Raw genomic sequence first — 62,467 nt, 5'->3', positions numbered from 1 at the left:
TGAAGACGCATTGCGCTGAGGACCAGAGCGTGTCCTCATAGTCCGCAAACAAGAGCAGCTGTGAGGAAAATGGATGTTTAAACCTTCAAAACTTTAAAACGAATGCAAGTAATAAACTTTCGGCACGAGGATGCAATTGTCCGCGATAGATATGTGTTGTATACGCTGTTTGATAGGGATGTGAAGACGCATCGCGCGTCCTCATAGAAAATACGCATATCTCTGTAAAGGCAGAGAGGGAAATCCAAATCTATACGTCGCACATGAGCAATGGGTTACAAAATGCTCGCACTGTGTAAAATGGTCTCTAATTGCAGCCGCATCAGGAACGCTATGATGACAAAAGTAAACAGAAAAATCGGCTCATGAGATCGCCAAATTTAGCGAGTGCCGATCGCGTCATTTAATGCCGTTATCGGCCGATTACGATCGGTGGCCGATCGATCGGAGCATCACTAATAATTATGTATTTTTTTTTCTTTTTTTTAAACAAAAAGTATATATATTAACACAATTTTGACTTCCTTTTTAAAAAAAAAATATTAAAAAAGTTAATTAATTTTATCTTCCTCAAACTCACACAATTGTTTAATTTTCAAAAGATGTCTACAAAATAATGAGTTCAAACAGACACCATGGTCTCCTCAGTAGTCTAGGTTTAGCAAAGGAAGCCATTACACAATGTGCATGTTTTAAAAAAAAACATTAAATTACACATTAATTACAAATTTGTTAAAATGCTAATAACAGAGTTGTGACTGCTGAGTTAGTGCTACATGCCAATAAATGCTATATCATATGCTAGCGTTTAGCTGATTAGTTGTTACTCAAAATGTATTTTTGTCTGATAAGGGCTCAAAATATAAGGTCTGTTTACTAATGTGAGCTTCTGGCATGAGCCTCAGAGCAGAGCTCAACATTATTATTCATGACCCTTTCAAATAGGGCAAAAATAGACCATTTAATTAAAATGACAAATTCTAGGGTTGTAAATAGACATGTAAAAACGTTTCTGGACAATTTTTGCACTTAATAAAGCAACATACCTTCTATGTAATTGTCAAAGAACAATTTAACATATTATAACAACACATCCTATGGCACCTTTAATCTTAGGTTTCATATTTATTAGGGTTACACATGTCAGAAACAACAAAATATAGATTAGGCCTATTTTATTTGTATTTTATATTTTACTTTGTTGTGATGTCAGTGAAAATTCTGACTGGGCAAGTAAAATACTGAACCATCAGATTTCTCCCCAATCTACTCCAGCACTCCAGTATAACACATTATACTTATTTAACAGCCATTACAAAAAACGCAAACAAAAAAGCTTACTACTGCAGTTAGCAATTATTTTATTGTTTGTGCTTTATTATTTTCTGAGCAGTCTGTTTAAACTACATACACTACACTGTTACAAGTTTGCAACTCTTCAGCTTAATATGGGATTGCCATGGAAAACAATGTCCCTGAATCGTTATGTGTAACAACGTGTCCCATATTTTGTGCATAAAAGTGTTAATATAAGAATGCTTTCTTCCTCACACACTTACCGGTGTAATCATGGACATTGCGTCTCGTTCAGGCTGAGATTTGGCGCTTGAAGCGCGAATGATGCAGCACGAGTGTAGACAAGCCAATCAAAAAGCAAAGTGCGTTAGAGAGGCGGGACTAAGGAAAGGTAAAGCCAATCATATTAGCGATGTGAATTTTGGAGGCGGGACTCATCTGTTAACCGTTTGTGTGCCACAAATAGCGCTATTTTTCTTTATATAAGAGTTTAAATCTCATTTAAATGATTCCTGAATAAATTCATGTTAAATTAAATAAGCAACAAGTAAAAAACAAAAGAAACAGACAGACATCAGTTGTTATATGAATAAAGATCATATTATTCTTTTTTTTTAAAAGCACCCCAGAAAAAAGGGCACTTTCTCTCCAGGAATAAAAAGGGCAGGTGCTCAAGCCCCCTTTGATGTCTATGTGTGCACGTGCCTGGATAAGGGTGTTTATAGCAAGCCACAATGTCAATATTTGCAACTCTTTGGTAATTAATATTACATAAAGGAAAATTATATGTAGATCAAATAAAATGTGTTTTGTAGACTCTCTTGACATTTAGATTAATTTCTGAGCTATAGTAAAAATTATGCTTTGCAATGCTTTCATTTTTTATATATGCATTTTGAAGGTAGAAAAAGTAGGATGTTACTTTTTTTGTATTTTTTCCAAAATGTCACAGTATAATTTTACAATTATTACACAGCGATGTTACAGATTTTTCCCTATTGTCATTGTCTATTAACATTGTCAGATTGTTTAATCATTTTACTTGTAATATTATCATGCCAAAAAAATATAAAATAATAAAATGCATTTATGAAGGTGAAGTTTCATATGAGTATGTCTAAACCACAGTTTCAACAGCACATTTGTGGCAGAGAAACACTCAACCCACACTTTCAGATTAAGATCTACTGCTCGCTTTGGCTTCCAAGAAACTCTGCGTTTTAAAAAAAAATTTCCACTGTGTGCATAGAGAGCGAGACAGCTGTAAACAAGCCTTAAAGCCTAACACCACAGTTTTTTGTAGTATTTATAATATATTACACAACTTTAACTGAAATTGATAAAAACAATTCTGCCACAAAAAAATGGTCAAACCACTTTTTTTTAGACCACTGATTACATTTAAGATGTTAGGTTAGTATATTAGTCTTGTGAGACATCAAGGTATATTTTTATCTTCAAATCACTGAATTTATACCAAATGTATAAAAGTATTCATTCTTTAATTCATTTTTATTAAGAGAAGCATGGACATCACATTTTTTGTTGTTTGCACAATAATACTTAATTCTCTGTAACTGGAATCTGTTGTACACAGATGTGGATAATTACAGTGCTTTATGTTAAAAAAAATGGTTATTATATTTATTGGTTTTTCCTAACCCAAAAAGGCAAGCCAAACCAATGCTCGGGTTTTAGGAGGTTAAAATAGTCAGCTTTTGGTAGTTTCCTTGTAATTGATTATGAATTATACTGCCTTCTTGTGGTGTTTACTGGAATGTTGCACAGCAATTCTGAATGTTCTTCTTTGTAGACTTCAGTGACCCCTAGTGGAAAATATTAGTACTACAGTACCAAATTATTACTTGGCAGTTTGCAGGGCAGGGCTTATACTAGACTAAAATGCATGTTTCAGCTCCCTCTATTTTAAAAACACATTGCCCTGATATATCTTATATATAAATGCCATTGTTTTGTCTTAAAATTCACACCAGTATTGTCTTTTTGTAAGGTATGTTTGTAAAAACTACTTTAATGTCCTGATATAACTAAGGCCTAATCCTGGATTATTCTAACCTGGTCCTGGAAACTGACCAACAGTATTTCAAACAAGTTATATTATTAACAAATACTTTATAATTAGGTTTAATTTTAAATTAGGTAACAAATTAACAATATACAGTACTGTGCAAAAGTCTTAGTGCACCATGCTACCATTAGATTTGTTGTTTTTGCAATTGTATAGTGATCATATATAATTATTTCTCAGGAAATGTGTATGTAGTATTAAAAACTGTATAAGCTGTATTTAGGGTAAACTCCCCTTCCACTTGAGCAATAGCAGGAAACCGCAGGATCTCTTAAACCTAAATGAAATTAAATCCTAATTTCTAATTCTAATCAAATGACTTCAGTATCCTCATAAAAGCTCAAGATGTGTTTCGTGCCAAGAGAGGTCACACTAAATACTCACTGATGCCTGAAGAAGACATTTACTACTGAAAATTGTTTTGTTTTTAATTTTGTGTATATTTCCTGTATTTTCTGTTTGTATTTTAAAAAAAGTGAAAAATAAATATAAATAGACATTAAAACTTTGCTAAAACAACAAAGCTGGTGATGGCGGCCTAAGACTCTTGCACCGTGCTCTATTTTCACAGCATTTTAAAAACTTTGTATGCTAGTTAATATACCAACACTGCTGTTTATTGTTTGTTTTAACAATAACTAATATTAACAGACACAACTTTTATGTTAAAAGTGTATAAGTAAGTGCTGAAATGAACATTTACTAAAATTAATAAATGCATAGAAGTATTGATCATTGTAAAAAAATTCTGTAGAAATTGCAGCTGGGTTGCCGGTGACTTGCCGTGGATTTGAATTTGTGTTTTTTTACTGGCAACATTTTGTTCAAAGTTGAATGAACATTGAACGTTTATTAAGTCTTTGTATTTACGGAGTAGGGCTAATGTAAAGCAGCATCAATCAAAACATTCTGGAAAACAAAATCTGAAGCAAAAAACAGAAAAAGGTTCATGATGATTTCTGGTTCCCAGAATGCTTTGAGTGAGGCTGTTATTGTATAGTTTTATCCTGTAAAGATAAAGACTTGTTAATATTTAAAAATGTATTTAACTTTGAACCAACTCTTGCCAATAACATAAATTTAAATCTATGGTAAATTACCGGCAACCCAGCTGCAATAACATTGTAATTTCTACTGAATTTTTTTACAGTGTAGTGTTAGCTAATGTGCGCAAGTAATATTAACAAATAAAATTTTTGTAAAGTGCTACCAAAAATGTCAAAGTCACAAACATTGAAAATCACACACCTTCATATACATCAGAAGTAAATTTTGATATATGTGTCTTTAGAAAATTGCTCAAGTAGCAGTGTTTAAGTAAGTTTTTTGTAAATGAGAACCAGAACTACCAAAAGGTGTGAGTTTACTGGCCTGACAAATTGGACAGTCTGTGTAATCCTTACAGAGCTCTACTTGGTATAAATGTCTGATTTAAACTAAGGTCTGTGTTTAATTACTTATACATTTTCTTAGAAATCCAAGAATTCCAGATTGTATGCTCAATTTTTGGTTTTAGAGCTACAAACAGAGCAGATCTACAAAACGGACAAATAAACCCTTCTTGTGCAGACATTGCTTATCCATGTACAAAAATAATGAGATGTGCCCCATATGTCAAAGTCAAACTAGGCCAGTAGAACACTGCTGTCTATTTCAAGATCTGAACTACCATCTATCTCCCATTTGAACTGTTATCTTCACATAGGCTACATTTTCAGGGTTCACATTTTTTTGTGCTTTGGTTTGGAATGATGTTTTAGTAGTGACATATGTAGCTAAACTCATACATATATGAAATGCATTTAATCAGTGTTTTATGTACAGGAAGTGCTGAATTATCCTAGGATCTGATACAGTATGCAGGATCTGAGGATGGAAACTCGGGTAAGAATTAACCTAACTGATCTTCAGTTGTATGTATGCATGTATTAAATGGGCTTTACTGTGAAATATCCCGTTTTATGTATATGTGACTTTTTCTGTCAAATTCAGGCTTATAATCTAATTATAAGAGCATCAGAGTTTGATTTCACTCATTGAATCAGTCAATATTAAAGATATAAAGGCTATATTTTTACTGAATGCTCTTTAACTTATGCTGCATGATTTTAACAGTAAATGACTTCTTTAGCTGGGCTTTTACAGACTGGATCACATATGTGAGGTCATTTAAGCATTAATGCAGTATTACTAGTGATTTTATAAAGCTATTTATAAAGTATTTTCTCTCTTGCTGTGTTTAACATCAGTTACATAATTCATTAAGTAGTTTAAAGTAATAACTGATGAAGGTAAATTAGTGACATGTTATTAGTGGAATTTATGGTAAATTATTATATTTATAATAGAAAAGTTATAATGGTATAGTGTATGCATTATTTTAGAATATTAGTAGTGAGTTTAAGTGTAAAAACGAACTTGTTTATGTCTGTCCTGTGACGAGAGGTTTTATGTCTGAGGATGCAACACTGTGGTCGTCTGGATCTGGCTTCAACTTCTTTATGGAATCTGGAACAAAGTTAATTGTGCAGTCCAGTGAGTAATCCCTTTAATAACTTACAATCACACTTTTAGAGCATAGAAATGTTTTCTGAAACTATATTTTATATTTTTGGTTAATGAAAAATACAAAATAATGAGCACTAAATTACCATAGTAATCATAACAGCTTGTGATCATTTAAAGCTTATGAATGAAATCAATGTATTTATAGTTATCCACTATAATTTACTTTGAAAAATATCAATCAGATGAGTGGATTTTTAGGTGAGGGTATTTGTCATGCTGTTCGCTGTAGTGTGAATAAACAGGGACTTCAAATCATCTTTGGGAGTGGAATAAAACTTAGAATAGAAACAGGTGAGTTTTATAATTCTTTCTTTGACGTTGACTTTGTCATAAAAGAAAAAAGTTAAAAACAAGGTTTGCATAAAAAGGAAAAATAAAAATAAATCAGCCATAACTCTATAACCACAAAACAAGAAATTAAAAATACCAACAACATGTTCAAACAACAAGGAAAAAACTAATAATAATCTAATAATACCACATTTACTGTACAGTATTTGTAAAAAGTAAAATAATTGATGCAATGAATATTCTTTTGAATGAATGTTTATTACTGTCAATCGTACCAGAAGTCACTGAACAATGACTAGACAAAGATTAACTTATTTTTAGAAGTAATATATTATATCAGTCTTTGGTGATCAAAGTTGCCGTTCTCCATGTTAAGGGGGTATTTGTTAGGCATTAAAGCACTGTGAGAATGCCATAGGTGTTAACAAGGTGATATTTGGCCAAGGTACCAAGCTTATTGTGGAATCAAGTAAGTTGTATTTCTTTTTCTCACAAAATTGAAAATAATAAAATAAATCACTGAATTCAGATGTAAGAGGTTAAACAAGAACATTCAGGTTTCATTTTCACTTTTGCTTGTAAATTAAAGGATAATCTTGATGTCCAAATTACCTAAATGGTTATTTTTTATGTTTATGTTTATATCTGCTATTTTGTGTAAACTAACTGAAATCAGAGTTGGTTAATGCAGCTAATAGTTAGTAGACAGAACTTAAACAGTTTAACTTTAGGAAGTAAATTAAATCTTTTTTAGTAATCGAACAAACACTTTTTTATGTGAAGTCAAAAAGCATACGTATGCCAATATTTGAGAGATCTCCCCTGACACAATCGTCTTCAGTTTTCATTTTCAGTGTACATCTTAATGATAAAAAATCTTTATGGTCCAATTTAAATGTTTACATTTGCATTATAATAGAATGTAGAGTATTTGTTTTGAAATTCATTTTAATGCATTCAATATATTGTCACAAATGACAGTTTTATGGATACAGGACAGGCATAGTGAGTTTATGTTATGGTGTATAACTTTGTGTGTCTAGAGGGAATGACAAGATTATTTTTGGAACTGGCACGAAACTAATTGTGGACTCAAGTAAGTTTCTGTTTTCATTGTTTATGAAAATATTATAATTATTCATTTATAAACTATAAATAAGCATGTACGTAAATGTGTTACTATATTTAAAAAGTTAAAGATCAGAGACTAACTAACAGTATACATGCTGTTTCAAGTACTGCATTCTTGTTTACACAAAAACATATTATATCTAACAAAAAAGTACATTTGGCAAACACTGTGAATGTAAAATTAGACAGATTTAACACATAAGAAGCTAGAAAGTATGTGGTTAGACGTTGCATCTCGTACATAGGTTTATGTATAGATGTATAGCCATGTGTGAATGCAGGCACCAATGGAAAAATAATCTTTGGTCAAGGAATCAAACTTTTCATCGATTCAAGTAAGTTTGCACTTAAAATTCAACAAATGAAAGATCTTGAGAGTTGTGTTGTTGTAAAAAAACTTAGTGAGTTTTGTTAATGTAATCCAGAATTTTCTTAAAAACTCTTAAAAATCTTAAAACTTACTAAAATTCAATAATTAGATCTTATAAAGTATAAACTTATTAAAATTAATAAAGTAAAAACAGAGGAAAGCTGAAACTATTACATTTTACATGCTTTTATAGCAATAATACATTGTATTTGTACTGATATTATTACATGGCTGTACTTATTAAAGCGTATAAATAAAAACTAAAATAATTTATTCTTATATTGTGTAAAGAATCGCAGTTAGTGTTTGGCAGTATTTGATATGGAGTATTGCTTTGTGTGACTAGCGATGTAGACAAAATAATTTTTGGAAAAGGAACCAAGCTGCAAATTCAAACCAGTAAGTAAAATGAACATGATTACTTTCATGTGCGACAGCCATTGCACTAATCTGATTTATTATTTTTGGTAATCTTTTCAGTTGTTATATTTTCTAAGTGCTTGGTAAAAAAATATTGAAATCCTATAAACAAAGGTAAGTGTTTTCTGTGTTAATGTAGTTTATAACTGAATAAATGGAGGACATGGTTATTGTAATTGAGTGATCTGCTGTGTGAATGTTGGTGGTGGAAATAAGCTGATTTTTGGTTATGGAACCAATCTTATCGTCTCCTCAAGTAAGTCGATTCAGAAAATTGTGTTAGTAAAAAAATAGAAATGATATAAACATTAGATGCAATGTACTGCATTCATTTGTATAAAACCAACTTTATTCTAACAGGTAGTTATCATGTGGTATAAAGTTTAAAAGGGGATGTTTTACACTTCAATGTATTTTGTAACAAAGCCAAAGACGCATGCATGCATGCATGTAGCTATCAAGCAATAAATTTAATTAAATAAAATATTCCAGAAGGGAATCACAGTGAGGTTTTTGATTAGAGACGTGAAACTGTGTGAATGCTGCTGGTGCAAAGATAACATTTGGGAGTGGAACAAAGCTTATTGTAGAGACAAGTAAGTGTATCTTTCACTGATATGAATACATTCATTTGAATTAGGTCTGCACGATATTGACATCACAGTGTTTTGTTTTTTTGCAATGTAAATTATATAAGAGATACTATATGATTCGCCAGATGACTTAAAAGCTCTGTTTGAGAGGAATTAACTTCTCTTGAGCATTTTTTGTATTGCTCTGGGATGGCAACTTGAGAAAATAGTTGCGTAATGGTTTTACACACCACTTGTCAGGTGACCAGACACAAAGTCTATCACAAGGTTAAATGGTGACAGGCATCCAAAATAGTTTACTTTAAAAATAAAATGCTCTGCAGGTTCAGAAATGTGATTATTGCAGATGCACACATTGCGATGTCAATGCTAAAACGATATATACTGTATAGTGCAGACTTAATTTTAATGCTATAGTTTGTGTGCATATTAAGGGGTCATTTGAAAATCTGTTGCGCCCAGACACATTGTAGGCTGTTAATAGGTGAATGAGAATAACATAAAAATAGGTCATAAAAATCTTATTTTCCCTAATAGCCAAGGAATAAGTACATGGCATTGTAAATGATAATATTACAAGCACAATATCTCTCTTTTACAACTTTTACTATTTAAGTGTTAGTTAGTTATTTACTTGAAGGTATAGCTGGTGTGTATATGAGTATGGAGTATTTGCTATAGGCTGTAGCTGTGTGTGAATACAAATACTGACAAGATTATCTTCGGCAGTGGAACAAAACTTATTGTTGAATCAGGCGAGTAGTTTTCATCAAAATACTTTGTGTTTATTACATTGGGCATATTTCAGTTTTTGTGTCTTTGTGTAAAATTAAATTTGGTTTGTGGGGCACACACTGAATTACTGGATTTAAAGCCTTTGGTATCTATTGCTTAAAGGGTTTAGTACCATTCTGTGCAGAGTGCCGTGCCATATTATGGGTTGATTGTAATAAATATTCTGCCTTTCATCTTTATATTAACTCTTGAAGTAGTTATATCAGTATGTAATGAACAAATTAGCTACCTAAAGTTGCTAGAGTTTGGTGACTGACAGCTGTTGTGCTCAGATAGGTAAAGTACATGTTGTTTTACACGGTGTGAATTCTGGCGGTAGATATCGCAAGCTGCTGTTTGCACCAGGAATAGATTTACAAATTCAGTCAAGTGAGTATTTTGAGTATCTAACATCTTTGAATATTAGCAAGCATGTGCAATATTATGAACGTGCATACTGGAGATGCTTAGAAAAGACAAGTATAGGGATTCATTGCAAAAAAGTTAAATTCCATCAAATTGCATTTTCAATTGCATTACTATATTTATATACATTTATATTGGTGCCATCAGTGTGTATTTGTAAGTGCATAAATCACTGTGTGACTAGTAGTGGAGGAAATTGGAAGATATTTTTTGGAAGCGGAACAAAACTGACTGTAAATTCAGGTACGAAGCTTTACACTTCAATAAGAAATGTCCACAGCCCTATTAAAATGTAAATAGTTTTAGTTGCTCATACACTTGTGTAGAAGAACCATTTTTGGTTCCCTTTCAGTCTGTTTAGGTCCAGATATAGTTATTTACTTAAAGGTATAGCTGGTGTGGATATGAGTATAGAGTATTTGCTATAGGCTGTAGCTGTGTGTGAATAGAAATACTAACCAGATTATCTTCGGAAGTGGAACAAAACTCATTGTTGAATCAGGCGAGTATTTGTCTAAGCAGTTTACATCATTTGTGTCTTTATTACAGTACATTGCACTTTAAAAAATGATTTGCTGCCTTCAATTTTTTTTGTTTAATCAAATCCGGTTAACAAGTCATTTCAACTTACTATTATTTATCTTGACTAAAAATATTGTTAAAATATGTCAACTTCATTTTATAAGTTGTAGCATTTCAAATAATAATGAGTTGAAATGACCTGGAAATCTGAGTTGATTCAACACAAAAATGTAAGGCAGCTAAGAATTTGAATTTTTGTGTCTTTGTTGTTTTGTCTCATTTGGTTTAGTCATATGTGTGGCTATGGGTTAGCGAAATCGGTGTAATTTTTTATATTAAGTCTAAGATGATTAAAAATAATATTTAATATGCAACACTAATAGCTTTGTAGATGTCAAATGATCTTTATAGAACCATACAGATAAAGATAAAAGATCTCATGTGGACTAAAGTATACAGAACCTATAGAAATAATGAGTTATTGATTATAGCTTGTAGTAATATACTGTAGTAGGTCACAGGTTGTTGTCAAAGCCTGTAATGCTGTGTGACTACTTCGGACAAACTTGTGTTTGGCAAAGGGACAAAAGTTACCATTATCTCAAGTAAGTAAAAATCCAGATCAGTGGGGTATGGGGTATTTGATATAGATTGTAGCTTTGTGTGAATACAGGAACCTACAAAATTATTTTTGGTGCTGGAAAAAAACTTGTTGAATCAGGCAAGTATTTGTTTATATACGTTACAAACTTTTAATATATAGTTTTTCCTAGTATATTGCTTTCCATGGTTAAGTCATGTACGGCTGGGTAATTCATTCTCATGTAAACAACATGTGGTTTATCTGTCGCACATGCACCGCAATTAGTACATTTTTGTAATACAGATAGATACATTTATTTTTGCCTTTTACTACACTAAAATGCACAGTCACAAGTTTTTTAGAGAGCCATTTCTTTATTACCTTGTTAAAATCTCAACAAACGTCCCATAGATGCATATGTGTTATTTTAGGATTCAGTTTAACATCACACCAGTCAATATTATAAGTTTTATTCCCAAGGAGCATCAGAGACATTTACAAGATATTCATTGTTTATAATAGAAGATAAAATATATTTTAAATGAATTAATGTAGTGGAGTGCATTTCACTTAGCATTGATTCATGCAAGAGCGGTGAGTTATTGTTAAAGTCCAAACTGGTGTGTGACTGCTAGTGGAAACAGAAGAATGTATTTTGGCTCTGGAACTAAACTAACAGTTGAATCAAGTAAGTGCTTGATATGGATTCTCATAAACTTATATTTCTTTTGTTATTTTATTATGTAAAGGAGTGTGTCAGTGTGCTCGATACTCAGCGAAACAGATTTTAAACATTTAGTTTTATTGCATTAGCAAAACTTGGACTTTGTGAGCGATGTCAGAGAGGGTTTTTGATGTGTGGTCTCACATTGTGTGAATACTGGAGTTGCAGGGAAGATGTTCTTTGGGACAGGCACAAAATTGATAATCCAGACAAGTAAGTTAATGTTGATCAGTGTTGCACACAGTGCATTATTACTTAGATTTGATCTAGAATTAAATTGGTTTAATTGAATTGCTTACATGAAGGCAGACATAACTTGAAAGTCTGAAAATAAGTATGTGTTGCTTGTAAAGGGTTATTGTTGTGCGCTTTCATTTTGTGTGACTGCTGGTGGACTGTCTAAACTTAATTTTGGGAGAGGCACAAAATTAACAGTAGAAACAAGTAAGTTCATACACTGTACTGCTTGCATAAGAGCGCATCCTTTACACACTTTGTCTCTGAAGTATGTTTATTAGGGAGAGTAGCAACTAAATTTTTTTTCCATTTCATTGATTTCAATAAAAAAGTGCCATTCAAATCATCTTAAACATTAATCCACATTATGCTAAAGGCAGCCCTAAATATTGCATGCCACCAGGTTCTCTTGAAACAAAATGTAAACTGCAGTGTACATTGAAATCACTATGGCATGAATGCAAATTTAGTGTTTAAAATAAGTTTAATAAGTTTTAATAACAGCTAACCATGTCACTATGTCCCTAAAACAAGCACATTTATAATATGCATATTACATTAAGGCATTCAAATAAGTGAAAATCAGGAAGGTTTTCATCCTAAAGAGGCAATAATATGAGAAGTGCTAAGATAAAAAGCTTAAAAAATTGTTAAAGACATAATACCTGTTAGAGGTTGGAGAAAGAGGTTGAAAATTGTGTTATTTTTAGTGCACATTCAACATGTTTGTGTCAAGTGTTTATGGAAAATATATGTTTTAGCTCTTTCTTGAATATTGTAAGGGATGCGGCTGGTTGGACAAAGTCTGAAAGATTGTATACCGCAAGCGAGAAACAGTTAGGCATTCCTTAGCTTTGGGTAAAGCCTGTTTAATGTATATTGATGTTGTCCGCACAGGAAAATTGTTGAATAGTTATGTCATCTTCAAGGAAAATTTGAACTTTATATAGCTTTAAGATAATTCTGTAATAAAATTTTCAGTTTACTACATTACAGAATGATCGTAAAGTTACACAGAATGATATAAAGTTACAAGAAAGTTAGACAGCTTAGTGTAAACTAAAGTTTGTTCCCCTTAAACAGCCAGCATGTTTTTGTATAGCAGTGTAATTGTGTGTGACTTATTCTGGAGCTGAGAAAGTAATATTTGGGAAGGGTACAAAACTCATTGTAAATTCAGGTAAAATTTATTTTATTTTTCACTTTACACTCTTGTCTAATGTATAAACAAAAATATTCCAACTGCATTATTGCTTATTAGTGAACTTTGTAATACCTTCGTTAAGACTTGGACTTTATATCAAGTATGTAAGAAAATGTAGTATATTTAGTGTGTTAAAATAGATAAGAAGAAATAGAAATATAAGCATCGAGTGCACTAGTCAGTTAAAGTAATGATGCTTCACATTGTGTGAATGATGGATATGGAAAAGTCATCTTTGGATCTGGCACAAAATTGCATGTAAATTCAAGTGAGTACACAAAATCCAACTTTTCTACATTTGTAATGAAAGCAGCAATAGGTGATATAAGTCTAAATGATGTAGGATGCCATTTTACATTCAATTAATTTGTGATTTATAATAAGGAATTTCTCAGAATGTGCCAGATTCAACCTGATCTCACAAATTTCTGTGCAATAGTAACGCATTATTTTGCTCAGTTTTGCGTGACATTGTCCTGTATTTCCACCATTTTTCATGCCCCTGCCACGACTTTCATTTCCGTGACAGTTTCATGTATGGGTTACTAAATAGTTTTTCCTTTAAACAATTGTCGTTTCGGTTTGAGGTTAGATTTGCTGTTTGCGTTACCATGTCTCTTAAAGTGTTTATACTATTTTTCGTATGGTTTTTAAGAACCATTGTCGCCTGATGTTAGGGTTAGAGTTGGGTTTGTGTTAGGATGTAATTTTATATAACAGAAAGTGGTTCTAACCCCAAACCGAAGCGACAATTGTAAGAAAATAGGAAAAACAGTTGAGTAACCAATACGTGAAACTGAGACGGAAAAGAAAGTCGTGGTAGGGGCACGTAAAATGGTGGAAATACGTGACAATGTCACGCAAAACTAAGCAAAATAATGCATGAGAAATTTGTGAGATCAGGCTGGCCAGATTATAATAACAAAGTCATTAAACCAAAACATTTGCTGATATTCCACTTTACAAAGTTTACAAGAATGCAGATTAATCTGAAGAGCAGACTTGTGATTCTTGTGTCTAGAGGTTTTAGTTGTGTGTTTTCATATTGTGTGACTGCTGGTGGTGGTGGTTATAAAGTAATCTTTGGAAAAGGCACACGGTTGATAATCGAACCAAGTTTGTTAATCTTAGTGATGTTAATGCATGTCTTTATATACACAAAAGTGTCACATTTGATAATTGTGCTGTTCTTTGTTGGTGTCGCATACAGTAAATAGTAAACTTACAAAACAAAATCTATCCTAAGGAGATACGATTGTTTCATTCTAAAATAAGCTTAGACTTAAAATAACCAATACTACCAGTGGCCCTTCTCAATAGAAAGTCTTATTACTTTTCTAAAAGTTTAAGTGTGCATTTATGACATTTTTAATAGTTTAAATTAAAGTAGTTTTCCAGACAGGGGTTAGATTAAGCCAAGACTAGGCTTTTGTTATATTAGGACATTTAAGTAGTTTTTATAAACACACCTTACAAAAAATATTACAGGTGTGCATCTTCTGACAAAACAATGTCAGTGATATATTTTAAGATATGTCAGCGCAAGTTAAGACTGCCCAAACATGCATTTTAGACCAGGACTATGCTTAAGTCAAGTATGGGAAACCACCCCAAAAAGTTTTGAACATTAAAATAGTTTATATTAGTTATTTGTTAATTTTGTAATGGATCCTAATTCATTTATTTAATTGATTTAATTCTCTAATTGGCCTAATTGAAGGTATAATTGGTTATGTATAGTAGTATGTTATTGTCTTGGTGAACATCGTTGTGTGACTTTGTCTGGCCTCAATCAAATCTATTTTGGCTCTGGAACCAAACTTATAGTTGAAGCAAGTAAGTGCTTTTGTATAAAATAATTTTTGTCATCGTATAGATGTAATATTTTTATTGTATATTGCAGTCCGGAACATAAATTGATGTAGATTTAGAAATAGACCTATAGGCATATAGTACTCCAACAAAATGGCCAATTAGACTGCAAATAACATACATTACTCTGAAACTTTTGATAATTCAATGCTGAAATTGGTTGTAACTTTTTAATAATAAGCAATGCCAAGTGAGCTGATTATAGTTTCCAGTAAGTTTTTGTTGCATGGTTGTATATTGTGTGACTGGAAGTGGAGGCTTCAAGATTTTCTTTGCAACAGGCACAAAGCTGATAGTTGAAGCAAGTAAGTAATTACATGATTGTCAGTGCCGAATTTTTCAGTTCAGTCTGAAATTAGTTCAGATTTATTTATATGCCACTTTCTTACAATGTTACATTGTTGCAAAGCAGGTTTATGTGAATGACAAAGAAAAACATCCACAGAAAAATGGAAAATATTAAATTAGAATTTAATATAAAAAAACTATTTATTGACTATAAAACATTTAGTCTATTAATATGATGAATAATAACTGGAGGGCCAGTTTTCCTATGGCACGCTACAGCTGCACCCAGTAACTTTTGGGTAAAATGAAAGCTTATAATAGTAATAATTTTATATTGGTTTAAAGACAGATTTTGTGGCAGATGTTAGCAACTGAAAACAACTTGTATAGAAATCGCGATAGGGACCTTTAGTAACATTGGGTCTGATTTTGAGGCAAATGTCAAGCGATTGAGAATGTTTTAAACATAATGGTTTGTCATTTAATAAGATAAAAACATACTGATGTGAATTTTGGAATGGTATTGCGTACTATTTGATTAGTAGTATACATTCTTTAAGTATTTATAATAGTGGAAATGCATTACATTATATGAGGACGTTATTGTAGGGAGATAATCCAGTGTGTGACTCAAACTGGAGGCTATAAAATGTACTTCGGCTCTGGAACCAAACTCACAGTTGAAAGTAGTAAGTGACTAAATATATAACATTTTAATCTATTTACCTATACTAAAATCGTGTTTGTATTATGTTATACCTATCAGTAAGCACTACAGTGTAGGATTGTGTGACTAAATATGTGCTGTTGGAGCACTTTAAAACAACATTAATATCATTGTGTGCGCAGGTACTCTCGATCTGTAAAGCTTTATGCTGTTCTATGAAATGATACACTTTATCTAACATAAAATCAAATAGATATTATGTACGTCAGTGACCTGAATAACAGATAAAAACTAAGAAAATATATGGTTATATAGGGTTTAGAGTTTAAAAGCACAAATACTGTATTTATTCAGTGTGACTTTAATAGTTTAAACAAAACCTACAGTACAGATGCGTGTCCATTGTGACTGGGGTTTTTGATGTGTAGTTTGACATTGTGTGAATACTGGAGGCGCAACCAAGGTTATATTCGGGAGAGGCACAAAATTAATAGTTGATTCAAGTAAGTCTATCATGTTTAAATCTGCTTAAATCACTGTGAATACATTATTGTATATTTTAGATTAGTTGTGCTTTGTTAGTACTGACTAAATATGTCAGAAATTTTATTTGAACAGTAGATCCATTATGCATAGCTACTGGCTATTGAAAGCCTTCCTGATTTTCTTTTGATACAAAATAGAGACTTTAAAGTACCTTGAATTTACAGTACAACAGTAGAACACAAAACATTGTCCTTAAATGCATTAAGTATTATTAACCTGTAGCCACTTTGCTATACCTATTAGATCCATATTATAAATAACACTTTAATTTATATAACAAAATCTCAACCCAAAACTTAAACGTTTTGGTACCGAAGTGTAGGCTATTTTAGGATAATAGCTCAGATAAATTGATGTAGAGCACTAGAGTAGTTTTTGCTGTGTGGTGTTGTACTGTGTGACTTTTGGTGGAAACAATAAGCTTATATTTGGGACAGGCACGCAGCTAGTCGTCAGATCAAGTAAGAAATTTACAATCATCTTTAAATATAGTTCACTCTTAAAATAATAAAATGCTTAGTTTCTTTGCACTGATGCCATAGAAGAATAATTTTTGGTTCCCCAAAGAACCTTCCAGTTAGTGTTTCTTAAAAGAAATATTTCTTTCCACTATAAAAATGTGTGAAACAAAAAGTTTTTGTGGATGTTAAAGGTTCTTCCATGGCATTGTGTAGCACCTTTATTATTAAAGGTGTACGGTAGGTGCTTCATGCTTGTAGCAAGCATGTTTTTGTGTGGTGTAATAACTATGTGTGACTGGTACTGGCATACAGAAAGTAATATTTGGGAAAGGCACAAAGCTCACTGTAAATGCAGGTAAAATTGATTTCATTTTGCATTTCCCATCTATATTTTTCTTTTACATTGACTGGCTTATTGCTGGAAAATATCCATTTCTATATTACCAGAAATATTATGGGTACATTTTTCAGTAAGAATCACTGACGTGTATTACAGTCACTTTTTGTTCTAAAATAGAACGTTGTTTTGAAGGCAATAATATGCTTTATGTCGCTACATTTGGAAAAACAACATTTTTGCAAATGAGTAGAGAGATAAGAAACATGACAAATCGTTTCTGTAAATCAGTTACCAAGATCGTTATATAAAACAACATTACTAGCTGGTTAATATAATTGATGTAGTTCTCAATATGAATGTATTTATTGCCAGCAATGCGGTGCGTATAGCTGAGCAGTGAAAAGACCACATTTTAAAAACAATAAATGGCTTTCACTTAGAAATTTATAGATTTTGAATTAATTAACTATTTTAATTAGCAATGATTAGCATTCACATATGAATCGGTTATGAACAAAGAGCCAAAGAGGTCATATAGTTTTTGTTTTGTGGTCTTACATTGTGTGACTTATGGAGGTGGAGGTAACAAGATTATATTTGGGAGCGGCACAAAGTTGATAGTTGAAACAAGTAAGTTCATGATTATCAATGCTGTTTATTAAATTCCTTATTGTATAAAATTTAGTTCCATTATATTGCTATCATCATACCAAATGAAACAATCTCAACTTGCTTTTATAAAACTACTAGACTACTACAACTAGTCTAAAAGTTGCACAGCCAACTTTTTCCAAAAATCATAGTGGACTGGACAGTCAAACTTGAAGTTAACGTAAAAGGATTGTTTTCAGAAGATAGACAAAATGAATAGCTGTTTAACTATGTTCATGACTAGAGAATTAATGTTGTATTAAGACCTATTGAAAAAGTTAAGTCTAATCAACAGACATGTATTAAACAATAATAGTTGTGAATGTATGAGTTTAGGTATCTCTAGTTTTTGTTATTTGGTTTGGGGATGTGTGAATAGAGATGGATACAAGCTTATATTTGGTACAGGAACACGGCTGATTATCGAATCAAGTAAGTTAATTAATACTTACCCGGCACCAAATGTACTCTAAAAATGCTAGGTCAAAAAGAGATAAACCTATCCGTTAAGTTAAATTAACCCAGAACATTTTTTATATTTAACAACCCCGCATTTGGTCAAAAAAGGATAAACCCAACCTGTTAGTTTGTAATTTTACTTGTGCTGGGTTGTCTCAACCCAAAATGCTGGGCAGTTTTAACCCATTGTTTGGTTAAATATAAAGATTTTCTGGGTTAATTTAACCCAACAGCTGGGTTTGTCCCCTTTTGACCCAAGGCTATGTTAATAATAATACAGCATTTTTTATAGTGTAATATTTGCATAGGGATGTTCAGTGTCTTTTAGAATACCCGGTTTTGGATAATTGCTTGAAAAATCAAATCAAGTATTTACTTGGATAAAACCTGATGAGAAAGCTACATTAACCCAAACTAATAATCTTACAAGTTAAACATTTTTATTTTATATTGTATATTGGTGTTGGCATTTGGTTTCCCATTAGGCATGCAGTCAGCATGTTTTTGTGTGGCTTTATAACTGTGTGTGACTGTGGCACAGAAATTAATTTTTGGGAAAGGCACAAAGCTCGTCATAAATTCAGGTAAAATTAGTTCCCCTCTTATTCTCTTCTTATTATAAACATATAAAATTAGAAATTACTTCAACTTGCATTAGGCTTTACAGTACACAAATAACATATGCAATAACTTTTATAGGTTTTCTGTACATTAAGGTTAGTCAAGGACTAAATGAAATTTTTAGTATTTTGATAAATCAGTGTACAGGCTAAACTTCTCATCCAGAACACTGTGGTCAGTTAAAGTTATGATGTTTTTAACTGTGTGAATGATGGAAGTGGATATGGAAAGCTGATCTTTGGGTCTGGCACACAATTGCATGTTAATAAAAGTGAGTAAACAGAATTTATTTTTTTAATGCTAGTTGTCTTAACGTAAACATAGGACACAATCGTAAAATAAAAATAAATGAGGCCGTATTTAAAAAAAACCCAGTGACTTTAGATAATAGAGTTAATCCACAAAATGTACTGTACATTTCAGATGATAAAAATGGATGTTAATATTTAAAATACACGAAACTACAGTAAACTAGTAAAAACTGAACTTATGACTGTTATGTTGAAAGGTTTTAGTATTAAGCTGTTGTATTGTGTGACTTCTGGAGCTGCATATAAGATCACTTTTGGAGCAGGTACAAAGTTAATAATTGAAAAAAGTAAGTAATGCTTATTAATTCGCTCTTTTGTGTTCTCATAGCCGTATGTTGTTCTCACAGTTTCTCTCATATATTTTGTTTATAGTGAGCTATATTGCTATATTTATCCGTTTTCTTAGCTGGCTTTTGCCATTGGCCGTTCAAATCTTCTAGCAAACACAGTCCATGAGTCTTTTATAGCTCTACAATATTTAAAATGTATGATATATTATATTATACCTTACTATAGATTAAATCACTTGATCATTTGAAAAAGATCAGTTTTTAAAAAAAGTAAGTTATTGTTTGAGTAAACCACATTGTGTGACTTTATCTGGACTTAAACAGATCTATTTTGGATCTGGAACCAAACTGATGGTTGAAACAAGTAAGTGATTTATAGGCAAAAATATACAAACTAACAATGTTTTAACAGTACAGATGTTTTAGTTAGCAGTTATCATGTCAGTACACCTCTCAAAAAAATCTAATTTAGGCAAACTATTTCAGTTACATACTACATTTACAAGTACCATATTTATTTATCTCTATATGTACTAATGTTCATTCCGTACTGCACTTTACAAGCATATTTAATAAGCTTTAATTAGGTACGATCAGTTAACTGTTAATGGCAAGTGATCGGGCATGTTTAAGTCTCTCAAGCCTGCTAGTTTTTGTTGAGTGATGCTACATTGTGTGACTTCTGGAAGTGGACTTTATAAGGTTATCTTTGGGACAGGCACAAGACTGATAGTTGAAACAAGTAAGTCAATTATTTTCTGAGAAATGGGTTCTCGTTTGTGTTTTGTTTTACTGTTCTTGTGGGAAGCTAATATTCTGAAAAAATTATGGTCATATATTTGGATGAATATTAGACAAATTTGAATTGATGTTGTAGGCATATACCCTTTCTTAAACTTTGCGTTAAATATAATAGGGTAAGTTATGGAGTTAAATGAAAAAACTTACCTTTATAATTCCAATAGTAGAGGTCTGTCAGTAAGTTACTGTAGGGATAAAGTATAGTGTGTGACTCAATCTGGAAGCTGGAAAATCTCTTTTGGCTCTGGAACCAAACTGATTGTTGAAAGTAGTAAGTAAATTGCAAAAACTCATGAAATCAATGTTTTTGTTGAGAAATGACATGTGATCCAGTCTGTGAAAACCATGCTAAAGTCATTTTTTTATGATTTCCTGACTTATAAAATCATCATACATAATCCAAAGAGCAGTCTGTTAACCTTAATATCTTTAATATTGACTGAGTAAGATCGTGTCAAAGATTGAAATCAATGACATATCACAGACAGGATCACAAATGAAGAATTTATAGAACACTACTGGGAAGTTTTTGTGGATAGGGTTTAAAATAACACAAGCCTAATTTTTAATCATGTATTAAAAAAGTGGGAACTAGAATAAACATGGATTAATTTAAAACCACCTAGGTAAATCACAACTAGCCATCATGCTTGCCTATAAAACAAAGAATGAACCAAAAAATGTAATAGGACTGAAAAGCCAATAAAAACAATGGCAGCGGAAAAGAGACAAAAGCGATCAAAAACTTTGCTGATCATGAGTTTCTGTTTATCAAATAACTGTTTATTCTAAATCTAAATTTTTTACTTCATGTATCAATTTAGTCAATGTGTTATCCGTGTGATATTAAACATGTTGGATAATACATTTTGAGTAATGTCTTTGAACAGATTATTAAAATAGTAAAACATCATATCAACCGTAAACATGAAGATATTATATTTTTAAGTATATCAAATATATTTATTATTTCAGTCAGGTATTAATGAGTCTTCAGTATAAGAATGAAGCATGAGTGTTTGAGGGATTTTGTTGTGTTGTATCATACTGTGTGAATGCTGGAGGTGGACAAAAGCTGATTTTTGGAACAGGCACAAAGCTAGTAATTCAAACAAGTAAGTTTAATTCCTACTAATGATACTGCTAATTATTTATTTATTTAAAAAAAAAGATGTTTATTACAAAAAAAGTTTATACAGTTAATGAAGCATCTCTGTTGCTTATTTTTATTCAATTGGAGAAAAAATAAAAATTTTTTGTAAATCTGCAATAATTCGGTCTAGCTTATACTTTAGCTGTAAAATATCTCATATCTCAAGGTTAAGATTAATGATCACAATTTGCCATTAAGACAGTATCTTAGGCTACATAGTTTTTGTTCTGTGGTCATATACTGTGTGACTTCTGGAGTTAACCTCAATAAAATATTCTTTGGGATGGGCACGAAAGTGATAGTCGAATCAAGTAAGTTGCAAAGTAGTTTTTTTTACGTTTTCTGTGAAAGTTTGAACCCAAAATAAAAGGATAAATCCCAAGATCCCAACCTAGATTTAGGTGCCAAGAGGTTCTTCAGAAGGTTCCACCAGTGTGGCAGCCGAGGAACCCCAAATAGTGCCGTGAAAAGTTTACAATGGAAGTAGTTTTAAAATAGCTCAAAATCACAAAAAATTTTATTCAACCAAATTATGGACACAGTGACATATTGTCTCAAAAGATATCAGTTTTATTCTTAAAATATAAATATATCAACTGTAATAAAAGTAATGCAGGTCATAATCATATTTAGGCCGCTATTTACTAAACTAAATGAAAGATTACGACACAAAAAACGTGCAATAATTGATACTGTAATTAAATGAAGGCATAACAGAGTGTAAAAGTTGTCACATAATGGTAATATGTACATATTAAGAGTTGAAGATTTAAACAGTCTTGTGTTGAGGGTTAGCGGTATCAGATTTAACACTGTGTGACTACTGGCAGTGGATATGGAAAGCTAATATTTGGGTCTGGAACAAAATTACAAGTTTACACAAGTGAGTATCTAAAACTTTGTCTATCTACTTTTTTTCTCAAAATAAAAGGATAAATCTCAAGATCCCAACCTAGATTTAGGTCAGATTATTTTAGCGTTTCAAATGTAATTAGTATCAACAATTGTTATTTTGTTAATATGTTTACAATTGATTCGAACACAAACAAGAATGATTTGAGGCTTTAGTTTAAGTTTAAAGTCAGAGATATTTTTGTACAGCTGTTTCGCGCTGTGTGACTAATACTGGAGGGAATAAAATGATATTTGGGACTGGAACAAAGCTTACCATATATTCAGGTATGGAAACTGTATTTTTCCTAATTTCATTCTTTATCTTCCTCTAAAACATCATTTTAGAACATAACAAAATGACACATTCTTCAACACACGGTAAAACAATAAGAAACCAAATATTTACAAAACTAAGAATATTAGAAATTTAAAAAAATCAGCAACACCAAAAATATGAAAAATAAGTCAAATCTGATCACAGTTTTTTAAAAGAGAGCTGACTAACTAACTAAATAAATTCTAAAAAAGCTAAGGAATGAGTCAAAATGTGCAGGGTGAAAATGTTATGAAGCTTATCAATGTGTGGATGCTGGTGGTGGATTTGGAAAGCTAATCTTTGGATCAGGCACAAATTTACAAGTTTACTCTAGTAAGTGTCTAATATTAATCCTCAAATCAGATTAAATGTACTATTCAAATATATAGAAGATGTGATTAGAGACAGTTATTATGTATAAACAGTGGATGTGACAGTAATAGTAATGTACATTTTGTTGTGTGGTGTTGGGTGAGTTTTTGTTATGTGGTGCTCTAATGTGTGACTAGATCAGGGTTAGAGAAGCTTATTTTTGGGCAAGGAACAAAGCTGGTCGTCGGAACAAGTAAGTTATTTATCATCCACTGTTTCTTAGATTCTGCTGTGTTTTAAACTGTCTTAAGATATAAAGCTAGCTTTAGTTAACCAGAGTACTGGCCTTTAAGTCCTTATGATTATAGGAGAATCTGGTAGCACAGAAAATGTAATGATGCTAAACACTGTGTGTCTAATAACTTTGGAGGGAAAGTTACTTTTGGCCAAGGTACAAATCTTCTTGTTAACTCAAGTAAGTGGTTTTGTTTTAAAGTATCAGAATATTCAAATGTCAATATAATATAAATTATAATATAATATTTAATACATTACATACAGTGTAAAACTTAAAATATTTTTGTTTAAAATAGCATATGCCTTCTTTTTTATTAGTTAATAATGTTTTTAAAAGTGTTAAAATAAGAACTAGCCATATCATGTTTGCCTATAAAACACAGAATAAACCAAAAAGTTTAATAGAACTGAGAAGCCAAAACAATGGCAGCGGAAAAGAGACACAAGCGATCAAAAACTTTTCTGAACTTGAGTTTTTGTTTATCAAAAAACTGTTTATTCTAAATCTAAATTTTTTACTTGTATCCATTTAGTACGTGTTTAATCCGTGTGATATTAAACATGTTGGATAATACATTTTGAGGAATGTCTTTGGACAGATTATTAAAATATGATCATAACAGAGTAGAACAACCGTAAACATGAAGATATTATATTTTTTAGTATATCAAATATATTTATTATTTCAGTCGTGCATTACTGAGTCTTCAGTATAAGAATGAAGCATGAGTGTTTGAGGGATTTTGTTGTGTTGTATTATACTGTGTGAATGCTGGAGGTTTACAAAAGCTGATTTTTGGAACAGGCACAAAGCTAGTAATTCAAACAAGTAAGTTTAATTCCTACTAACAATACTTACAGTGTCACTTTGGTGTATATATAAACAAAGAAGGCAGTTTATTACCAAAAAACAAAAGTTGATACAGTTGATGAAGCATCTCTGTTGCTTTTTTTTATTCAGTCGGAGAACAATTAAAACATTTTTGTAAATCATTATGTAAATCAACAATTCAGTTTATCCTATACTTCAGCTGTAAAATATCTTATGACAGGTTAAGATTAATGATCACAATTTGCCACTAAGACAGGCTACATAGTTTTTGTTCTGTGGTCATATACTGTGTGACTACTGGAGTTAACGTCAATAAAATATTCTTCGGGATGGGCACGAAATTGATAATCGGATCAAGTAAGATTGCAAAATTTCTTTTACGTTTTCTTTTTATTCTGTGCTGTAAAAGTTTGAACCCAAAATTAAAGGATAAATCTCAAGATCCCAACCTAGATTTAGGACAAATTATTTTCATGATACCCCTTCAAATGCAATGAAGTAACTATCAACACTTGTTAGTTTGTTAATATGTTTGCAATTGGTTAGAATACAACAAGAATGAGTTGAGGCTTTAACGTAAGTTTAGGTTTAAAGTTAGAGATATTTTTGTACAGCTGTTTAGCGCTGTGTGACTACTAGTGGAGGTTATAAAATGATATTTGGGACTGGAACAAAGCTTACCGTATATTCAGGTATGGAAAACTGTATTTTTCCTAATTTCATTCTTTATCTTCCTCTAAAACAACATTTTAGATCTTAACAAAATTACACATTCTTCAACACACGGTAAAACAATAAGAAACCAAATATTTACAAAACTAAAAATATTAGAAAATTATAGAGCAACACCAAAATATGTAAAATAAGTCAAATCTGATCACAGTTTTTATAAAGAGAGCTGACTAACTAAATAAATAAATTCTAAAAAAGCTAAGGAATGAGTCAAAATGTGCAGGGTGAAAATGTTATGAAGCTTATCAATGTGTGGATGCTGGTGGTGGATTTGGAAAGCTAATCTTTGGATCAGGCACACATTTACAAGTTTACTCTAGTAAGTGTCTAAAATTAATCCTCAAATCAGATTAAATGTACTATTCAAATATATAGAAGATGTGATTAGAGACAGTTATTATGTATAAACAGTGGATGTGACAGTAATAGTAATGTACAATTTGTTGTGCGGCGTTGGGTGAGTTTTTGTTATGAGGTGACCTAATGTGTGACTAGTTCAGGGTTAGACAAGCTTATTTTTGGGCAAGGCACAAAGCTGGTCATCGAAACAAGTAAGTTAATTATCATCCATTGTTTCTTAGATTCTAAACTGTCTTAAGATATAAAGCTAGCTTTAGTTAACCAGAGTACTGGTCTTCAAGTCCTTATGATAATAGGAGAATCTAGTAGCACAGAAAATGTAATGATACTAAACACTGTGTGTCTAATAACTTTGGGGCGAAAGTTACTTTTGGCCAGGGTACAAATCTGCTTGTTAACTCAAGTAAGTGGTTCTGTTTTAAAGTATCATAATTATTAAATGTCAACATAATATAAATGACAATAGTATTTAATACATTACATATAGTGTTAAACTTAAAAGATCTTTGAAACGATGTTCTTCGAGTTGCTAGACTGGTAGATCATTGTGAGGAGCCTTTAATTTACTCTTAGCTATTGATTTAAATTTTAGCCTGGCTTTTAGGAACCACTGGCAGGTTTTATAGTAATTGCAGGATCTGAAAGGTGCCAAGAGGTTCTTCAGAAGGGTCCACCAGTGTGGCAACCAAGGAACCTCAAAAAGTGCTGTGAAAAGTTTATATTTTTTTTAAAGTTCACAATGAAAGTATTTTTGAAAAAGCTCCAAATCACACAAAACTAACTTTAAATTCAACCAAATTGTACCAAATTATGGACACAGTGACATAAAACAATAACTCAATGTCTTAAAAAATATAATTGTATTCTTACAATATAATTATATCAAAAGTTAATGCAGTTCATAACCATATCAGGATATTCAGGCCACTATTTACCAAACTAAAAAATAGATTATAGACACAGAAAATGTGTTTAATAATTGAAAAAATAATTGATACTATGATTAAATGAAGGCATAACAGAGAATAGAAAGTTAAGTTTAGATTTCAAATAATGGTAAAATGTACATATAGAGTTGAAGATTTAAACAATCTTGTGTTGAGGGAAAGAGTTATCAGATTTAACACTGTGTGACTGCTGGCGGTGGATATGGAAAGCTCATCTTTGGGTCTGGAACAAGATTAGAAGTTTACACAAGTGAGTGAAAATTTGTCCATCTACTCGTATTGTAAATAAAGCTTTAGTCCTACATTATCTGTTAAATCTACTGTATATTACACAGTAATTGGTTTATTCTATTAAAGTAAACCTTTGACATAATCTTACGTAATCTGAACTAAATTAGGTCTAGTTCAATTTCCAAACTGTAACAGACCAATTCAGGATTCCCATTGCCAGTTTAGTATATAAATATTTTATGTTACATAAGCGTGTAGAGTATTTGCTTAAAGGAAATACATTGTGTGACTGGAAATAACTGGAAAATCTATTTTGGCTCAGGAACCAAACTTAAAGTTGTAACAAGTAAGTGAATAATAACAGCTATACAGTAAGTTAAGAATTTGAACCTAAATGAACGAAAAAGATCTTGGAAAAAGCATTAAACCCATACTAAACATGATATGCTAGACAAATAAAACTACTTTTGGACTCCTTTACATAGATAAGTGGTATTTCATGCTATTAGTAAGTGTTGAGTAATTGCACAAGGGAAATGCAGTGTGTGTCTGGAAACTACAAAATCTACTTTGGAAGTGGAACTAAACTTAATGTTATTACAAGTAAGTGAAATTAACCCCAATCTGATAAGTGACATTGTTCTTAAAATGCAAGTGTTTTTATGACACGACAGCAAAAATTTGTTAAAAAAAATGCATATTTGTTTTGTTAGCATTAATTGGATATTTTGCTAATATTTCTATGGATCAGTAAAGTCTGTGCAGCTGTTTCTCAGACTTGATACAGTAGATTTTGTTGTGTGGTATAATACTGTGTGACTTACGGTAGTGGAGTAAACAAAATTATCTTTGGGACGGGCACAAAGTTGACAATTGAAACAAGTAAGTTTATTTGAATTTATTTTGGGTAAGGTAAACAGAACTCTTATACCTTTTTTTTGTGAAAACAGAAATCAAACTTTAGGTCTTTATTAGAACATGCATTACTGCTGATTAAAACGATATAAACTAGAGAAATTCTAATAGATTTAATGGTTATAATATGGATTGCATTGGTTTTAACGGAAACTATAATTGTCTCTGTGTGTCTCTCCCAGTAAACCAATAGAACAACATTAAATCCCACTGGAAAAGACCCAAAACAAACTACATAATTTGTAATGGTAGTGTAAACAATTAATGGTTTTAATGGGATTTGTAAAGAAACCATAAGAATCATTTTAGCTGCAGACATGATGTCTTAAGAAGTTTTAGTGTTGCCGTGTAACTCTGTGTGACTGATACTGGAGGTCGGAAAGTAATATTTGGACAAGGAACAAAACTTACCGTCAACTCAGGTACAGCTTAGTTCTCATAAAACACTATTATTTCATTTCACTGATATTTGTTAAACGAGGTTAACATTAAGTCATGTTGATTTATGTAATTAAGCCAAAGAATTTCAATGTTCCACTTATAGTTCTGCAGACAAAACTGTAAAAACATACTATTAAAAACAAACAATGAAATAATTGCTAAACTTTAAATTGAATACTTTCTCTGAGTAGTACGCGTTTGAGTTAGTCACAAGTGATAATTGATATGGGTGCTAACACTGTGTGACATATTCTGATAAGATAGTCTTTGGTCAAGGAACAAAAATAACCATAAATCCAAGTAAGTAGAAACAAATCAATCTGAACTTTTTTAAAAAAAGCAAAGTTGTGTTTATATATGTGCAAAGTGTTGGTTTTTACTCTTGGTTTAAAACTAAAAGCCAGGTCTCTGATTTCATGCGACCATTTGACAATAAAAGATGTGTCCTGATTTTCTAATACTGAAAATTGGTAAATATATCTAGATTTCTTAAATAAAAACATGTAGGCATGTAACCATTATTTTATAGATCTTAAATCAGTTTAGCTTAAGGTTCAGCATTTACTGTTAGCACATAACACAAGCAGTCTGCTTTATTACATTCTTATACTCCAAAATTAAAGTTTCTTCAAAACAATGCAATAGATGAACAATTTCTTTGGGTTCCCTAAAGATCATTTCAATCAAAAGTTCATTCTTACCATTTCTTTTAAAACCTTTAATAGGCTATAGATCCTTTATCCACAACAAAAAGCTTTGTGTAAAAGAAAGGTTCTACTGTATGGATGTTAAAGGTTCTTTACAGAACCATCCAGCACTTTTTAATAGTGCATGAGTACATTAACCTGTAAGTTTAATATCTGAACATCTAATCCTGATTCGTCTTACTGAAGACGTTTTTGTTATGAGGACTGTCATTGTGTGAAGACTGGTGGATATGAAAAGATTATCTTTGGAACAGGGACGAAATTGATAGTTGAGACACGTAAGTGATTTGCCCAGCTCATTTATTAGATTTGATCTTTAGATTAGACATTTTCAAGGTTTCTGTCTAAAGTTTAAAGTGCAGTAAACTTTTCCGTAAGTGCAATATTGCTTCTGAATATTAGACATATTACCAAGACAAAACGTACAAGTTGTACTTTTAAAAACAGCGGCACCCATCACTTTATAAATAGTCATAGTTTTTGTGAAGCTGTAAAACAATGTGTGTCTAATACAGCAGGACGTATGATATTTGGCCAAGGAACAAAACTTACTGTTGATTCAGGTATTGCTTAAATCTATTTCATTTATAACATAGATTTGAACGAACTTTGACAGTCTTTGAATTTATCAAATATTTTGCGTATATAGAAAATATAAGTTACACTGCATGATAAAACATGGTGTGTATTGGTTAGACCGTATTTATTTATAGATTTGTTACAGAATGAACTGATGAAATATTTAAGTTCCCATTGAAGTCTTCACAATATTTGCAGGGAGATTATTTCCTGGCTAGGCAGGTTTCTGTTATGTAGTTTCTTGTTGTGTGAATACTGGGGGATTTGGGAAGATTATCTTTGGAACAGGAACAAAATTGACAGTTGAGTCACGTAAGTTTATTCCCAGCTGATGAGCTGCATTTTATCATTTTTATTTTGATGTACAACTTAACCCAGACTGTGAATCTTTACACTGTAGTAATTAAAAACCCTTAAATCAGTCTTTGAGGTGAGGAATAGGGCTGGACAACATTCAATCCCGAAAAACGTTTCTCTTGAGATTTTTGTAATGTCACTTCTCGTTGTGTGAATGTTGGATTAGAAAAGATCATTTTTGGAAAAGGCACACAATTACTGATTAAGTCAAGTAAGTCTACTTGTAGTTTATATGTTTCCTTTTTACCTTCCAACATGACACTAATAATATAATAACTATATGACATTATTGTTACACAACAGTTATAGTTTAGACCAAGATGCATAGTATCCAAATATATAAAATCCTGCCATGGCACACTTAGACTTTACTTATTTTTTAAGAAATAAATGCTAATATTATGTATTTTCTTAAACTCTTTCGTTGAACACTTACTAGAGCAGTCTTAGTAATCGCTGAGGTGTTAGCTACTGTGTGACTTTATCAAGCAACAAAATATTGTTTGCCTCTGGAACATCATTGACTGTTCTTTCAAGTAAGTACATACACTTAAAATTGCTTTATTTATCAAACACTTCAGCAGGTTTTAAGTCATCTTTTAAATGTTTTCACAAAGAGATTCTGACCTACAATAAAATTTGAAAATACTGTTTAAGTAAAACAAAACAATGTATTTTACTATACCAGGATAGTGAAACACTTTAAAAAATTGTGATTTTGAAGATACTATGATACATATAAAACATACATTTGTCAAAATAATCCCTTTTCCCTTATTAAATTGCTATCAAAATGAAACATTAGATAATGCTACGGTGTGCGTTATTGTGTGACACTTGGAAACAAAATGATATTCGGTCAGGGCACAACACTGACTGTCAATTACAGTGAGTATTTAAATCATTTTGTTTGTCTTTGCACTACACATTTCAGTAATTTAGCATTGTTTGCCTTTAGTGTAATCATTTTGTAGCAGCGTTATCTAAATCCATATACACCAAACATTAAACAAAACAAAACAAACATGGTTTGGAAAGCACCTACACAAAAGTTAACAAAAAATAACAAAAGATGCTCAAATGTTTAAATGTTAAATGGTGTAAAAAGTCCATATAAGTTTACATATGGCCTCTTAGATGAAACACTGTTTTTGTCGTGAGGTCAGTTAGTGTGTGAATGATGGGAGCTGGAAGATTCAATTTGGAAAAGGGACAACAGTATATGTACAGTCAAGTAAGACCATTTTTTAAAACAATAATTCACTTTACAATCAATTAATTCATGTAACACTCAAGACTAAAGAGTTTAAAACCCAAACTACTCAATTTAAAACCTTAGCCTTACAACAATCACAGAGTTATTAACTCATACATTATATATAAAAAGTTAGTCTTCAATTCCTGGAAACTGGTCTAGTTTTTGTATAGATTGTTGCTATTGTGTGGATGCTGGTGGGAGAAAGATCATTTTTGGTCAAGGAGCAACTTTAAATGTTGAATCAAGTAAGGACTTTCATATAAATTTAATACATATTTACATAGATTTATCACAAATATAACGTTATTATCACATACCGTCTCTATAGTAATTCCCTCAAAATTCTGCTTAATAAATGTAAAAAGACGAAAACTGCAATTCAAGTATATCTCTATGTCATTTAAAGTCATTTATTCATATATTAGGGCTTTAAGACTTGATCAATAAGACTTTAATTGACAATGACATGAAAGCATGTTTTTGTTGGGTGGTTTGTAAGTGTGTGAATGATGGGACTCGGAAGATTCATTTTGGAAAAGGAACAATATTATATATACAGTCAAGTAAGGCAATTTGTTTTATATAAAAATGTTTAGAAATCGATCATTTACGTTACAATCTAAAATATAACCCGCAAGTAGTAATATAGTAATAATAACAGACTTTTTTGTAAAATGCTCAGTACTCAAATTAATACCTAAGCCTTACAATAATCATACTTACATGAGTTATTATTGTACAGTTTGTAGTTATCACCATATACATACATACTGTAAGTATACATAAAATAGGTTGGTCCTCAGTTTCTGGAAACTGGTCTAGTTTTTGTGTAGATTGTTGCTGTTGTGTGGATGTTAGTGGGACTAAGATAATCTTTGGTCAAGGAACAACATTAAAAGTTGAATCAAGTAAGAACTTTAAATTCCTATTTTATTAAAATCTAGCAATAATAACATGTAACTAATATCACAGTCTACACAATAATTATCCAGAAAAGCTTATTATTAAATGAAACCAAACACTGCCACTGAACTATAATGACTTTGTCATTTATAATAATTTATTGATTAACAAATCAGGATTTATTCTCAGTATAAGATGATAGGAGTTGTTCGATAAGACTTACATTGACATAATAGCAAATGTTTTTGTTGTGTGGTTAGTTAGTGTGTGAATGTTGGGGCTCAGAAAATTTATTTTGGAAGCGGGACCAGATTGTACGTACTTTCAAGTAAGTCAATCTTATAGTTCTAATAGGGCTTTTTAAAGCAAATGCCACATAAGAACCATGTTTGTTCCCCAAAAAAAGTTCTTAGTCAAAGAATCATTTCTTTCTTTTCAACCTTTCTCCACTACAAACAATCAGAAAGGTTCTTTGGATGTTAAAGGTTCTTTATTGAACCATTCAGCTTGACAAGAAACATTTTGGGCTCTTTATTTGAAAAAGTGTACAAACTATATGTGTTAAAACTTAAAAAATAAAATATATAGGTCTGCCATTATAGCTGTTAATCACCAAGTCAATTCAAAACCTTCATAATTAAAAAGAGATTTCCAAATAATGTATTTCAAATACACGAGATGTAGTTAAAACTATTAAAATAGCCATCAGTGACATAATTTTAAAAGGATTATTGACAGACAAATTTTCTCTATCACTTTATATAAGGCTTAAGATTTTTCAGAGAATTCAATAATGTGAAACACAGCCCTTGCTGTCCCCAAGTAGTTTTTTGAAGAGAAGTTTATCAGTGTGTGAATGATGCTACACGAAAGTTCATCTTTGGATCAGGGACAAGATTATTCATAGAACCACGTAAGACAATATTTTTTATTTAAATACATAAAGTATTCATTACACTGTAAACACCGTAAACACTTTAAACACAGTCACTGTAAAAATGCACATTTTTGTCAAATCAACATATATTTTTATGTTACTTTAACTCATAAAAACAAGTTGAAATTGTTTAACCAACTTATGTCAAAACGTGAAATAGTAGGTTGAATTGACTTGCAAAACCAAGTTGTTTTAACTTCATGCTGCATTTTTTATTTTACAGTATGTTACTTTAACTTAAAAAATTAAGTTTCAATTCAACTTGTTTTTCTAAGTTATGTCAACTTATGTCAAAACGTAAAAAGTAGGTTAAATTGACTTACATAAGGGGAAATTCTAATTAATGTAATTGAAAGTATTAAGATACCGTAATGGCATCACTATAGTGAACATGAATTTGTTAAGGGTCCAAACAGTGTGTGACATCAAACGTCAAGATAATATTTGGGACAGGGATAAAGTTAACTGTTGAAATCAGTAAGTATCAACATTTATCTTGAGGTTTTATCTTTGAATTTAAACTTATATTTATAAGTTTCATGTGAAATCCTAACTGATAGAACAGCAATGGTTTACACAGAGATATATATTATTACTTGTGCTTAAATGAGCTTGTTTTTGTGAAAGTGTTTTCTGATGTGTGAATGTGGGGGTCGACAGGATTATCTTTGGAAGAGGGACAATGCTGTATATAAATTCAAGTAAGATTCTCATTAATGATATTTCACAAAAAAAAGTTACATCCACTATATTAGGGAACACTTAGTACAGTTTACGGCGTATATTCATATACAAAAACAATAATTTTCAACATCATATCAGCTTGTTGCACTAAAAGATTGAAACGGTTCTAATGAAAAGGTTAAAGGATGACACAATTAAAATCTTTAATTTTTAAATAACATGAAAATGTATATTAAATTTGCTGTAGCTTGTAATGACGTTCTTGTTCAATCACTGTAATATACATTCATTGAATGAGAGATTAGAGTTTTTGCTGAGGGTTTTGTTAGTGTGTGAATTACGACAAAATCATATTCGGAGATGGAACAAAGCTGATTGTTAATTCTCGTAAGTTTAAACTTTTTATTTCCTAAATGTTAATCTGTTATGTTAATACATAATAAGAAATTTTCTCTTTTCAGCTTTTTATTAGCATTTATTAGAATTCTAAGTTACTATTAAACTATTAAATATAAAAATGTTGCTCAAACCAAAAACTTACAAAAAATTACTGATGCTGAATGTGTATGTTTTAATTTTTGTAGCTTATTAATATTAAAAATTTGCTTCTGAACTTTTAATAATTACCTTACCTATTTATAAATTGAGTGATTGAACGTTTTTCTATTGAAACGTTTCAATTATCAGATCAGTGTTTCCATCGTGTAACTGAAGTAGTTTTTATAAAGGATGTTTGTATTGTGTGACTTTTGGTGCAAACAAAATTATCTTTGGAGAAGGGACGAAGTTGCGTGTGGAAACAAGTAAGATATTTAAAAGTTCAACTTGTTTGTGTCCAGAAAACAAGTTTTTGTAGATTGTGTTTAAAATTATTAAATGTCTGGTGCACAAATAAACATGTCAAGCAAAACAGTCAAATCAGGCCAAAAGTGTTAAGAATAATATTAAAAAAATCTGTTATGAATTATAACTTTCATAATTTACGCTAACAATGCTTCAGAAAGAATCACTTTGCCAAGTTACAAAGCAAATTTTTGTAGTTAGCTAGATGGCTGTGTGACTACTGGTGCAAAGATTATATTTGGAACGGGTACTCAACTTATTGTTCAGTCAAGTAAGTGCCTTCATCCAACTCATTATTTTTATTTATCTTTAATATTATCCTTTAAAATGAATACAAACATTCAGGTTCTATTTAAAGATCATATAAAATATTTTATATTTCACATAATAAATAACTTTGGCAGAATACGTATTGGCATAATTCACTTAACGCAACTTAATGCGTAAACGACAATTCATTTCTGTTTGCAATGGCAGAATATGATCGTGGACGCATTAGTTCATTTGGGCGATGTAGGTTTTTGTTATGTAGCTACGGTCTGTGTGAATAACAATTACAAGTTAATCTTTGCAAGAGGAACCCAAGTGCACATTGAATCAAGTAAGTAAAGCAGATTTGTGATTTGCTATATATTTTCTTTCTAAATAACAATTTTTACCTCTTCTACATCTGAGAAAACTAATGCTGTCCAGCCCATACCTTTTGGACGAATCCCATTATTGTAAAGCATTAAAATTACTGCAATTATCAGTAACTAGCTTAATTCCCATTTTATTTTAGCTGCGTCAAGCTTAAGTCAGCTATTGTTAGTTAGAGTCTTCTTAAAAAATGTAAAGTAAACCTTTGTTCAATCAAGCAACCCAACTAGCCCACTATAGCAAAGTTTGCTAAGGGTTTGTAATGGGATTAATGGTTTGATGGACCACAACAGATGATAGGAAAGAAAACCTGTTATGTTGCAAATGCATTTGGTGCAGAAATTACACACTTCACCATAACGCACATATAAGATTTCAAAAAAATACTAAAACAGGGTCTGAATTTCATTATTTTCCGGGACCCTTAGATCTTTGCTTTTTGCTGAGAGCTTTAGCAGTGTGTGTCTGGCAGCGGATACAAACTCTTCTTTGGAAGTGGAACTTTGCTCTCAGTTGAATCAAGTAAGACATTTTTCAGTCTTTCAGTCGCAGCTAAATCTACTATACTGAGTGTAGATTAATGGGAATGTTAACAGTGCAATAATACAAAGTATCATGAAGACACAATTAGACTCTTTACTTAAAAAGTATTTAAAGTAATGCCACGGTCCTTCAAACCAGTAGTTCAATCTAAAACTCGCACCATTCTCTCAACCAATGTTATATCAAGATAGTTAAAAATGGAAAAAATATATATTAGATTTGTTGTCGTTTGTAATAGCCATATATAGATGTTATTGCTCAATCACAATAATATCACAATAATAAACTTGACCTGACAATTCATTATAACAAGCAATTTTTAACAAAAGCCCAAAACAGTTGTATTCGTGACTGATCAGTTAGTAGTTAACAAGTTTTTAAAGGATAAAATGCACAGTATATTGACAGTATATACAGTGGCTGATCAGCATCCTTCAAGACACTTTTTGTCTGAGTCAGTATTACTGTGTGAATTATAACAACAACAAGATCATATTTGGAACTGGAACAATACTGACTGTTGAATCTCGTAAGTTTTTTTAATCATATTTATCACACATGTTCTTACAGTAATGCAGGATTGGTTCAGTTCATAAATTAATTTTGCATAATAGTTTCTTATCTTACTTCAAAAGGCCATTTGTCCTTTACTCAAAGTAAAGAAACTACAAAAAAATAAGTTACAGTAAGTTAATAAGTTGCAAGCTATTAAATATAAAAGTCGTTCTAAAACATAAACTGACAATCAAACATTTGCTGATGGTTAATGTAAATGTTTAGGATTAGGTCATGTATTTCTCTTCTTGCATAACATTAGCAGGCACAGCAAAAATAATACTATTTTTGTAAAGTTAGCCTCTTAATATTATATTGGCGGCAGAACTCTTAATGATTAAAATGACCTGTGGTTGTATAAAAACACTACTTTGAAAGTAAATAAATAACTAATACAATGATTAAAAAACTATTTTTATGTCAATAAACATTATTACATTTAAGTGATTGAAGCGTTTTCAACTATTAGATCTGTTTTGCCGTGGTGTAACTGCAGTAGTTTTTGTGAGGGCCATTTGTATTGTGTGACTTTTAGTGGACACAAAATCATCTTTGGGAAAGGGACAATACTGCGTGTGGAAACAAGTAAGTTCTTTTTAAGTTCAACTTGTTAATGTCCACAGAACACTACAAGTTTTTGTAGATTGATTCATTAAGTGTCAGGTTTAAAAGAGTAAAATCAGGAATAATGAGCGTTTAGACATTTCACTTCAGTCCAGAAGTTGTTGCTCTGGTATTTAACACAGTGTGACTTATGGCAACAAGATTATATTTGGTCAGGGAACACAGCTAACTGTTGACTCCAGTAAGTACCATGTATTTTTATATTTCAGAACATTTCAAAGTACTGCATGAACAAAATGTTTTTGGAATCATGACCGAGAATCACATATTCCCAAATCAAAGTTACACTGTAAAGTGAAACGTTTGATCAACTTCAATTGTTAACATTTCTAAAAATGTTAATGTTTTAATGTTTCAATCAAGTTTATTCACCTAAAGTGAAACTAAGGTGAAATTTTAATAGCATACACTTTTTACAGTGTATGCTATAAAAATATGTCTTATCTGACTATCATAAATAACAAACACAATAATAACAAAACAATTCTAACAGAAGGTAAGTACATGATAAAAAATGCAGCATGAAGTTTAAACAACTTAATTATGCAAGTGAACCTACCTTTTTAAATTGTGACTAAGTTGAAGTAACTTAAGTTAAATTAACATAAAAATATATGTTGATATAATATCATTTTTTACAGTGTAGGAATATAATAAACTCCTTCACAGCTAAATGTTTCAAGAGTTTTTGCTAAGGATTTTGTTAGTGTGTGAATTATAACAAGATCACATTCGGAGATGGGACGAAGCTAACCGTGGAATCTCGTAAGACTAAACTTTTTTTCCCAAAAGTATCTGAATTAAATGTTAACACAAAATGTTAAATAGTGTTTTAGATTGTCTTAAAGAAACTTAAAAAGCAAAACAGACAAAACTGTCAGAAAAGGTCAAAAGGGGTGAAAATGAATCAGTAATTCACACTGCTGTCTTTTTAGTAGAAACATGTAAAACAATTTAAACAAAACATTTATTTAGTTACATAGCTGATTAAACACTGCTATGTAAGGGATCTAATAATTTAGACATATCTTCATAGTTTGATTTAAAAAGATAATGATGCCCTTACACAAATCTGTTGTAGTTTTTGTAGTTAGCTAAATAGCTGTGTGAATACTGGTGTAAAGATTGTATTCGGACGTGGTACTCAACTTATTGTTCATTCAAGTAAGTGAATTTAATTAATCTAAATTGTATATGCTGACATTGTAATTTTTATTTGGTTAACTAAATTCAAAATTGATATTTAAGTTATTATTTAGGCTAGGCTTTATGTAAACCTTATTTTAAAAGATCGAATGTTACAAATGTGTCACATGGTAAAGAACGGAATTTTGACATAAATACATTAAAAAATTATTGTATTGATGCCCCAAAAAGTATATGGACAGTTAAGCGTGAATGCCAATAAACGTATCACTTTTATTAATGTCAGTGTGCAAAAATAGTTTTTCAGAAACATTTAGAACTGTATGTATTAGATAAACTTGGGATAGTCAGGTTATTGTTTATGGTAATGGCAGTGTGTGACAACTAGTGCAAGACAAATCTTTTTCGGAAAAGGAACTAAACTGACAGTTACAGCTAGTAAGTATCTTTATTTTAAGCAAAACATTTTAATTCGCTTCCGAATTCACACACAGTAAAAAGTGAAAGTTGGATTAATTTAAATTACTTCAATACCTACAATTTTTTACTTAAATTCTCTCACTTTAGTCTCAAAACTATTCACCTTAAACTTTTCACTTAAAGAGATGGGAGTATTATTTTTTAAGTATTTCCAATTTTCACTTTTTATAGTGCATTGATAAAATGTATATAATATACAGTCAAGCTTACACCAAAGCTATTGATAGATTAAGCACCCTAACTATCCTGGCATAGCAAATTTGATGTAAGGTTTTGATGTGATTATTAGCTTGATGGACCATGGCAGATGGGAAAGAAACCTGTTATGTTTTTGCAATCAATTTGGTGAAGCAGATCGTTCAAAAATTACACACTCCACTTTAAAGCGCACATATGATTCCCATAAATCATCAAACGCAATCTAAACGCTGTTTTCTATGAGTCGTGGATCTTGGCTTTTTGCTAAGAGCTTGAGCATTGTGTGACTTCTGGCACATACAAAATCATTTTTGGAAGTGGAACTTTTGTCTCAGTTGAAACCAGTAAGAAATGTTTTTCTTGATTTTTAATTTTTATTTGCAGATTCAATTACTAAAGCATTATAGTATGAAACATTTTATTATATTGTTAATATAGTTGTGAATAAACGGGTCAAACCATGGTAATTCGCTAAAAAAGATCACACGTACTTTACTTGAATCCACTAATTTAGACAATATTAAGTGAACTGTAGTTTAGAGAAAGTGTTAATGGTGTAATAAAACCAATCATCTAAGCGTTTTGCAATGAATAGTTGAAAACAGTTTAGTAATGGAAATTACAAACTTAAATGGAGACACAATCTTTACTTAAACGTATTTTGAAGTAATTTTCCATTGTCTGCCATGGTCCATCAAACCAACAGTCCAATCCCAAATTCACACCATTCATTGAGCCAATTTAAGGATAGTTGAAAATGAAATAATAATTAGATTTGTTGCAGGTTGTAATAGCCTATATAGATGTTGTAGCTTGATAACAATAATATAATAAACAGTACTTGACCTGACCATTCATGACAAGTGATTTTACAAAAGCCCAAAACAGTTAGGTTTGTGATTAGTATTAAACATTAGCCTGTATAAATGTTATTGCTGGGCAACAATAATATAAACAGTTTTTGACATAAAATGGATGATCAAGTGGTTCCTGCAAGACTTTTTGTCTAAGTGTATGTGACTGTGTGAATTATGGCAACAACAAGATCATTTTTGGAAGTGGAACAACACTGACTGTTCAATCTAGTAAGATTAATTTTCTTTATTATCATTAATTTTGCATTCAGAATAATTTCTTATTGTACATCAAAATGCTATCTTACATTTCCTTAAAGTAAAGAAACTGCAAAAGCCTAAGCAAGAATAAGTTATAAGCTATATAAAGGTCTTTCTCAAACCAAAACTTACAAACAAACAGTTACAGATGCTGAATGTTATTGGTTAGGTCATTGATATTGGCATTTCTCAGTTTTTATAATAGTATATATTTGCTGCCGCACTTCTAATGATTAAAACTAACCTATGCGACAAAATAATAAATTGTAAACATTACTAAATATTTTGTTCATAAATTATTGTAGTGATTAAAGGATTTTCTATTGAAATGTTTCAACTATAAGATCTATTTTGCCATCGTGTAACTGGAGTAGTTTTTGTGATGGCCATTTGTATTGTGTGACTACTGGTGCAAACAAGATCATCTTTGGAAAAGGGACAACGTTGCGTGTGGAAACGAGTAAGAATTTTCAAAACTTGTTAATATCCAGAAGACACTACAAGTTTTTGTGAATTGTACATACATTTATTAGATTTCTGGTTTTAAAAAGTAAAAGCAGAAATAATGAGAGTCTAAACATTTTACTTCAGTCCAGAAGTTGTTGCTCTGGTATTTAACACAGTGTGAATTATGGCAACAAGATTATATTTGGTCAGGGAACACAGCTAACTGTTTACTCCAGTAAGTACCATTTATATATTTCAGAACATTTCAAAGTCTTTTTTATTGCATTAACAAAATATTTTTGGAATTTCATGACCTAGAGTCACATATTCAGTATGTGTTATGATGTAAAAAAAAAAAAAGTAACACAATTTGAGCGTTGTTGGGGTTACACAAAAAATACACCAATTACTAGTTACTAATTAAATCTTCAATTGTGTAATTATATTACTGTTTATTTGTTTCAATTACATCGGAAGTAATTGTAACTTAAATTACAGAAAAAAATAAGAGTAATCCCTAACTTTACATTTTAATTACAGTAACTAATTAAGTAATTGTAATTTACACCCAACACTGATAAATAACAAAATAATAACAAAATCATTAGAACAGAATTAAAGTATAAAGATAATTAACTCTTTCACCGTTCATTGAAAGAGTGTTGATAGTTTTCGCTGAGGGTTTCGTTAGTGTGTGAATTATAACAAGATCATATTCGGAGATGGGACGAAGCTAACTGTGGAATCTCGTAAGACCAAACTTTTTGTTTTCTTTTGTGGTATCTGAACAAAAATGTAAAAAAGTTCCAAATTGTCTTAAAGACACTTAAAAAGCAAAGCAAACCTAAATTGACAGAAAAGGTCAATAGGGGTGAGAATAAATCTATGTACACTGTTGACCCCATGCAAAAAATAGAAAAATGTATAACAATTCAAATGTAACATTTATGTAACATCAAATGTAACATTAACAATTTCACTTACAAAATTAGATTTTAAAAGAAAATTATGTCCTTAAACTAATATTTTGTTTGCAAGTTATATAGTACATTTTTGTAGTTAGCTAGATAGCTGTGTGACTGCTGGTGTAAAGATCATATTTGGAAGTGGTACTCAACTTACTGTTCAGTCAAGTAAGTCAATTTAATTCCTCAAACTTTTTATATTTATACATAATCATGTAATTTGTAATCGTTTATGGTCAAATTGAAACTAAATCAAAACATGTATATTTGCGTTCAAGTACTGTACTATTAGGCTAAGGTTTTTGTAGGTCTCCTTAAGTTAATGACCTTAGCAATAACCCTTTAACATACAGTAAATACTTTAAAAAGTTATTAATTAGAAGTACCAAAAAGTATTTGGCTGGTCAAGCCATACATCATGTATGAATGCCAGTTAATTAGCGATTGGATTTTACATTAATTCGGAAACATCCAGAAACGTACTACTCTACATAAGTTCTCGATAGTCATGTTATTGTTTAAGACTTTGGCAATGTGTGACAAGTGGTGGACTAAAAATCATTTTCGGAGAAGGAACAAAACTGAGAGTTGTAGCTAGTAAGTATTTATTTTTAAGCAAAAACATTTAGCTTCATTTAGGCCTATAATTTCTTTAGAATTTATATATTACAGACTTTTATGCTGTTACAAACAACAGTTTAAAAAAATGAAAAAGATATTTGTGTTGGCCGTGCCAAAACACAAAGATAAAAGTCTTGGACACATAAGTTAGTTTGGTCTATGTAGGTTTTTTTAACTTTGGTGATAGTTTGCAGTGGTACTCAGAGTCCTAATTATATAAGTATATTGATAGACTGTCAGTTATACAGTAGACGTATATGTAGTTATTGATGGAGTGTATGTCAGTGTGTGACATCAACAGGAATAGGAAAAGTCATATTTGGAAGTGGGACCCAGTTAAAAGTTCAGATTAGTGAGTATAAAGTAGTGTTCAATATACACATTAGTACGTTAATGTTGATCTTTATGATATTGACTTGTGATTTGTAATATATTTTTAAGTTACTGTTCTGACATTGATCCCTCAATGGCATATTCATGCAGTTTTTGTGCATTGGTTAATTGATGTGTGTATACTGGCAACAATATCAGATTTGGAAGAGGGACTAAATTAGTTGTCAATGCACGTAAGTCAGCTTATATTTTATAATAATAACTTTCACTTCATATGTATATTAATCTTTTAATTTGCATTTTTTCAATATAAATAATAGAAATTCGCAAAATGGCCAAAAAGGCAGTTCAAAATCTAAAAACAACCTAATAAATAAGAAAACAAATCCAAATTAATAATCATTTTATTCTATATAATGAATTAATGAAATCCTTTTCTTAACCAAAGACACGTTAGTAAAAATACAGAAAATACATGGCCTACTGATTAATTGGTATGATTCAGCAAATTAGTGCAAATTGTACTATTACAGTTTTTGCATTATGTATTACCTTCATAATGTGTAAGTGCGTTATAAATATAAGCAATAGCAGTAATAGAGAAGTTACTGTAATGAGAACACATGCTGTGTGAATGAAGGACTAAGAAAGATCACATTTGCCTCTGGAACCAAACTAATTGTTCTTTCAAGTGAGTTTTATCTTTTTTTTTTTGCATGCAATTACATTTATAAAAACATTAACATAGATGCAAATTTTGAAAATATTTAAATACATTATCTCTTCATATCAAAAATTACAATGTTTTAAACCCCTTATCAGCGATAGTTAAAATCGAATACATTCTGTATAAAAAGTTAATCAACTTAACAATCATTAAATTGTTAGGCATTTTAATTTGTTTCTGTATACTTCTGATCTTAACTTTGCCCAGAACTATAAGGAAACAAGAAAAGACGTGTAAATATATTACAAGTGGTGAGGTTTAGTTTAGGTATTTGTAATGTTGTCATAGGTTGTGTAAATGATGGAGTTAGAGTAATATTCGGCAAAGGGACTCAACTCAAAATACAACAGAGTAAGTGTGGATGTTTCCACCCTAATATCAACTAATATCCAAACAAATGCTTAAGTAGCAGTCATATTTATGGCTTTTTATGAAGTTACTGTTTGATAGGCTAGATAGGTACTTTTTGTAGATCGTTTTCAAAAGTAAAGAAATCTTTTTTTTCTAGATCAGTATCAAAAACGTTTACTATAGCATTAAAGAAAACAAATCAGAAAGAAAAAAATAATTATTTCCTAGTCGAAACCTAATTATAAACTGTACATTATGTCAAGCATGTTAACTGCAGTAAACTGAGAGTTGAGAAAAGTAAGTATAAATTACAGCATTAAAAACATTTTTTTTGTTACTTTACTTTAGATTGGATTAGAGAGTACTGGATATTGAGAGTTTTTGTAACATAGAATAAAAGTTTAATAATTAATTATATAAGTTATTATATAAGCTGTTTTGTGTTTGGTTTTAGATGCATGCAGATTATTTCATTTCAGTCTTTTTTATTCGTTTTTAATGGTGTACAAATCAGTTAAATCTGAGGCTAAAGGGCAAGGCTTTTTGATGCATGTTAAAATGCTGTGTGAATACTGGCTATAAGATTTTCTTTGGCAAGGGCACCAATCTGGTCGTACAATCAAGTAAGTTTATTTTTGCAAAGTTAGAAGCATTAACTTATCACGACAAATGGCAAACTATAGCATGTAAAGCAAAAAACGATAGTAAAATCATGAAATACCATATGTAGTTCTTGGAAAGTTGTTATTATTAACATTAATAGCCTGCACTGTAAAAAATACACATTTTTGTCAAATCAACATATGTGTTTATGTTACTTTAACTTATAAAAATCAAGTTGAAATTGTTTAACTTAATTTTTTAAGTTATGCCATCTTTTCACAAGCCAAAACTTAAAATAGTAGGTTGAATTGACTTGAATTGACTTGCAAAACCAAGTTTTCTTAACTTTATGCTGCATTTTTTACAGTGTGTGCTTATTTTTAGTTGAGGAAAAGACAAACTTTGTTTGGCCAGTGCTGGTCGAAACGTATAAATGATTAAAATTTAATTGCAGAGTTTCGCATTTTCCAACAATAATATAAGTTCACATTACTAGCACAAACAATGGATAATGAATTATTTTTCATTAAACTATCTATTTAAGCTATTTAAAACATACAAAAGATTATTTAAAACAAATTTAACATCTTCTGTTAGTTATTGTATCAACAAATCATTTCCTTATACACAATCAATACATTTGTCAAAACTCACAATCAATACATTTGTCAAAACTCACAATAACATTGGGATTTAATTTGTACAAACAACATAACAGTTTAATCTCTTTTATGTCAAATATAATTTTAAAATGATAAATAACATATATAGAGAATTATGCACCGTGGATTACATTCCAGTGCTGCTTCACTTATGACAGTTTTTTGTATACGCTCAGTGACTGTGTGAATAACGCCAACAGGATTTTCTTTAGCAAAGGGACAAAACTCACCATACAAGCAAGTAAGTTCTTTATATTTGAAATATTAAATACAAATAGGTGCTTTAATAAATGCAAATAATCATAGTTATTGACAAAAGTACCACACAGTGTCGTTTATATAGATTTACAGTTGGATATATCTTTTTAAGTTCAATTTCTATAGCCGTTTTAGGTGCATCTGCATTTAGGTGCTTTAAAGGTAGTTTTAAACAATTTACATATTTACATTAAATAAACTTGACTGTGTCCAGACATCTGTTATAGGTTAAACACTATGGTTGTTAAGTTTCAAAGTGTCAACTTTGCCACAATAATTTGGAAAAAAAACTGTAATTAGCTATTGTACATAAATAGATTTGTAGTTGCCTTATTGTAATTAACATCAAACTGTTGAATGTTTAAGGAATTGTAGTATTAAGCAAATTTTATAAAACCTATACACTATCACAGCAATAGCCGAGGTTATCATAGTAAGTACACATACTGTGTGAATCAAGGGTTTGGCAAGATGACGTTTGGCACTGGGACAAAGTTAACTGTTAATTCAAGTAAGTTTTCATTTTAATTTCACAAGTGAACAATACTGATAATTAAACGCAAAAGCTCTTTTAAAAATGAAATACTACAGAACAAAAACACAACATTATTTAGTCCTAGGATGTTATTACAACATAAAGCAAAAAAAAGATACAAAGTTACTATAACGTTATTAAGACTTTAAAAGTTAATTAACTTATTTTAGTTATTTCAACTTTAAATAATTTAAAGCTAGCAACACCATGGGGCTAGGTAGTTTTTGGTTTGGGCTAAGCGCATGTGTGACTACTGCTCAGAAGATAATTTTTGGAAAGGGGACAGTAGTCACAGTAGAAACAAGTAAGTTTGCATTGATATAATAAAATTAAACATAAATGGTACTTAAAAGTTCCTTACAAAAAAATAACTATTGCAATGTTTAAAATGCAATGAAACAGTCAACACGTATCTTTGGATATTTCTAGAAAACCTTCAGATATGTGTTTTAGTTTTGGCGTAATATCATATAAAACAATGTCCAGTATTGTTGGAAATACATGCGAAACATCCAGGTGAGTTTAAGATCTTTGCAAACATGCTTAAATAGGAAGTTTTTAGTTCCTGGCAAATGACTGTGTGAATGCTGGCTATCAGATTTACTTTGGGAAGGGAACCAAACTTATCATACAAACAAGTGAGTGTTATATTCACCTTGTTTTATACAAAATCGCATTATTGTTTTTTAAACACCATCATGAGTTGCATTGAATTACTTTGTTATTAATGTACACAGTATTCGTCATTTAAAGCATTATATCTAAAATACTAGGATGGACACTGAGTCCAGTAGTGTAAACAGATTGAAATGATGTTATTCTAAAATGACTTGATGGACATTTAATCAGATATATTAGATCAATATGTTTTAGGCATATGTCTGAAAAAAAAAAGTTGCACACATCTTAGCATCACATAGAGCTTAGCATGGAAATAATCGTACTGTAAATTATGTAACATTATTGTTTGCTTTCCTTAGAATTTTATTTAAATTTGGGCATGATACATATTTTAGAGGTATTTGCAATGCATCGTTGCCATTATGTTTTTGTCCACACAACATTCATTGTGTGACATCAGGGAGCTTGAAAGTTATATTTGGTTTAGGCACCAGATTAACAGTCGATACAAGTAAGTACAATTCAAGAAATTATAAAAGTATAAAATCATGCCCAAATAATAAGATAAAATAAGCAAATGTACATTGAAAACTCCGAATACCAACTCTGTCACAATTAGTCAATTAGGCAGTGAGGTTTTTGTGATGGAGTCAGCACTTGTGTGAATGCTGCAAACAAGATTATCTTTGGCAGTGGGACAAGACTCATAATTGAAACAAGTAAGATTTAATTGTCAAATCAGTTTTGGTAATGTTATCCTAAAATTCATTTTTCAGATGTATTGAATTTAAAGTTTTAACTGAAAGGGCACACAATTATCTTAATGACCTTAACTTTACCTAATCATCATATAAAACTGATTAATTGGTACTAAACTAGTTATAAAATAACAATTAAATAACCTGTAATAGCTATAATAACTATTTTATTAACTATAATATGTAAATAATAATAGTACGACTTTGTAGATGTTACAAGACAAAGTTAACAATGTGACATCTGCACAATGGAAAATCATTTTTGGAAATGGAACTAAATTGATAATTGAGTACAAAATAAGCATTTGTTATATTACTCGTCCTCTGACACTTAAAATTTGAAACTAAATACATTTGTAGAAATACTGTTGACATGCTGTAAAGCCAAATGTGTATTACATTAGTTTTTGGCACATGATCACAGAGTGTGTGAATGTCAATAAGATTATCTTCGGCAAGGGAACCAAACTTGTTGTGCAGACAAGTAAGTAAAGCATTTCTGAGAGCAAAAAATATCTGATTATACTTAAAAACGATAACATAGATGGCTTTTAAATACTTCTGTCATTAATTTAGACATTGTAGCTAAGCAAAGAATCATTCAAACAAAATAAACATTCAACCTATCTAAAAATGAAGAGCTTAGATGCAAACATGTCTTAGTTTGACATGTTTTCTTGTAAATGAGCATTGTTTATTAGACTTATAGTTGATTCTGCCAACAAAGCAGTATTTGTAAATGGCCTGAGGCCAGGATTAAGCAGATTTAAAGCTAAAGTATTTGATGAATGTATAATATGTGCAGAGAGCATTCAATTAATATCATTATCTAATTTTTGATGGAGCTGACATTTAGCGGCTTTTGCATCTGAGCTTCTCAAGTCTTCTTCAAAAGGTCTTGATGATCTTGTTTTTCAGATTAAAATCAATGAAACATACTAATTAAACAATATCTAAACACAGACCTAAACATAAAATGACTTTAAGCAGTTGAGATTTGAATGGTGCATTTGTACTGAAGGGTAAATGTTCAATGATAAACTGATGTGTGAACACTTATAACAACATCATATTTGGATCGGGCACCAATCTCATTGTTACTTCAAGTAAGTGCTTTTGACTTAGATAAAATAATTTAGTATTAAAAATGTATTGTCTGTAATGTATGGAAAGATTGGTTTATCATACAAATCCACTGAAATACATAATCAGTGCATATATTCACACATAACAGTTTATTCATTCAGCTCGAAATTTGGGAGGCTGCAGTGGCTCTTACAGTCATTGCTGCTTTTGCTTAAAAAGTTATTTAATATATAATAGTTTAAGTTGTTTGTTTCTTCTCTTGTTTAATAGTCGTATTTAGTGTTAACAGCGATCAGTGTTGTATCAAGTGTTACTAGTTATTGCTGTATAGTTAGTGGCTGTGTGAATGATGGTTATAGGATTTTCTTTGGTAAGGGGACCAAAGTGATAGTACAGCCAAGTAAGTTAAGAATAACATTTTTTATTTGATTGAATAATGATCCAAAATAATATCATTAAACTAAATTCATAATCTTCAAAGTCCAACAATTAAAATTCATGAATTGCCCATTTTGGAAAAATACAACACATATAACTCTCTAAAAGCACAACATACATTTCATTCTGTTTAATAAAAGATATCAAATCTCAAAACCTGCCTAAAACTAAAGACTTAAGCTTTAAAAAGTCAACTGTAGGAACATGTTTACGTGCTCAAATGAACCATTGTGTGACTCAAGGGTATAACAAGATTGTTTTTGGAACTGGCACTCAACTTACTGTGCTATCAAGTAAGTTTGTTTTATACTTTTAAACCAATGTTAACTCAAACATTACACAATTATACTCTTCTTATTTTTTGTTAAGTGCTTTGAAACAAATGCATTATTATGTGCGTTGTATAGTGTATGCAAAAGCTTCTAAACACCACCTCTGTCAATGAGATAATAATACTAACCGAATACTTTTGCATGTATTATATACTCATTAAATACTTTCACTTCAAATGTGCTTAATCCTGGCCTCAGACCATTCAGAAATGCCAGTTTGTTGGCAGAGTTCATTGAAAGTCTGATGAAAAAATTTTAATTTACAAAAAATTTTGTCAAACGCACTTACAGTGTACTGTAGAGGGTTTTGCATCTGAGCTCTTCATATGTTCTGGAATCAACCCTTTAATGAAAATGGTTGTCCACGAAAATGTGGCCGTATGTTGCGCTATCGTACTACTAAGAAAAACAGAACTTTTAAACATAGGTGCTTCAATTGAATTGAATTTATTTAGAGCTTTACCTGAATAATTCTGTCCTGAGTGCAAATGTCATTATCATCTCTATGGTATTCAGTACTGTCAGAGATGTTGATACTTTTTGGTACATGGTAAATGACTGTGTGACTGATCAGATTCGAATTTTCTTTGGTAAAGGAACAAAACTCATTGTACGATCAAGTAAGTCTTCTGTACTATCAAATAAGTTAAACAAATACTAGTAAGTCTGTTTTATATCATTTTCTTGATAATATTACTGACGGCCACTGAAGTTGAAAATCTTGCGGATTTGATGGAATAATGTTTAAGAATGGCAGTCAATACAGGGTTTTCTAAAAAAAAAAGATCAATATATGATATATTTCTGTTCAGTTGTAGAAAAGTAAGAATGTTTTAAATTTAGTACAAAATTGTCCACATTGACTAAAGTTGACTAGATAAATGTAGTGCACTGTACTGATGTGTGAATCCTGGGAACAACAAGATCATATTTGGATCAGGCATCAGACTAACAGTTACTTCAAGTGAGTTCATTACGTTTTCAGTCAAAAGCTTAAAATCCAGTCGAAATACAAAAATGTGCACTGTTAAAGCTGTAAACTATAACTAGACACCATTGTTTATGTGACAAACTGGTCAAAAGGCCAAATGACCATGATATTGTTTTAAAAAAGTAATATTTCCTAAAACTAGAAACTTAGTTAACAAATAAATATAAAATTACATGTTTCATGACTCAATATGAGGGTAATATTCATATTGCGCTCATTGTGTCCTGTTACGGTCAAAAAACCAAAATACAAACTGAATTGACAAATGTAAAGAACATTGATACTTTAAATATTCTGTAATAAAAGTTCAAAACCTAAAAGGGTTGGATATGTTTTTAAAAGCAGTCATTTAAGCATGAGTTTATGTGGATAGTTTTTGGCACACGGTCAATGGCTGTGTGAATAATCAAGTTAAGATTTTCTTTGGCAGTGGGACCAAACTTATTGTACAAGCAAGTAAGTTTTAAACATTTATATACTTCATCAGTTTTTATTTTAGTTATAACAAAATCATTGAAAAAAACCTGATTGGTTAATCCAACATTATATTTGTAAAAATGTGGAAATAATAGTTTGTCTTGCGCAATGTGCAATATCTGTTCTCTCTTAATTAATTATAATATATTACAGAATATACATAAATGTAAACATAAAGAGCATAATTGAAATAATATAGTAAAATATGTCTTGTATACCAAGTTGTATACTTAGATCCACTATACCGAGGCATTATTTATGTAAAGAACTTGTCTCCAAAACAAATTCTTAAAAAACTTAACTAAAATAACAAATACACTGATTTACTTTAATATTACAGTATGTATGTTTCTAAATTTCAAAACCTTTACAGTTAATAATAGTCTTTATCCATCACTTGTGAAGAGATAGAATGTTTTTATGCTGAGGTCAACAACTGTGTGACTCAAAATGGATTCAAAATTATATTTGGAAAAGGAACTCAGCTAAATGTACTTTCAAGTAAGTGAGGTTCAGTTTATAAATGTCTTTACATGTTTATTGTATTTTAATAAAATGGTAACACTTTACAATAAGGTTCATTTGTAAACATTAGTTAACTACATTAGTTAACACAAACTAATAATGAACTGCACTTATAGCATTTATTAATCTTTGTTAATATTAATTTCAACAATTACTAATACTTTATTAAAATCTTGTAGATGTTAGTTAATGCACTGTGAACTAACATGAACAAAAAATTAAAAGCTTTATTTCTATTAACTAACATTAACAAAAATTAATATATATTGTATGTATTTATTTAATAATGTATTGCTCATAGTTTGTTCATGCTAATAATACATTAACTAATGTTAACTAATAAACTTTATTGTAAAGTGTTACCAATAAAATACATAAATAGTTCCTCTATTAAAAAACCCTTATCATCACATCTAACATGGTAGTGGTAATGTGAAGTTTTCATACTACTACTAATCACTGTGTGAATAACAATATGGGCAAAATCATATTTGGAAAGGGAACACGATTATACGTACAGCCAAGTGAGTACAACAGTTTAATACATTTACAGTAATTATAATTGTAACTTAAATATCACTTTTAAATGTATTTTAGCATATATTTTTTGTCCAAAGACATTTATGATCAGTTATTCCAGTTACTAACAAAAATACAGACAAACTCTCTTAAAATACACAATGCTTAAACAAATCTCCCAAGGTGTGACTCACAACTAACATCTGGATTACTATACATTTCTACTTTTTTGGATAGGTATTATGATTAAACAAAAAAATTAAAAGTTATTTTTATATTGTTCAGGCAAAGTAGGAATTTGAAATGTTTTAAATTGTAAATACGGAAGTATTAAGTTAGCATGAACATGTCCACTAAAAGACTTGCTTTGCTGGTTATGGGAGTATTTATAACACAGACAGTCACTGTGTGACTGGCAGCTTGGGAAAAATTATATTTGGGATGGGAACTCGCTTGTTTGCACAGTCAAGTAAGTAAAAACGTACAATTTAAAAATAATTAATTTGAATAAGTAATTCAAACAGCCAATAAATAGCAATGAAATCAAGCTTGAATAGTACTGTAGTTCACAACACAATTTAATTAGCTTAATTCAACTTGATCTAATCACCATCAAAACGAAATGATCTGCACTAATTTGTCTTTTGAAAATGTCTACTTTAATTACTATGTGTAAATAATGTATAAAAGTATAGAAGTATTAATATAAGATGATGACTTTGTCATTTCACAAACTTGTTAGACCTCTACCAAGTTAACAGCATGACATCTGCACTGTGGAAATGGAAATTAAATTGATAGTTAAAACAGTTAAACAGATTTGTTATATTATTCATCATCCAACACTAAAAATGTTAATACTAAATACACATTTAGATCATCTGTGAATGTCTTAATACCAAGAGGTGCATTGCATTAGTTTTTGGCAGATGGTCACAGAGTGTGTGACTGTGAATAAAATTATCTTTGGCAAAGGAGCCAAACTTGTTGTGCAGACGAGTAAGTAGAGCGTTTCTGAAAAAAATCTTTATACTTAAAAAATGATAACTTAGTTGGCTTTCCATATACATATTTTATTCATTTAAAATGTAAACATTGAATATTTATGTTTAAACCATTCTTATTGTTTAGCTGCAATCAATCTAAAAAATCTTCTTGAAAAGGTCTTGATGATCTTTAACTGCATTAGATAACTGCATAACATTGAAATTAATTGCTTACAAACAAGAGGATTTGGACATTTTTTAACCCCATAATAATATGTAGTATTTCTGTAATACTCAAAGTCTATAAGTACTAAAATTGTAGTGTCCTTAAGTCTCTCGCACAAAGTCAAATAAATGTTTAACTTCATCAGCGGTAATAATTGAGTGAAATCACGTCACAGGTTTAAAAAATATAACAGATTCATGAAATCTTATCTAAAAACAAAACTGAACATAAAATGACTTTCAGCAGTTGAAATTTTCCTGGCCCATCTGTACTGAAGGGTAAATGTACAATGATAAACTGATGTGTGAATTCTGGTTATAACAAGATCATATTTGGATTGGGCACCAATCTCATTGTTACTTCAAGTAAGTGCTTTTGATTAATCGGAAATTAAACTGAAGTGTTATAAAATAAGCATCATCTGTAATGTTTGAAAAGATCGGTTCATCTTAAAAAAGCTAATTACGGGTTTGAAAAGGGGAAATATTTTTACGTTAATGTGGAAAGTGGGCATAGTGGCTTTTATAGTCATTGCTGCTTTTTCGTAAAACATTTAATAGTTTTATTGAGTATTAACTATCAGTGTTGTATATCGAGTGTTATATGTAGCTAGTTTTTGCTGTTTAGTTAGTGGCTGTGGGAATGATGGGTTTAAGTTATTCTTTGGTAAGGGGACCAAAGTCATAGTACAGCCAAGTAAGTTATGCATTTTTTTAAATCTTACAGTAAATTTATGTTTTGGTTGGTTAAAGATGCTAATGATGTTTACGATATAATGTATTGTCCATTTATCATTACTGGTCATAGGAGGCTATTATCAGGCTATACATTGTTTCTCTATATAGAATTATAAAACAAACTTTGACCTAAAATTACCTATAGAAATATTTCCCGTTGTGGAAAAATAACACACTAAACTGCTTAAAATGAAAGATTTGGGCTTTAAAGTGAGTCACATGTAGGCAACATGTTTACGCGCTCAAATTAGCCATTGTGTGACTCAAGGGATTAACAAGATTGTTTTTGGACATGGCACACAACTTACTGTGCTATCAAGTAAGTGCAGATTACGTAATTTTTTATATTTTTAAACCAATGTCCCAATGTTCACGTTTTTTATTCACATTTAAATAAATCTGTGACAACAACACAAATATAAAACTCTAACCACATAAAGATAATATTATAATAAAATAAAATTTCTTTTTTAATCTATAAAGTAGATATAAAGTTTAGATGGTAAGCATGCTTCACATTGGAATTTAATACAAAATGTAAATTCATATAAGACCATATTTTAGAGTTGTCCTAAGGATAAAAGTATTGCGCTGTAATGTTGTGTGAATCTTGGGAACAAGCTCATATTTGGACCAGGCATCAGACTAACATTTACTTCAAGTCAGTTCATTGCTTTTTTGGCCAAAACAATAAAATTCAATGGAAATAGAAAATTTTGTGTGATTTAAGCTGTAAACAACTAATTAGCATTGTACGTGTGACAAACTGGTCAAAAGACCACGATATTGTTTAACATTGATATTTTTTTTAAACTAGACACTGTTGAAGAGATGACTAATATTAGACATTAACATTACTTGTATATAAATTATTAAAATCACTCTCATTTAATATTACACTTATTTAGTCTTAAAATATCCTTTAAAACTTAAAAGGGTCATAGATTTCTAAAAGCTGTAGTTTAAGCATGAGTTGGATGTGGATAGTTTTCGACACGTAGTAAATGGCTGTGTGAATAATCAATTTAAGATTTTCTTTGGCCATGGGACAAAACTTATTGTTCAAGCAGGTAAGTTTTAGAAAATTAATATACTTAATACATTTTCATAACAAAAATACTTTAAGATAACTTAATTCAACATTTTATTCCTAATAATCAGGTGGAAAAAGTAGCTGAAATGTGCGTTGTTCAATGAGCATGATGTTAGTAAATATAAAGAGCATAATGGAAATTAATTTTAATAATGTAGTAAAATAGGTCTTGTGTACAGATATGTATACTTACATACTATAACAGGACTTTACTTGTGTAAATATCTTGTGTGTCCAAATCAAATTCTTAAAATAACAAATCGACTGATTTAATGTAATATTACTGTGTGAATGTTTCTAAATTTAAAAACATTTACAGTCATTATTGATCAGTCTTTATCCATCACTTATGACGAGAGGAAGATGTAGGCAGAATGTTTATATGATGAGGTCAACAGCTGTGTGACTCAAAATGGATTAAAAATTATATTTGGGAAAGGGACTCGGCTAAATGTACTTTCAAGTAAGTGAGGCTCATATACACGTCTTTACTTGTTTATTGTATATTAATCATAAATCCTCCGTTCATCATCAATTCTTTGTAACGGTCAGCCTTATCGTCTGAGTTACAAAATTTAAAATATTACTGCGTGAGATTAAAACGATGTTAAAAGAATGACAAACAAGTGAAATCAATTAAAAAGTGTATTTACAATGTTCACAATATACTTTATTAAAATTCCCTTATAAAAACATCACATTTAAGATGGGAATGGTAATAGAAAGTTTTTATATCACCGCTAACCACTGTGTGACTAACAATGTTGGCAAATTCATATTTGGAAGGGGAACACAATTGCATGTACAACCAAGTGAGTACAACCGTTTAATACATTTACAACAATTATAGCTTTTTAAAAGATCATTACTTTTAAATCTATTATTAGCATCAGGAGTCACAATTTACTGCATCAACAAATATTAGATGTTAATAAATCCAGTTAAAAGTAGGTGTTAATAGTTTTATGGAAAATAAAAGTATTATGGGATTAACCCTTTATATAAAATAGTTCTTGTTTAGGTCAGTACACCAAGGCTTAACTTATGTAAATATCTTATGTATCCAAATATGAAATACATCCAAAATATCAAATACACCAGTAAACTATAATATTTCTACATTTCCAAGCAGTAAATAAAGCCAATAATAGCCTTTATCCAGAACTTATATGAGAGGAAAACTTAGCCAGAGTGTTTATATGATGAGGTTAACAGCTGTGTGACTCAAAGTGGATATAAAATTATATTTGGAAAAGGCACTCAGCTAAACGTACTTTCAAGTAAGTGAGGTTCATATACATTTATTTACTTGTTTTATTGTATATACTCATAAATAATCAGTTTATCATCAATACTTTATTAAAATTACCTAATGATTAACATCAAATCTAATGGTAATAGAAAGTTCTTATATCACCACAAACCACTGTGTGAATAACAATATTGGCAAATTCATATTCGGAAGGGGAACACAATTGTATGTGCAACCAAGTGAGTACCACTGTTTAATACATTTACAATAATTATAGCTTTTTAAAAGATTATTACTTTAAAATCTGTTATTAGCATCAGGAGTCACAATTTACTGCATCAACAAATATTAGATGTTAAAAAACAGTTAATAGGTATTAATAGTTTTATGGAAAATAAAAGTATTATGGAATAAACCTGTTATAAAATAGGTTTTGTTTAGGTCGGTACACTAAGGGTTAACTTGTGAACATGTAAATGTCTTATGTATCCAAATATCAAATACACCGGTAAACTATAATATTTCTACATTTCCAAGCAGTAAATAAAGCCAATAATAGCCTTTATCCAGAACTTATAAGAGAGGAAAACTTAGCCAGGGTGTTTATATGCTGAGGTCAACAGCTGTGTGACTCAAAGTGGATATAAAATTATATTTGGAAAAGGCACTCAGCTAAACGTACTTTTAAGTAAGTAAGGCTCAGTTTTCGCAGTAATTTATATTTTATAGTATTTCAATCATACATTATTCCTGTATTTATAAAACACTGCAGACACTGAGTTTGATTGCAAATGCTTAATATGTCTACAGTTTTATATTTTGCATACACATACAATGCTTTAAAATTGAGTTATAGTGCATTCAGGCTTTACATTTTATTAGTATTTGCATTTCTTGGGAATAAAACCCATGGCCTTTTCATCGCAAAGCTCTTCCAGAAAGTAGTACAATACCTTAATACTCTAATATTAAAGTATACACTCTTTAGTTTGTCTTATTTAATATGCTTTCACACTGCACTGTAAACAAATAGCATAAAGTTAAAACAACTTGGTTTTGTAAGTCAATTCCACTTAACTTCAAAGTAACTTAAAAATATATGTGCATTTTATTAAAAAAGTTTATGAAAGATTCCCTTCAACGGCTTTGATATCAGGATACAGCTAGTTTTTGGCATATGGTCAATGGCTGTGTGCATGCAGGACAAAAAATTTACTTCGGCAAGGGAACAAAGCTTCTTGTACAAATAAGTAAGTTATTATAATCTTAATCTTAAATTCAATGTGAGATAAATTGATTACGTTCTTAACTTATTGTATCACAAAAGGAATTGTTTAAATCACAATTAAAACATAAAATGCAATATTTGGTGTTGTACAATCAAACAATACGATATTATAAAACTAACTTCAAATCTTAACAGGAACTATAATAAATAGTTGTTTTTAGTTCTGAATATGATATCATGTTTTAGTCAGGCACCAAACTTTACTAGATAATTACTTGCCTAAATAATTTGGTAATATTTACTAATTGTTAAAAACATTCATTGGTAAAACACTGGACACTAAATAATCCAGATACAGAAGGACACAATATAGTGTAAAGGGATTTGAGAAAAACACTTTTTTTAAAGCCAGACCACAAAATGTCTTTTTATTAAAATTCCCCTAAAACTATTTATATAAAAAGATTACATTGATTGTTATCATGATCATCACATCTAACATGAGTGATAATGCAAAGTTATTATATCACCACTAACCACTGTGCGAATAACAATTTTGGCAACATCATATTTGGAAAGGGAATGCAATTATATATACAACCAAGTGAGTACAAAAGTTTACAATAAGTGTAACTGTAGCTTTTAAACAAAAAAGAAAATTACTTTTAAATGTTTGTTTAGTAGTATTAGAAGTCACTAAATATCACTAAATATTAGAATGTAAAAATGTACTTTGTTCAAAGAGATTAAAGAGATTTATGGTTAATTAATCTAATTATTTACAGAAGTACAAATAAACTCTCTAGAATTACACAATGCTTAAACACCAGAGGAAATATTTCTGTGTTGAGATCTGTTAGTGTGCGACACAAAATCGAGCAAAACTAACATTTGGACAAGGGACTCTTCTCACTGTGTTATCCAGTAAGTTTTACCGTAATTTTTTACTTTTATATTACACTTTAGTCTTAATCGCCAGTTGCCCATTAGACGGTTATGCAAACTTGATCATTTTAATTTAATGTAATTTATGTTGTCATTTGAAAGGTTTTACATTTTAAATCTATAAGTAATCTAAATTTCTAAACATTAAAACAAAGGACAGAAGATTTGGTTTGCTGGTAATGGGAGTATTTATAACACTGACAGTTACTGTGTGACTGGAAACGTCAACAAAATTATATTTGCGAAGGGAACTCGCTTGTTTGTACAGTCAAGTAAGTAAAAAATTAATTGAACATCAGATAAATAAGGAAACTAAGCCATTTATTAAACAATAGCACTGTGATTTAAACAAATGCAACGTTGAACACAGTCACATAGTTTGTAGTTTCAAGACCCTGTAAATCATATAGATTACTGTCCAGTAATATTGTCTAGTTGTATATATTAGTATATGATCCAAATGGTTAATGTAGTGAGATATTAATCTTAAAGGTAAACGTTAAACAAAATTACAGTACACTCAAGTAATACGTTTACAATTACAAATAAATCAATAGTTAAAGTAAAGATGGAAGACATGCATTTGAATTTAGCTAGTCTACCTGAATATGTGAGAACAAACACAAAATATTTTGGTTTCAAAATAACTAGACATTTAAAAAAATTATATAAAATTTTTAGACTTGCAGTGAAACACATGTTGGGCTACATCTAAATACAACATTTCCAAATGTGTGACACTCACCTACAGCATTATTATACATCTGCTAATCTTTGTTTGATAACTATAATTCCTAAAAAATCATATTTGGAAAAACTGGTCCCACATAATCTTTAGAATTGAACACAAAAAATGTAAAACCCCTTTATCACTACAGGTATCTTGTCAATTACAACAAACAAACAAACAAACAAACAAAAAAGTCTTAAAATGAATGTTAAATTGTATTATTCTTAACTAATAATCAGTATGAAAAATGTAATTTGGTTAATTTAATAAATGTATTTGTTTAATTAATGCTCAATTAAAGCTAGCTTTAACATGGCATTACATGAAATGAAACATGAAAATAAGGATTGGTACTAGTACTAGCAATATATAAATAATTTTTGGTTTAATGTGTAAAATAAGTAAAAATTTAACTATTAAAAGCTTTGTAAGGGTAAATGGGTTTTTGAGATGAGGCGGCAGTCTGTGTGTCTGCAAAACGCTGTTACGTTTTTAGTAGGGTAAGAATTTTTCATAATAAAATGTTCGTTAACATTTTAAATGCTTTATGTATTTGATTTATAGGTCAATTTTATTTAAACATTAATTATCCAGCATTAAGAATTGAAGAGCTCAAATGCGAAACCCGCTAATTGCGTCTGGCATGTTTTCTTGTAAATTAACATTTTGTCAGACTCTTAATGGATTTTGCCAACAAACCGGTATTTCTAAATGACCCAAGGCCGGGATTAAGTGGATTTGAAGCAAAAGTATTATTCGATGAATACATGATACCTTCATGATACCTTCAATGTAAATTGATTATGTACACTTTTGGTGTTCATAAAATAAATACCAAATCAGTAGTAAAATCTCTTGTGTTTGTGTAACAATATGATTGATATGATTTCTGCCTAACATCATGGGATCACAATGTTTTTGATCAACAAACTGTACAACCTTCTATGCTTACTGTTTTTATGTGCAAAACTAATGTATTTTGATTTTTCGTGTTTTACAGAAGAAGAAGTTCCACCCTCCATTTACAAGGTGAATGAGACTAGTTGTCTGGCAACTGACTTCACGAGACATGATGCAGTGGACAGCGACCCAGCATTCACAGATCAAAATGTTACAGTTCGATATAAAGGTGAAAGTACCTACAGCGCCTTTGCTTTGGGAACTGGAGATCAATGCATAGAAACAGGTAATCATCGTATGCCACCTAAAAAAAACATTATCAGCCTAATTTGTTCTGAAACCATTTGGTTGCATTAGCTAACTATGTTTTATTTATCTTACAGGGACCTGTACTGTAGGATCATCAAATCATCAAAATGCCATTGAAAGTGGTGAGTTTTGCCTGTTATTTGGTTTAATTTATATACAGTCCATTACTGTTACTGGCCAGTCTTTGCATTGCAAAAGCAAGCATAGCTAAACAATACCTCCAAAAGATTTTGGGTTTGTTAGGCCACTAGCATATTAAATAAGCATTTGGCAGTGCTGCTACAACTATTCATTGTACTACCAAAGCAAATAATACAACGTATAGGTTTACTAATCCTATCTTTGTTCTGCAGATGAAAAAATGAACTTCATGTCATTGGGCATCTTTTGGCTGAGAATCCTCTTTGTGAAGACTGTTGTATTCAACGTCCTGATGACTTTCAAAGCATGGATGGGCTAAAGTAAGTATAGATGTCTCTCTTTTTATAACGTCCTGAAATATAAGTAAACTCTAAGAACTACAACTGATCAATTATTTGTCTTTCAGATGTCAACACCAGACACTATCAGTTCGATTCATCCATGGTTTCACCAAAGAGAAAAGACAAAGTTGCATAACGCTCGACCAAAGTTTGAAAATGATCATTGATGGATTATATAACCTCCATGTTTATGCTAAAGTGTATATAATTTAATAGCATATATACAGTATATAAATATGTTTGAATGTCATGTGCTTATAGGCTTTTTGCTGTAATGTTGCATATAGTTTAGAGAACAGAATTACAGTAGATTTAATTTAGCCTTACACTTTAGCCTTGCTCTTTTTATGTTTTTATGCAAAATTATCTTTAATAGCATGTATAATTTTGTAAAGTCTGTGTTTAAAGGTGTATTCAGTACAGTGCCATTGTAGAAGCACATTCTTTATAGTCAACATTTTAATTTCTGGGAGTATCCAGTACTAAAATATTAAAATATAGTTATTAATGAGTAATTGACTGGTCATGTGATCTCAACATGTCAGCGACCATATGGTGACCCAGTCCAAAATAATTTATAAAATAATTTTATTTGTTTTCTTATCTATCAAATATTGCATGTATGATTACAATACAGTGGTGGCAAAAAGTGATGTTCAGAAGGAATATTTGACAAAATATGCTTTAAATTACCCTACATCTTTATTAAAACCACCCAAATATAGATAGAATGATATAAGATAAGACCATTGATCTTGGTTTAGGTATTTACCTGACTACAGTTTTATTAGTTATACAGTTAAACAGTTTTCATTACTTTGTGTAAAACTTGCTTATAGTGAAGAAATACTACTGTAACTGCACCTTTGATCTGTATGACATTTTAAAGCATTGTACCTTTCAACAAGTTTGTATGTGCTTCTTTTCAATGACAAGTATTGTCCAGTAATGATTGTTTTTTTGTGCAAAAAATATATTAAACTGCATAAATGCCAATTTTGTAGTTTTGTAATGTTTTCAACACATATGCTCTCACACAAATAAGCGTCTTAGGTTGTTATATACTCATTCACTGTCAAAATCAAAATGGTTGCTAAAAAGTAATTAAAGCATAAAGCATGACTTAATGTCTGGCAATAATACAGATGAGCGTTATTCTGGAATCAATCAATTTTTGTGTACAATATACTGCACATTTCTTTTACCCTTTCTGTCATATAACCAAAGCTTAAAGATCTGTATAGAAATGTGGTGCTTTCCAGATTTGCCATAGTGTAAAATATTTTATATTACCAGTGTAGAATAGCCCATAACCAGTCAGATGCAACTGTATTAATTTTTTCTAGTCTAATGCGTTGAGTCCCATAATGTACCTAACCTGGGCCACATGCCCACTTTGTCGTTTTTACAAAGAGTGATCATAAACATTTGCATTCTTGTTTGTGAATGTCCAGCACAGTGCTAATACGCTTTATTCAATCCGCTGCCATGTTGATTCCAAAACAAGGCTGTGAGGGATGGATGTCCAGAGTGTGTGCTTTAAACCTATTGTTTTGTACCGGGATGCCGGTCATTCAGTCATCAAAACACAAAAAATACATAATTTTACCAATTTACACAGGACAAAGAACCTCAGAAATCATGGACTGTTCAAATGAGAATGGACATATGATCAAATTTTTAGATAAGAGCAGCGCATTGTGTACATAAAATCTGTTTTGTTATTAGCTTATTGGCCAATCACTAATTTCTAATGTTGTAAGCATACTTTTCTTTAAAACAATAACATAGTCATATAACTTAGTACATATCTACAATTCATACAGGTTACAAAAAAACGCAAGGTTTAAATACATTAAAAACTTTTCTTCTGTAATTTTTTTACGTGCATTGACCTCAATTATCAGAAGCAGGATTAATTTCTAACTAAATAACATTTGTACACAACTTTGGGGGGTTCATGTGGGGTTTTACCTCTAATTTTGTTATTGTTTTTTTATGATAATCATATGTTTTTGCAAGATTAACTTCGTACTAATTTATACGAATTCTCGTGAGATCAGGCTGGACATACTTTTGCGAATTTTCTATGCGAACTGGATATGTATACTTATAAAATATTGTATTGTTGCACTGTATTGGTGTTTTAAAGAAAAGTAAACATGCTTACAACCTGAGAAATTAGCGATTAGCAAACAGGCTAATATCCAAAACAGATGTTATGTACACAAAGCGCTATTCTCATCTCAAATTAGGTCAGATATCCTTTGGAACAATCTACGTTTTCTGAGGTTTTTTGTCCTGTGGAAATTTGTAAAACGATCTGGACATCTGGACATCCATCCCTCACAGCCTGGATTTGGAATCAACATGGCACTGACTGAATAAGGCGTATGTCTCCCATGTAAGTGTTAAACACTATATATAAGTGTATTCATAAATGTATCCATGAAAAATATGATTAAACGTAAAGATTTCCTTTCTATATCGATCAAACTGAAACCATTTAAGAAAAATGTACTTGTTTAGGTTGCTCGTTTCAAAACCTGTTTTTTTTGTTACTTGTTTTGTTACAATATATGGACATCAATTAAACATAAACTTACCTTGGACACTTTTCTTATGCATCCATGTATTTGTCAAAAATTTAGATTTTAAACTGTTTTTTTTTACCTTGAAAACACATGAAGACTCGTGAAAATAAAGGTTCTTCATGATGCCATAAAAGAAAAAAAAATTATTGGGTAAATTTTTCTATAAATAACATTTAACATTTGTTTCTGTTTCACAAAAGGAT

The 62,467-nt window shown here is 30.6% G+C and overlaps 1 protein-coding gene across 12 annotated transcripts; it reads left to right on the top strand.

The window, feature by feature from the left end:
- The first annotated feature begins 5,131 nt into the window (after nucleotides 1-5,131).
- Nucleotides 5,132-60,666, top strand: LOC129441984 (M1-specific T cell receptor alpha chain-like). Of its 12 annotated transcripts, XM_055201744.2 has the most exons (6): nucleotides 5,132-5,269; nucleotides 5,829-5,920; nucleotides 58,980-59,165; nucleotides 59,263-59,310; nucleotides 59,542-59,649; nucleotides 59,736-60,666. In XM_055201744.2, exons 2-5 carry the CDS (start codon nucleotides 5,836-5,838, stop codon nucleotides 59,646-59,648), a joined length of 426 nt encoding a protein of 141 aa, XP_055057719.2. In that variant the 5' UTR covers nucleotides 5,132-5,269; nucleotides 5,829-5,835; the 3' UTR covers nucleotide 59,649; nucleotides 59,736-60,666. The 12 variants fall into 12 exon arrangements, with proteins under 12 accessions (XP_055057719.2, XP_055057722.2, XP_055057716.2 ...); XM_055201747.2 differs by lacking the exons at nucleotides 5,132-5,269; nucleotides 5,829-5,920 and adding an exon at nucleotides 11,946-12,000; XM_055201741.2 differs by lacking the exons at nucleotides 5,132-5,269; nucleotides 5,829-5,920 and adding an exon at nucleotides 14,177-14,344.
- The last annotated feature ends 1,801 nt before the right edge of the window (nucleotides 60,667-62,467 follow it).

The sequence above is a fragment of the Misgurnus anguillicaudatus genome, chromosome 2 (assembly GCF_027580225.2).
Source record: "Misgurnus anguillicaudatus chromosome 2, ASM2758022v2, whole genome shotgun sequence".
In the NCBI taxonomy this organism is placed as follows: domain Eukaryota; kingdom Metazoa; phylum Chordata; class Actinopteri; order Cypriniformes; family Cobitidae; genus Misgurnus; species Misgurnus anguillicaudatus.
Note: the sequence above shows the minus strand (reverse complement) of the source record. Positions and strands in the feature narration are given on the sequence as shown.

What these genes read in the sequence shown, in the direction of transcription:
- LOC129441984 (XM_055201741.2), top strand. Translation starts at nt 14,206, where the DNA reads ATGCAGATTAATCTGAAGAGCAGACTTGTGATTCTTGTGTCTAGAGGT. An exon ending in AGATCAATGCATAGAAACAG is followed by an intron (nt 59,166 to 59,262) that starts GTAATCATCGTA and finishes TTTATCTTACAG; the next exon opens with GGACCTGTACTGTAGGATCA. An exon ending in TCAAAATGCCATTGAAAGTG is followed by an intron (nt 59,311 to 59,541) that starts GTGAGTTTTGCC and finishes TTTGTTCTGCAG; the next exon opens with ATGAAAAAATGAACTTCATG.